This window comes from Plecotus auritus (genome assembly GCF_963455305.1).
Source record: "Plecotus auritus genome assembly, chromosome: 9".
NCBI lineage: Eukaryota > Metazoa > Chordata > Mammalia > Chiroptera > Vespertilionidae > Plecotus > Plecotus auritus.
The window spans coordinates 108,313,467-108,385,555 of NC_137783.1; the positions used below are offsets into that span (position 1 = coordinate 108,313,467).

Consider the following 72,089-nt stretch of genomic DNA (forward strand, 5'->3'; position numbering starts at 1 on the left):
CTGCCTGATTGCCCCCTAACTGCTCACCTGCCAGCCTGATTGACACCTAACTGCTCCCCTGCCAGCCCAATCGCCCCCAACTGCCCTCCCCTGCCAGCCCAATCACCCCCAACTGTCCTCCCCTACCAGTCCAATTGCCTCCAACTGCCCTCCCCTGCCAGCCTGGGTGCCCCTAACTGCCCTCCTCTACAGGCCTGGTCCCCCCTAACTGCCCTCCCCTGCAGGCCTGATCACCCACAACTGCCCTCCCCTGCCAGCCATCTTGTGTCAGCCATATTGTGACAGCCATCTTGTGGTGGCCATCTTGTGGTGGCCATATTGTGATGACATGGGGTGGCCATCTTGTGACAACGTGGGGGCAGCCATCTTTTGATAACATGAGGGTGTCACGCAAGGGCCACCTAGGCTTTTATTAGTATAGAGACAATAATTATCTTTCTCACAGAATTATTGTTTCTAGTCTGGCAACTTCCAAAAACATGATCAATTATTCTAGTGTAGATGGGCCTCCCATCCCATCAGAAGTGTTATATTTTTATTGCTAACTTTGAAAACTATAAAGAGAAATCCCCAGGTGTCAGAAATGAAAAACGGGTTACAGGTGATGTGCCTTAGCAGCACATAGGGAATTCCCACTCAGCTACAAATCCTGAGAGCTGAAGGCCAGGTTCCACTACACACTAAGGAGGAGGACATGGGGCTTAAGTCCTAGTCAGGTGAGGAATCTTGAGCCCAGCCCCCTGTATAAAGCTCTGCCCCCTTCCAAGAAAAGGAGACTAGAAAAGCTATACCCCAGGGTTAGAAAAGTTGCAAGGAAGCTTGATGTCTGAAGGCCTTAGGTGGGGGAAAAATGGCACTCATGAGAAATAGAAACCCCAATCTCTGCCAACTGCATATTGGAGTTTAAATGTTCTCTACCTGCATATGTAGGCACCTACTGAGATAACTTAACATAAAAATTGGGCCAGACCATTAAAACTCTTAGGTTAGGGCTGAAGTAAGCCTACTAAAATTCTTAGGTTATGGCTGAAATAAATCTGAAGTAGCTCTGTAGGGATGCCTAACAATCCAGGGCTTGCAGAATCCACTAAAAAAGTAATCCCTGATAAAGATGCTCACAAAAAAAGTAACAAACCACCTGAGGAAAGAAATGACCAAGATAGAGAGTCAATAAACACAACCAACTAGAGAGAAGAGTAAAAATAGAACTATCCAAGAGATATGAATTTAGGATTATTAAAATAGAGAGATAAGAATAGAATAGTATGAGTGGGGAAGTTGGGATGTTTTAAAAAGAATCATATAATACTCCAGAAATGAAAAACATTAAAAACTCAAAGGATGTTAAACTACATATTAGATCTAACTGAAGAGGGAATTAGAAGAGACATTGGAGGAAATCAGTCAAAATGGAGGAAAGAGACAAAGAAATAGAAAACCTAAACAAGAGTTTAAGAGACATGAAGGATAAAATGAGAAAGTCAACCATATGTCTAAGAGGAATTCCAGAAAGATTTAATAGGGGGAATGGTGGGAAATAATTTTTAAAAATATTATAGCTGTATGCATTAGAGTTCTCCAGAAAAACAGAACCAACACATGTGTATGCAAAAAAATTCTATCTTATATCTGTACCATATATATGTATATGTACATATATGTATATACATAGATATTTATTTATTATAAGGAATTGGCTCACACAATTATGGAGGTGACAAGTCCCAAGATTTACAGTTGGCAAGCTGAAGTGTACTTCCAGGCTGAGCCTAAAGGCCTGCGAACCAGGAGAGCCAATGGTGTAAGTCTGCATCTGAAAGCCAAGCAGGCTCAAGACCCAAGAGGAGCTGATGTTTCAGATTGAGTCTGAAGGCAGGAAAAGACATGTCCCAGCTCAAATAGTCAGGCAGAAGGAGTTTCTTCCTACTCCTGGTAGGGTCAGCCTTTCTGTTCTGTTTAGGCCTGATTAGATGAAGGCCACCTACATCATGGAGAGCAACCTGCTAAACTGTCTACTGATTCAAATGTTAATCTCATCCAAAAACATCCTCACAGACACATACAGGTTAATGTTGGACCAAATATCTGGACAACCCATAACACAGTCAAGTTGACACCTAAAATCAACAATCACAAAGGTTGGTAATTTTCTGGAATTGAAGAAACATACCAAGACAGTCAATAAACAATTTCATAACTAGTCAAGACCAGTGAAACTGCAAAACCACAAGACAAGAAAAAAAATGCAGAAGCCTTCATTGAAAATGGGCAGGTTACCAAAAGATGTTGATTGAATGGGGGGTGGGAGGTAATGGGGGAATAAGGACACATTAAAAAAAAAGATGTTTATTAACAACAATGACAGGAGCCTTCTCATCAGCCACAATGGAAGCCAAAAGGATAACATTTTCACAGTGCAGAAAGAAAATAAATCTCAAACTGGAATTCTCTATACAGTTAAATTTATAAGTGAGAGTTAAATTTTCAGACAAGCAAAAACAATGAGTTTACTTCATATAAACTCTTGCTGAAAGAATACTGATGAATATACTTCAGTAAGAAGAAAATTCAATCCAGAACGAATTGAAATGCAAGGAGTGCAATGCAAGTGAGGTGCTAGAGCCAGCTCACATCAGTCCAGAGAGCTGACTGTTAAAATTTCACAAATTTTATGAACTGGTCATTAGACATGGTCACTATCAGAAATTAAATTATATAAACTTACAATTAAATTAATTCTTTAAAAAAATGTAAAAAACCCTCACCATGCATTAGCTCTTAATTACTTTACTATAATTTTGCTATTATCTATTCTCTTGAGGTTATTCATATACCTTCTGTATCTATAATAGGTAGAACTATTGTACATCTCCTCCCATCTCTGCATTCAGTGATGTCACATTGGTAGCTTAAGTTTTTACATCCAGAGACCAACGAACGCTACAGATCAGTTCTCCATGACCCCCTACCACATGATAACTGATTGTTAAATACTTATCAACACACCACTGAACACAAGAAATTGGTTTCCACTCCTAGGTATATATCCAAGAGAATTAAAAACATATGTCCACCAAAAAACTTGTAATGAATGTTTATAGCAGCATTATGCATGATAGCTCAATGCCCATCAACTAATCCTGTATAATAAAAGCCTAATATGCAAATTGTCCCATTAACCGGGAGGTCAACTGGGAGTTCAACGGGGGTGGGGGTGGGGGGAGGGAGAAGGAAAGTCCTGGCCGGCAGCAGCAGCAGCTGCTAGGGCCCTTATCTATGCATGAATTTCATGCACTGGGCCTCTAATAAGATAAATAAATTGCTATATCCATACAATGGAATAGTATTCAGGCATACAAAGGAATGAGGTACCAATACCTGCTCCAATATGGATGAAATGTATGAACATTATGTTAAGTGAAAGAAGCCAGACAAATGCAAAAGACCATGTATTACATTTAAATGAAATGTCCAGCATAGGCAAATCCATAGAAACAGAAAATAGTTTAAGGAATGAAAAGGTGATGGGTATGGGATTTCTTTTGAAATGATAAAAATGTTCTAAAATTAGTGGTGATGGAAAAAAATAAAAATTAGTGGTGATGGTTGCATAATTTTGTGAATTTAATTGTATGTGAATTAGGCAAATAAATTGGTATGTAGGTTTGTAAATCTAAATAGATAATGGCTGTTCAAACATCTAATGGAGGGGTTAGTGGTTAAAAATAGGTTGGAACTAAAATACTAAAAAATTACTTTGAAGATAGGAAGAGGTGGAGATCAGAATCAAAGAATTCTAAGGGACCTGAAATCTTCACAATGAACTAGAGATGATTATTAACTTAAAAATGTAAATCAAGTATGCACATTAAAAATGTTAGAACACCCACTAAAAGAATATACTGTATAACTTTCAAACCACTAGTGAGAATAAAAAGGGAGTAAAGAAAACAACTGGATCAAAAAATGGCAGGATAAGATGATAAAGAAAAAACACATGGCAAATAGACAAAACAAAGCAATGGGGGGAAATAGCCCCAATACATCATAATAATAAAAAATATAAACATGCCTAAGAAAAGATAAAGATTTTCAGATTGAATTTTTAAAAATACAGCTGTATGTCAATTATAAGAATAAATTCATAACATAATGACACAGAAATGTTAAAAGATTGGAAAAAATCCTGGCTTGGTTGGCTCAGTTAGTTGGACATTTTCCTATGCACAGAAAAGTTGCCGGTTCCATACCCGGTCAGGGTATACTAGTATGTCCGGTTTGTGGGCTCGATCCCCAGTAGGGGGTGTGCAGGAGGCAGTCAATCGATATTTCAATCTCATATTAATGTTCTTTTTCTCCCTCTCTCTCTAAAATATCAATTTTAAAAAATGGGAGAAAACAAACTTGGCAAATACTAAGCAAAATAATGCAATGATAATATATTTAAGGCGAAACGCATTATTAGGGAGTCATATACTTTAATGATAAATGGGACAATTCATCGGTAAGATATAATGACCCAGAACATCTTTGTGCCAACTGGAAACATTGCCTCCAAATATATAAGACAAAATGATAAGAAGAAATGGACAGATTTAAATAGTGGGAGATTTTTTTTTAAAGCAGGAATAAACAAAATGTAATGAAAATTACTGCTTAAATATTAAGAAAGCTATAATTTTAAATATGACTAGAATTCTATACATTATATTTACATAATGATTCTGGTTTTACCTTCCCAAGAGCAGTTTCCCAGAAGGAAGGAAAGGCAACCTATAGAATGTCTGGGGCTCACACTGCCTTCTCAGGCCCAGGGTTCCCTGACAGAGCAAAAAATTGAAGTGCAGAAGCAAGCATCCCTTCCTTGCCCCTCTCCCCTGCTCCCTTTTGCTTTTATTTGAAGCATTTTTGAATAACAAATGCAAAATCAGGTTTGGATATAAAAAACTAGATGGCCATTCCAATTCAGGATTGTGTTTCATTAGAGGTGACCTGGCACAAAAAGAATGTGAATTACCCCTCATTACAAGGACATGGTGACAGACGGCAAAGGTCACACATAAGTCTTTTGTGATCTCTGAGCAAAGGTGTAGCGAGTATAAACTCATCTGTAAAATAAGATTTGACCCGATGGCCTCACATATCCTAGTGGGAGCTTTTAACACATCTTCCTCAATAGCTGATAGATTAACAAAACACTTGCAAGGCTACAGAAGATCTGACCAACACACCAGTCAAGCTTTTTCCTTTCCATACTTGTGTTCTTAGGCCTCAAAAGTTCCTCTTCCCTATTGCCATACATTGAGTCAGTTGCAAAGCCTTGTGGATTCTCACAGCACAGTGGTTTGGTTCTGTGCCAAAACTCTTTCATCCTAAAGCTAGTTCTTTGGGTCAGGCGTTAGTTGCCTCTTGCCTAAACCATTGTAATCGTCTCCTAATTGACCCTCCTATATTATAGAGAATTGCTCATGTGGTTCAGTAGTTTCATTTTGATGTTATTCGTTTTATATTTGGATTAAGCCAGACCAAAGGTACTACAATATTTCAGTCACCGTAGAATCACTTTTACTGAATTGAGGTCTGGTGTGAAGCTATTGGCTATCTGCAGGAATGATAAAGACAAGATCCTGGGAAACTCCTTCTGGCTCGTATATTATTCCAGGCACATACAGTACCCCCTTTATGAGGAATATGGCAGGGAGGGGGGTATTCTGAAATCTGTACTTCCCCTGTACAACCAGTTTATATCTATTTTATAGACAATATATCATGTAATTGATATTTCCACTATGCTAGGGTCACTAAGAAACACTCAGGCAAATTTACTGGCCACTTTAAACAAGTATGTAGATAATAATAGCAAATATTTTTGAATGCTTGCTCTGAACCAAATGCTTTTCATATATTAATCTATTTAACCCCCATCTCATTTCAATGAGATAGGACTTTTATGATCCCCAGTTTAAGATGAGGAAATTGAAGCCCAGAACGATTATATATCTGGCCGAGGGTACACAGCTAGTAAGATGAACCCAGAATTTGAACCCAGGCAGCCTGGTTCCACAATCCATACTCTTAAATCACTATATGACATTACTTCTTTAAATCTTATAACATATATGTCTATGTGCTAATCATAGCCTCTGGCTTTATTAATTTCCTATGCTTACACTGGCCAAGATGTAGTAATAGGGACTGGATTACCTTCCACTGAAGCAGCTAAAAGTCTGGACATAATATATGAAACAGTTTTTAAGACACTGGATATCAGGCAACTAAAGACAGTAATCCCTGCCCTAGCCAGTTTGGCTCAGTGGATAGAGTATTGGCCTGCGGACCAAAGGGTCCCGGGTTCGATTCTGATCAAGGATATGTACTTTGGTTGCAGGCTCCTCCCCAGCCTGGGCCCTGGTTGGGGCTCCAATCGACGAGTTTCTCTCACATTGATGTTTCCCTCTGTCTTTCCCTCTCTCTTCTACTCTCCAAGAGAATCAATGGAAAAGTGAGGATTAACAAGACAAAAACAAAAGACAGTAATCCCTGAGAGACAGAAAACAAGTGAAGTAAGCCGTACAATTGTCCCTGCTTACCTCCTAGAGTTTCTAGGCTGTGGTGCCCAGGGAGTAAACCCAGGCAGAACCCAATCATTTCCCTGAGTTGAGGAGATGGATTAGGAATCTGGGGAGGTCGAGGTGTCAAGAGTTCATAGGGAAGAATATCAGAGAAGACAGCTACACACAAACAAAAATCTCTGGCTATCTGCTGAGGGTTCCCCTTGAGTCTTCAGCATACATACCGGGAAACTATCTGAGGCCAGTGAGGGAACCATCTAAAAAGGACTAGAAGGAACAATTTTTAAAATATATATATATATATTTTTTATTTTTAGAGAGAAAGGAAGGGAGAGGGAAAGAGAGATAGATACATCAATGAGAGAGAAACCTCATTGATCGGCTGCCTCCTGCATGCCCCCTACTGGGGATCAAACTTGTAACCCAGGCTTGTGACGTGACCAGGAATCAAACTGGTAACCTCTTGGCTCATGGGTCCATACTCAACCACTAAGCCACATACGCCAAGCTTAAAGATTTTTTAAAAATTGATTTTTAGAAGGAGAGAGGGAGAGAGAAACATTTATGTGAGAGCCAAATATCGATAGGCTGCCCCTGCACGCCCCACACTGGGGATGGAGCCCACAACCACAGCATGTACTCTGACTGGGAATGGAACTGGCAACCTTAGTGCACAGGACGCTACTCCAACCAACTGAGTCACACTAGCCAGGGCTAGAAGGAACAATACTTGGAGATCATATAGGTATAGTTTCTATTCCCAACATTCAGAGTAGTAAGGCACATTTCACAAGGCATCAGGCGAGCTTTGCCATAATAATGGGCAAAATTAACCCCAGACTCATGTTACTCTGGTCCCATCTAACAAAGCTTAAAAGTAGTCAAAAACTATTTCCAAAAAGCTAAAGGACCCAAACAGAAGGACCAGAGGGGGAAAATTAGTCAACTGAAACTAACCAAGATAGGTATAATGGAGCCCTAACCATTTTGGCTCAGTGGGTAGAGCATCGGCCTGAAGACTGAAAGGTCCCAGGTTCAATTCAGGTCATGGGCATGTACCTTGGTTGCAGGTATATAACCAGTAGGAGGTGTGCAGGAGGCAGCTGCTCGATGTTTCTAACTCTCTATCCCTCTCCCTTCCTCTCTGTAAAAAATCAATAAAATATATATATTTTTTAAAAGGTAGGTATAATGGATAAATAAGGACATTAAAAGTTATTATTGTATTCTATGTAAGATGCTAGCTAAAAAACTGGGCTTGTTAAATAGAGAAACGGAGCCCTAACCAGTTTGGCTCAGTGGATAGAGCAATGGCCTGCGGACTTAAGGGTCCCGGGTTCGACCCTGGTCAAGGGCATGTACCTTGGTTGTGGGCACATCCCCAATATGGAGTGTGCAAGAGGCAGCTGAATCGATGTTTCTAACTCTCTATCCCTCTCATTTCCTCTCTGTAAAAAAATCAATAAAATATATTTTAAAAAAAATAAATAGAGAAATGGAAATATAAAAAAGACCCAAAATCACAGAAACAGCAGGCATATTCGGTATTCATATCTTGGTTTCTAAATACCATTTTCCAGTAAAAGGAACCATGGCTCTTTAGAGAAATGGTTGGTTGCAGATAAGGAACAGGGAAAGTACAAAATGATGCTGGAGCATGTTGTAGTGCCAGAAAGTAAGCAAATGCTCAAAACACCCACAAAAGGATGGGAGGAAGTATGTCAAAGAGACACAGAAGCCAACCACAAAGAGCATTCAATGGCCAAAACAACTAAATAAATAACATAGTGTTAGATTATAACCCAAAATGTAAAATAAATATATATATGTCCAAATTGATATTAAATGATTGAATAAATAAATAAGGGAGAAAAAAATAACTCTTCCATACAGAAGAATTCCAAATCATATATGTAAATACTCTCCCCTCTCCAGGTGGTAGAATTTAATCACTTCCCTTCCCCTGATTATGGGCTAAACTTAAAGACTTGCTTCCAATGAACAGTATGGAAAAGGAAAAATAGTAGCTTCACAGTATGAAAATCTAGCAAAACTACCTTAGCCAAGTGATTAAAGTTTATATCACCAATGATGTCATGTGGATATCATGTGCCCTTTGATTGGATTTAACAAGGACCTTTCCCCTCTATGCTATTCCTTTTTAACACCCAAAACTCTAGTCTAATAATCATGACAAGAACATCAAACAAACTCAAAATTAAAGGGTATTCTATAAAATACATGACTAAAACTCATCAAAACGTTCAAGGTCATGAAAAACAAGAAAAAGACTGATAAATTGTCATGGGTCAAAAAAGACTAAAGAGACGTAACAAGTAAATGAAATTTGATTACCTTGATTGGTCCTGGAACAGACATTAATGGAAAAAAATTTTTTATTTTATTTTTTAGATTTTGTTGAAAAAAATTTTAATACTGTTACAATAATACAATGGTAACAAAAATTGGCCAGGTACTGAGGTTATTTTAGTGGGCTACCATCATTTAAATATAAGAAAAGTAATTTCTTCATCCAAATTAGTGAAACCTTAAAAAAAGATTGTCTCTAGAGAACATTATTTGAGAATAATGCATTTTCTGACATATTCTGATACTCAAATTCACTTTACAACAACAATTATAAACTTGATTCTTTCTTTCTTAAAAAGCTGTCAGATTTTCATTTCTTCGGGAGACATTCTCCCGGTGTGCTGTTCAATCCCACAGGTTAAACTTTCTTCATTATTGTTAAGAACTTCATACATATAAGTGAGATTGCCATTTATTGATTTTTTACCTTTTTGAAAAGACACGGGAAGGCTTGCTAGACTAAAGCTGACATCTTTAAGGGCGTGCAGCAAGAATATCCCCACAATGATTGTGCAGAAGTCACTCGAGGTACCGACAGTGTCGTCCACAGGCATGTCCTGCCACTCCTTAAAGAGAATAGCTGAGCAGGTCAGCATGGAGGTTGTGAAGAAAACGTAGTAGATGGGGGTGACGAGGGAGGTGTTGAATATGTCCAGGGCCCTGTTCAGGCTGTTGATCTGCGTGCTCACACAGATGATGAGACTCAGCAGCAGGGCCCAGGCCAGGGGGTGCTGCAGCACAGGCTTGCCAGCAAACAGCTCCTTGATAGCTATGCCCAGGCCTTTTACACAGGAGACCGAAAAACGCTCCAATCACAAAGCAGATTGTGATGTACATGAGAACGTTCATCTGTCCATGGCGGGGTCCCAACACGAAGATTAGTATCGAGGACACAATGACCACAAGTGTTTCAAAGACCACGAAACCTGAATCCCCAAGCTTGTGTGATATCTCGTTTAAGGTCTTGATCTCTTCTTCCTTTGGCACATGAATGACCATAACTGTGTAGCCCAGAATGCTCAGCAAGCATACAATCTTCCCATGAAGATTCAGCCTTTCATTGAGGAAGTATGAAGAAAGAATAGCACTATCAATCAACTTTGGGAATAGTAACCAGAATCCAGACTTCCATGTGGGCTCAGGTTACTGACTGCCTCATTAATGGTGGCCTCTTACAAGGCCGCTGAGTCTCGCGACACTAACTCTGGAAAAATTCTTGAAATCTGAAAGAAGTGTGGGGTTGGGCTAATAGTAATGTACCAATGTTGGTATCTTAGTTTTTATAACTACACCATGGCAGTATAAGGTAATAAAATTAGGGGGACTGAAACCAAAGGAGGCACAAATGAGAATGCTCTGTACTATCTTTGCAAGTTTTCTGTAAATCTAAAGTTATCTGTATATATAAAAGCCTAAGTGACCGACCAGTCAACCAGTTGCTATGACGCGTACTGTCCACCAGGGGGCAGATGGTCAATGCAGGAGCTGCCCCCTGGTGGTCAGTGAACTCCCACAGCCAACCTCCCGCAGTCAGCCAACCTCCCATGGTCCCTCCCCCTGGCTGGCTGCCACCCCATCGGCTCCAATAGGGGGGCCAGCCAGCCAACCTCCTGTGGGTCCCTCCACCTGGCTGGCTGAGCCCGTCCCCCCTCCCCTGATTGGCCCTAATCACCAGCCAGGCTGAGGGACCCCACCCATGCATGAATTCGTGCACCAGGCTTCGAATTCCAAAATAAAAAAAAAAACCTATTAAAAACCCCAAATCGAACTTCTAGAGATGGGAATTACAATATTGGAAACAAAAAATATACAAAATGGGATAAAAATAGATTAAACATTTCAAAAGAAAGGATTAGGGAATTTAGAGACACAGCAATAGAAATTATACAAAAAGACACAGAGAAAAAAGACAGAAAAAAATGGACAGAGCCTAATGAGCTGAGGACAACTTCAAGTGGCCCAATATACAAGTAATTGGAGTCCTATAGGAAGAAGGGGTCAAAAAATACTTGAAGATGAAAACTTTAGGCCCACAAATCCAAGAAGGTCAATGAACTCCAAGCACAAGAAATATGAAGAAAACTATACCATGGCATTTCTTAATAAAATTGCTTAAGTCAGTGATAAAAAGTCTTAAGAGCACCAAGAGAGGAAACAGCACATACAGAGGAACAAGGATAAGAATTACATCAGCCTTATCCTGTTTGGCTCAATGGATAGAGCATTAGCCTGTGGACTGAAGGGTCCTGGGTTTGATTTCGGTCAAGGGCACATGCCTGGGTTGCGGGCTCAAACCCCAGTAGGGGATGTGCAGGAGGCAGCCAATCAATGATTTTCTCTCATCATTGATGTTTCAATCTCTCTCTCCCTCTCCCTTCTTTTTTCTGAAATCAATAAAAAATATTTTTTAAAAAAGAATTATAGCAGACTTTTAATCAGAAACAGTGTAAGACAGAAGATAGTGGGGCAAAATATTTAAGGTACAGAAATAAAAGAATTGCCGCCCTGGCTGGTGTGGCTTTGTTGGTTGGAGCATCATCCTGTTCACCAAAAGGTGATGGGTTCTATTCCAAGTCAGGGCACATGCCCAGGTTGCTGGCTCTATCTCAAGTGCAGGGCATGCAGGATATAGCCGATCAATGTTTCTCTCTCATCATTATGTTTCTACCTCTCTTTCCCTCTCCTTTACCCTCTGTAATCAATAAAAAATTATTTTAAAAAATGTGCCCATCATCATTAGTCAATACGGAAATGCAAATCAAAACCACAATGACATATCACTTAACACTCACAAGGATGGATACACTTTTTAAAAGGGAAAATAAGTGTTGGTAAGAATCTGGAGAAGTTGGAACCCTCACTTCATACATTGCTGGAGAGAATGTAAAATTGTGCAATCACTATGGAAAACAGTTTGGTGGTTCCTCAATAAGTTAAGTAGAACTACAATAGGCTCCAGTAATTCCACTCATAGGTAATTCCACTCACAGGAGAGAATTAAAAATAAGTGTTCAAATAAAACTTGTACATACATGTTCATAGTAATACTATTCACAGTAGTCAAAATGAGGAAACACAAATGTTCACCTATGGAGGAATGAGTAAACAAAATTTAGTATATCAATACAACGGAATATTGTTTGGCCTTAAAGGAAATGAAGCACTGACACCTGCTACACTGTAGATGAATCATTTTTTAAAATTTTATTTTATATTCTTATTGATTTCAGAGAGGAAGGAGATGGAGAAAGAGAAACATCAATGATGAGAGAGAATCATTGATCGGCTGCCTCTTGCACACCTCCTATTGGGGATCGAGCCTGCAACCCCGGCATGTGCTCTTGACTGGAATCAAACCCAGGACCCTTCAATCCACAGGCCGACGCTCTATCCACTCAGCCAAACCAGCGAGGGCTGAATCTTGAAAACATTATGCTAAGTAAAAGAAGACAAACACAAAAGGCCATATATTGCATGATTCAATTTATATGAAACTTCCATCGTTGGCAAATCCATAGAGGCAGAAAGTTGATTAGTAGTGTGGAGAGACTGGGAGTAGAAAGAGAATAGAGAGTGACTGCTTTTGGATACAAGATTTCTTTCTGGAGTGAAAAAAATTGTTCTGGAACTAGAGAGTGGTGATGGATGTACAACACTGTGAATGTAGTAAGTACCACTGAAATGCACATTTTTAAATGGTTAAAATGGTGAAATGTATGTGAATTTTACCACAATAAAAAAGCAAAGACTATTCTTTCCTTTAAAGTATATTTTTATTGATTTCAGAGAGGAAGGGAGAGGGAGAGAGAGATAGAAACATCAATGATGAGCGAGAATCATTGATTAGCTGCCTCCTGCATGCCCCACACTGGGGATGGAGCCTGCAACCTGGGCATGTGCCCTGACCAGTAATTGAACCATGACTTCCTGGTTCATAGTTTGATGCTCAATCATTGAGCCACGCTAGCTGGGCAAAAGTCTGTTATTTCATTCATCTATCAAACATGTATTGAGCAGTTCCTGGCAAGTTTATTTGGGATGCAGGGCATACACAGAATTATCAGATATGGTCTTGGCTTTTGAGGAATTCATGGGTTGGGAGGGGAGGAAAAACATTCTGCAAATAAGTTCAATTAAGTGTTAGTTTCCTTGAATGTGCATTAAACTTGGGTGGCTGCTTTACAGAGAGGTGGGGGATGGAGAACAGCAATGGTAAGGCTGAGTCATGAGTGATGAGTAGGAGTTTGCCTTCTACATGGCAGCAGGAAGATTTCAGGCAGAAGGTGTGACCTGAACCAGCTCAAAAGGCTGATGTCAAAAAGCTTCTGGCTTTCAGCAAACCCTAAACCAAATAGCATATGTGCCGTGGTGTAGAAGATGGACTTCAGGACAATGAGGTGACAATGGATGACCACCCACCCCTGTCTGGTTGTAGTAGGTGACACTAAGAAATGATAGGGGAATGGCATGGACCTGACGGGATGTGAGGCTCAGAGAAAGTGTGATTCCAATATTGGGTCACTTGGTGGGTGGTGTATATTGCTGGTTCCTAAGGTGGGCCTGCAGGACATGCTGTTCTCAGGGAACATCAGACTACAATGAACACCTGCCCTTCTTATGTAGTCTATTATTTTTAATATATACACTTTTTTTTTTTTTTGCAGTTGAAACCTACTTCCCTTTTCCTTGGGCTTCCTCTGTTTTCCTGTTTGAAGTATATGTTACTATGGAAATGTCATGGCACAGAAAAGTGGCATTTATAAGTGAGGTGTAAAGAATTTTCAGAACATCCAGAAACACAAGTCTAGGGTTTAGAAATATAAGCCCTAATGATGTGATAGTGTTCATGCCTTCAGACACTGTGTTATAAATATAAACACACCCGGAAACTTTAGACAGCATAGAGGAGATAGTTGAGAACTTTATTAGGATTTATGTGGCCAGATTTTTTAAATGTATATGAGAAATATTAAAAACACAAAACATAACACACTACTTGGGAAGAACATCTGGAAAAAATGAACGAGAGAATGCCAACATTTACTTATGAGTACACACCTCTGGAAGAAGGACCAGGGGGGCTAGATACCCCACGGAAACTTTGGAAAAACCTTTGTAGCACCTTCTGTGCTATAAATATGTTCCATAAAAATTGCATGTAAATCAACTGTTGGTAAATCATATTTACCAAATGTAAGGGTGACCGCTGTTTTAAAGAAATCTTAAGAATGTAAGAATGTACACTTTAGTAGAGGAAATTATTACCAATGGAGTAACGGAAAAAACACCCTGGACTGAGTGAAATTCAAGGTCCTTCATTATTATCCTGGCTCTGCCACCAACTAGATGTGTGATTCAAGAAAAGTCACTTAACTTCTGTGGGCCAATTTCCTCATCTAATCTGAGTTGTAATTCTGAATTTTCACTTATTAGTTTCTTAAAGCAAGGTACAGTGATATTGGGCCACAGCCTAATGTCCGGTTTCTTCTGGGAGGTAAAACTGCACACTGATGCTTGTAGATAGAGCTCAAGGTCATTTTACGTTATAGGAGCTCAGATTGGTACAGCCAACAGGCCAGTTACCATTGTTCCTTTTTTTAAAATTAAATTTATTGCGGTGATCAATTACCATTGTTCTGTATGTTTTGCATCTTCATTACCCACTTTGTTCTGTGTGTTTTGCATCTTCATTACCCACTTTCTCTTTTCCACAATCACCATAAGTGCTATCATTCCAATTTTTTGTTCCAAATTCTTTACAAAGTTTGCTCTTTAGAGCTTGTCCTCTGGGAAAAATTGACAGTCCAAAGTAGGAGCCCATTTTCGGTGGTCTTTCCACCTCTGGTCCTATTCCTATCCCATAAGACTGGAGATTGCCAAGGGCAAGGGCAAGGGCAAGGGCTGTACCCTCTGTGCCTAGTACAGGCCCAGGCCCAAAGCAGGAATTCAGTAAATGAATGCTTCTGAAGGAGGAAGCTAAGGCAGAGAGATGGGTTTGGTGAAATAACTGAACTTGAGGGGTGAACTTTTGGCAGCTGCTTTACACATTTCTGAACTTTCCAAATTTCTACAATGGGCAGAAATATAAACATACCATAAGCATTAAACTCTCCTTTTCCTGGCTTTTTGTCAATGCCCTGATCTCTCATAAATAATGCAAACTTTGCCCAGTTCTACACTATTTGGAACAGGACGTAGGGCACATATCTTTTCTTTAAGAGAAACAGCAATTACAGTTTCCTATTCTGTTTTGCTTAAACAGCAATGACCCTATGCATTTGTCTTTGTGGACCTAACACCTGCTATCTAGCTTCAGGCAAGGACCCTGCCAACAGGTTTTGGAAAAGGCCATTTACCAAGTATTTAGGCGCACCTTGATTAATCTGCCATACAGGAAGTACAAAACACACTGTAAGAATTCTTTTGTCTTCTTAAGCAAAAACAGGTTTAGGCCTTATTAACTGGCAAGAGATAGAAGGCAATGGGTCAGGCTTTTTGCCAATTTACTACCATCTTGTAGAATAATTCAGCTGTTAAAAAGACTAAAGAAGAACCAAAACCGGTTTGGCTCAGTGGATAGAGCGTCGGCCTGCGGACTGAAAGGTCCCAGGTTCGATTCCGGTCAAGGGCATGTACCTTGGTTGCGGGCACATCCCCAGTAGGGGGTGTGCAAAAAGCAGCTGATCGATGTTTCTCTCTCATCGATGTTTCTAACTCTCTATCCCTCTTCCTTCCTCTCTGTAAAATATCAATAAAATATATTTAAAAAAAAAAAAAGACTAAAGAAGAAATTACTATCTATTGAATACTTACTACATGCCAGGTTTTGTGCTGAGCCTCTCATATACTATATTATTTAAAGTAAGACTCACATCTAATAATAACTATCTAATATACTATATTTTTACTCATTTATCTTATTTTTTGTCAGTCTCCCTGACTTACATGTATGCTCATGAGGAGGAACTTTTTTATCTTATTACTACATTCTCAGTGCCAGATACATATAATCACTCAATAAATATCTGCTGAATAAACAAATTGAACAACTCCGTGAGACAGATGTTATTATTCTCCTTTTAGGGATGAGTAAGCGAAAGTGTTCCAAGAGTGCAAATAAACTGCCCAAAGTCATATATGCCTTGTTAAGGAGCAGAACTAAAACCCAAGTCTCACTCTTTTGTTCTTTTTATGACCAAAAGACTTAATTAGACTTAGACTAGATCTTGAACTCTTTTAGCTGGACAAATCTATAATCTATATGCCTATAAAACCTCATGTATTCATTTGAAAGTTTGAAATGTCATCAAGATATATTTGGCATTTTAATGATAAATTTTGCTCAAGCAACAATGAAGGACACATTTTCCCAGCATAACAACAATTTCATCTATGGATAGGCATCATCTATATCATTTATCACTTTAAGATCCCATAAAATGATTACTCTTCAGACATAAATAAAAGCACAGTAATTCTGGATACCAACAAAATAACATTTGCAAACCTTAGGGTTTTGTATGTTACAACATAATATGTGCGTGGTATTCTCAGTATGGAATAGCTAACATTCCAGTGTACATCCATGTTGCCTGAGTGTCCTAGCATGGGAGAGGTAGACTTGGCACATTGAAAGCCATGCCTGTCCTAAAGAAATCATATGGAAGGCTCAAGGATTCTTCAGTGAGTCAGTTGTAGCAAACTCCATCTTGAGAATATTCACTTTTATGAGAGAATGTAAGAACGAAATCCAAACAATGTTAATTTCACCCAGAGGTATTCCATATCCTTCTCCACTTGTCAGAATATACTTGGTTGCTACATGCTCCTTTACCTACCTAGGACTACAGAACAGGAGCATGCCACTGTGGTGTCTTTTCATACCACACTGGTTTTCTGTAGGGATTCTGGTCCATCCCTTCTTCTCTGGGGCAGACTCTTTCCCTTCTGGACCACTCCTGCTACCAACACAGTATCATACAGCCTCTGTGTCAACTCAGCCAGTTAATTGATTGTTCATGGATCAAGCTAGTGGTTTGGCTTCACTCTTTCCATTACCAACTTTTGGTGCCACGGTTTTATTCTGATAATGAAAGTAATCGTGTTTTGGAAATACTTTTGAAAAGATAAGAAACAGGAAAATTTAGAAAATACTCATCCTCCAACATCCCTAGTCATTTTTAAAACATTTTTGGATATATATATATAATTTTGTATACCACTCTTTCCATTTAACATTATAAACATTTTGCCAGGCAGTGTTAACTCTTCATAAACATTCATTATAATGATTGCATAATAGTCTATTGTAGAGTCACATCATAATTTATTCAACCAATTTTCTACTCTTGAACTTCTGGGTTGTTAAGCATAAATTCCACCCACGTTTTAGACTATTTCTTTGGGACAGATTCCCAGAATTGGAATTAGAGGATCAGAAGATATAAACATTTTTAAAACTCCTGAATGATACTGCCAAATTGCTTTTCAGAAAGCTGTTGCCAATTTACACTTCCAACATTGCCAGTGTGTTTTTCTACCAACATAGATCTGTCTAAAGGATAATAAATTTTAAGTGGAACATATAGAGGTCTGTGGCAAAGGTCATACCTATTTCCAGGTATGCAATTAACAATGAGTTAGTGTGAGCTCTTTGAACAAGTTTCATAGAAGTGGAGCAATATAATTAGATTTCAGACTGTCAGATATAAGGACTGTGTCCTTTTTGTACATTGCTCTACTCCTGCACACAGGACAGCACCTGGCACATACAGCTGCTCAATAAAAATTTGTTGAGTTAACACGGAATCTTCTTTCAGATGCAGTTTTTCAGCAGCTGTGGGATTGAGTTACTCTTTGATTCAAGGGAAACATGACTAGCTGGATTACCCTTGTAAAGGTCCATTCAATCCTGAGATTCTAGTTCAACTTTGGAAAACCAGTTTAAATGAAAGTGACACAATACAGCTCTCTTTAGGGGAAAAACAAGTAAACGCATCTAAAAGGACATATCTTGGCACCAGTTGCAAATATATATAATTTATATATAATTTACAAGCATGCAAAAAATATAATTCAGTGAGTTTGTCACCTCCATAATAGTCACTTTCATAGGTGACAAACTTATTAAAATGCTGCCAGAGGTTAAGGATATTTTGGAACTACCTTTAGTTCATTCTGTTATCATTGGTTGCAATGTGGTATCATTTGCAATATAGACAAAATTGTTTTTGAGATATTGCAAGGGCATATATAGGTAGTAGTTTGTGTAATATCATTTTCTGTTAACTTTTAAAAAATATTTTGTATGCTTTTTTATTGCAAGAAAAACAATTTTAAATATAATGTTACATATAATAAATATTAACATTTCAAGAAAAATAATCTTAAATATAATAATGTTACATGCAATAAACATTATAATTTTCTTTTTTTTTTTTTTTCAAAAAGAGCACAGAACTCATTTTGTGAACCAGAATAAGGTCAAGGTAAAATAGTCAATCATTCAGCTCTAGTTCACGCCCCTGGCACCATAAAGATTCCCATCAATATTCCGCAATTTGTGTATAGTAAATTGTCAGACACCACCAGATCAATTTGGCAGTAGGAAGCATATTGATGGAAAAGATTTGATCATCTGTCATTTTATATATATACTTTATATACACTAGACCAAGAGTCGGCAAACTATGGTCCGTGGGCCAAATCCAGCCCACCATCTGTTTTTCTACAGTATGTGAGCTAAGGAGTGTAAAAATGATTTTTTTATCTTTTTAAATGTTTGAAAAAATAAAAATATTTTGTGACATGTGAAGATTATATGAAATTAAAATTCCAGTATCCATAAATAAAGTTTGTTTGTTTTTTAGGACACAGCCATGCTCATCTGTTTCCTTATTAGCTGTCTGCTTTTGCAATAAACATTGAGTAGTTACATCAGAGACTGCATAGCCCACAAATCCTAAGACATTTCCTTTATGACCCCTTCACTAGACCTAAGTGGGTCCTGGGAGGGATTAAAGTTTCCCACTACAGATTTTTTTGTTTGTTTCTGAATATCAATACTGGGAGAAAGGTGATGCAGCTGGGACAGTATTTGCAAGGATCTAGTAAGCCAGAGAGTAGAGAGGATAAATACACAAGGATTGCCCCAGAGGATAGGATGTAAAGGCTGTAAAATCTGAGAGGTCTGACCCAACTAAGAAGCAGTGGAACATAGGGTTTCATATATAGCTCCAGCAGCAAAGGAAGCTCTTACTAATTGAGCCACATGGGACTCCGGTGAGATGCAATCCCAAGACTAGTAAGAATTGCTGGTAATGACATCTGCAAATAGCAGGCAGGTTGAACAGTTGTTGATACAGTGAGATTGTTCCCCAAAAGTACCACACTTCTTTACTAGATGTCTTCAAATCATTTAACATCCAGATTTATCTGGACACATCCAGTGGCAAATGTGAATTCTGACTAGAAAATGGATCTGAAAGGAGGGCTCTGAAAGCAGGTCCCAGGTACACATACTTCCCAAACAATCACATTTCAATGAGGATTCAAAGCCGTGGCAGAATTCGGAAGACTGCGGAATTATCCATGTTTTTCAAAATCAAAGATTGGTGAACATTTTATTCTTTCTGTTTTTGAATATTACTAGTGGGACAGGTGGAGTAAGGTAGGGTGGGGTAATGGGTGGAAAAGTTGGATAAAATCAATGAGGGGATGATCTGCCCTGGAAAGTGTTTATTCTACCAACATAGGATTGTTTCAGGACAGGATCTAAGATAATAAATTAAGTCCTTTTCATTATAGCTACTTGAAACAATTTGAGTTCACAACTTTGTTCTAGTTCTCCTGGACTTACAGCTGTGGCACATAACATTCCATGTGGATTCTGAATCAGAATGGGGATGGGAAGGGAGATCAGCGTGAAAGCCAAAGAGATTCATTAATTGATCATTTTAAGCTTGAAAATTATGGTCAAGGCTTGCAGATGGCCAGCTCTCCTCCTGACATCCTACAGAGAGCTAGGCTTCACCTCCTATGGTTAGGTGGAGCTCCTCCTGCCAGGGAAAAGACAGTTGCTGAGAGAATAGGATTTAGCTGTTATATCTCTAAAACATTTCATGACTCTTGAGTACCAGAGATAATCAAATTGCCTTCTTAACCATTTGTACGCCATAAGCATCTATAGACGAAAGCAGTGGACCTTTTTAAATTAAATTCAAAATATCGTGGCAGTTAACTGGTTAAGAAACTGGTAACATTGGTTACTGCTGGGGAGTGGAACTCCCGGTGGCTAAGGGTGAGGAAAGGAGCTTTTTTCTCTCTGTATGCCCCTTATCAAAAACAAAAACAAAAGAACACATTCCCCCATGTTGCCCATCCCACTTTCTAAGGATAGGAAGGCAACCTGGGGCCAGGGCTGGAACCATTTCCTTACTGAGGACTGAAGTAGGATCTGGAAGAGGGATTAAAAACCAGAAGAGAGTGGAGTTAGTTGCAAGTTGAGTGAAAAACCATGACCAAAAGGGCAATTGAAGATCAGCACACCAAAGTGACCAAAGCAGCTACTGGAGGGAGGTGTGGTCTAGAACCAGAAAACAAAGCACCAGGGAAACAGAGAAGCAAGAGCGAACTGGTGAAGAATAAATTGAGAGATGTTTGAGAAAACCCAAGGACAAGACCCTGGGGCATGATGATGGGTGAGCCCCTGAGACTACAGGATCAGGAGCTCAAGAGCCCAAGAGCCCTGGGCAACAAGGTGCAGGCTGGGGCAAAATTCACATTGGCATCTGGTGATACTCCTAGATCATGCTCTAGCCTGGGGTTTAGTGATTCTGAACAGTCATGTGTGGTTTGCTCTGGATGAATGTTTGGGCAGTAATTTTACTTCCGCAAAATCTGAGGTACAACAGGGAAATCATCTCATTGAGTACTTTCTAGGAAACTTTGCAAATGGGTATTGGGTTCAAGTAGTCATCTGACTTGACTTCTACTCAGGACAAGATCTTAAGATAATAAATTAAGTCCTTTTCATTATAGCTACTTGAAACAATGAGTTAACAGTCCTGATTACCTGCTTCTGGTTGCTGTGTCCAAACCCTGTAGGGGCCAACATTGCTCCTGGTATCCTATACTCCAGCATGATCTTGGTCCAGCACCTTTGGAAGGGTCACTCCAGCTCGGTGCACAGGATGGGAATAAGTCCAGATATAAGTTCTCTCAGGACCTCTGTATTATAATAGGTTGAAGATAATGTCTGTAGGTACTGTTATGGGATCCTGGCCCTTGCCCAGGAGTACACAATTCTGCAACAATTATCAAGGATTAACATGAGGTTCATTAACCAACATCACCCCAATAAATTCAGTATTTTTTTTAAAATATGAAGTTCAGTCACACAGTTGCACTAGAGAGCCACAGGGTCTTTGTTCCAGAATGTAGTATAGAGTGCTTGTGGGGAACTCCGGCTCTCATCTGATGTAGGAAGATGTAATGGTCCAGAAATAGAAGACCTAGAAATCGCTAAGAAGGTAGAAGCCTATATATATCTTGCTTGGTTTGAGTTTTCTTGCATGTTATCTTTTATTTGTGGGATAAAGTCTAGGTTTCAGAGTGCCTCAAAACTGAGAGATATTAGTGGTGAACTTGTAATTTTTTTGAAGATACGGTGAAAGAACTAAAAATAACTGTTGAATAACAGTAACCTCTACTATCAACTAATATTGTTTACTAACTTAGTAGTTGAATAATAGGAGCTATTATACGTAAAAATTTTTGGGTAAAACACAGGCATTAGCCAATCCTATGAAATGCTGTTAATAACCAACCATCCTTCACCTCCACCAGACATTCTGAGATGTTTCATTACTTGGAACCCACTTGAGAAAAGTTCCATTCCATAAGTCCTGGCAGAGAGGCAGGAAAATATAAGGGGTTTGAACTTACTAGTATATAGATTGCTTTGGGGAGAAGGGGTTGATGAGAGAATAATCCAGTAAGTAGGTTATTATAAACCTATCCACTATTCATAAACTGGCATAGAGTTGGGGGCAGAGGAGAGGAAGCAAATGATTCCAAATTGTTAATCTTCTGTAATACCATTATCTTCCTCTTTGGACTTTGCTATTTCAGCCAAAAGTGCCATCATTTTCTTACTAATGTAGCTTCAAAGTCTCATGCTGTTCCACCTGCCTGGGAAGCTCTCCCTAATTTCCTAGCCCCTTGTCCCATCTTTCCTTATAGATCCCACTCAAGAACCACCTCATCCATGAAGTCCACTCAGCCCTTGGTGATTTTGTTTCATAAGGTCACACTATCAGTGCCCAGCAAAGTTCTAAAAATGCAGGTGCTCAAAAAGCACTTGAAAATGTTGGTGATAGTTACTAAAATCAGGCTGCTGTGTGGGTATCAGCATGAGCATGTAGACAGCAGACAGCACAGCCTGGTTTTGAGTCCCTTGGTTTATATTTTCAGGGATCAGATCCTCCTCTTCCAGCAGAGAAGATACCCAAATGAGTGGGGATGGTAGTGGGGGGTTGAAAGCCCAGGACTAAAATGAAACAAACCCAGCTCTTTTGTGAGGGGTAGATCTGTGAGCTCAATATAAATATGGGTTGGCCAACCAATTCGGGGGGGTGGGGGGGAGGAGGCGTCACAATGAATCATTTGGGCTGCACTGACCCTTAATATTGCTCACTATGTCAGCATGACACTCCCTTCTGGACCATATCTCTGGCCCTGACTGTGAAGCAGACTGGAACTGGAGGCCTTCTCTTGGGGTCCTCCCAGAAGAGTATACCTCCCTGGGCAGATATAGACCCCAGCAGGAGATCCTGTTCCCACCTCTCACTGGTATGATCCCCTGAGGCAGAATGTTAAGAACATAGGAACAGGACAGCCACAATGATCTAAGGCCTGGGCAGTGAAGAGATCCAAACTTGTTAAGTAAAAGAAATCAAGAACAAGCAAAAACTAGAAGTTAACAGCCAAAGGTTTTTCAAAGTTGTGGAGAACAGCAAGGAAGATGGCCGGCCCAACAGTCCAGCAGAGTAACTAGGAGAGCCATGGCATGTAGGGTGGAAGACAAGATTGAATATAGACAAGCAGTAAATGAAGGTGCCTAACAGTGAGGCAGCTTTCTAGCTCAGGGTCAGCTACCTCCCAGTCCTTTCACCACAGTGTGAACCAATCCTGAGCTGCCCTGGTGGGAAGACTTGTTGAAGAGGAGGCCTGCAGAAGCTGGCTGGCAGGATAGTGGATTCTGGGATGAGATACAGGCAGGGGCATTTCCCCACCAGCTTCACACTGGAGATGACTCCATGTTTCAGAACTTGTTACCTCTTTCTTCACACACAAGCTATTTTTCCTAGTTTCTTTGGAAAGATCAGAAAGAAAGTCAAGTTTCCAAGGTTTAGGATCACCCTTCAAAATACCGGATATAACTTTGGCAGAAACTTTTCTCATGTTCAAGTTTTCTTTCAGAATAAGTCTAACGGTTTCTTTATCTAAATTTAACTTTTCAGCCATCATCCTCACTGTTAACTGCCTGTTTGAATAAACCAAGTCCTTGACCTTCTGGATATTTTCATCTGTCCGGTGAGTAACTGGACGGCCACTTCGGGCATCATCTCGAACATCTTCCCGCCCTTCTTTAAACCTTTTGTGCCAGTCAAAAACTCTGGCCCTCGACATGACTTCATTCCCATAAGCTTCTTTTAAAAGATAGTGGGTCTCACTTGCAGACTTGTTCAATTTCACGCAAAATTTTATACTAATCCTTTGCTCTAGATAGCGGTCACTCATTTTGACAATACAGGAACGTTAATAGGTCACGATTGTGAGGGGAAGACAAAGAGACCAATCTCTATCCAAAAGGGACCGATCTCTGTCCAGCTACAAGTGGAATCAGGGTGCTTGCTATTCTTGATCCTCTGGAAGCCTCACCCGGAAAGAGTAACCGCTTTTCTGAGTTTTCACCCCTCAGCTTTCAGTCGAGGCTGGGGAAGCCCGTTCTGAGAGGCTTATGGTGCCAAAGAGTAGCTGCAAAACTGGGGGAAATGAAACCTACAAACCCACGTCTGCATCTAACTCGTGCACCCAGATCTGCCGGGAATGTACAAGTCAGTCACTGAGGTCGTCCCGATTCTGCGGCCCTTAAAAGTCTGGCGATTTCTGCAACAGAAGCCTAAGTGGTGGTATCTTAAGCAAGCAGGGGAGCACCAGTGATGTAACGTGCAATCTCGCCTCAGATGTGCAGAATCCCGCGCACGACAGACCTACCGGAGAGGCCCTGTGCTCACCAGCTCTAGAGTCCCGGAGACACGCCCGCCTGCGCAATTCCCTCCCTTCGCAGGGTAAGCTTGCGCAGGCGCATTGCTTCAGGCCCTGCCTCCGCCTCGCCACACCGCTCCCTCGCGCGTGCCCGCCTCAGGAGAAGTCGGCGGAAAGGAAGGGGCGGGGGAGGAAGACTAAGGGAAGAGAGGGCACCCCCGGGCGCCAGAGTGCATTGTGGGAAGGAGGCGGCAGCGTCCCGGGCGGGCGGGAGGTGCACCAGCGGCGGTGGTGGCGGTAAATCCTCCCGGCCGCTCACAGCACTGTGGAGCCGCGTCCCCAGCTCGGCCTCGGACCGCGGCGCCCCTCCTGCCCCTCGCGGCTTTCCGCCCGCCCGCCCCTCCCCCCGGCGCGCCGGCCTTGCCGAGCCGGCCGGCCGGCTAGGCTCCCCTCCCCGGCCCCGACGGGCGGGCGGGCTGCCCTGAGGAGGCGGGGAGGGGAGCGCTGGGCCGGCCTGCGGGCGGGCGACGATGCCGAACTTCTGCGCGGCCCCCAACTGCACGCGGAAGAGCACGCAGTCGGATTTGGCCTTCTTCAGGTTCCCGAGGGATCCGGCCAGGTAAGCGGCAGGCGCCGAGCTGGTAGCCCGGGCCCACCTTCGCTGTGCGCGCTGCAGACCGCGGGTCCCGGGCAGCGAGGGGCGTGTGGGAGGCGGGGGGAGAGGCACAGTCGTCGACCCCAGCCTCGGACCCAGGTGGAGAACGGGCCGCGAGCAGTGGACGCGCGGGCCACCGGGGACCTCGGAGCACGTGCGCCGGCGGGGGTTCGGCGCCGAGGGCACCACCCGAAGTAAGAGGCAACTGGGGCGGCGCGCAGGCGGGTTAAAGTGGGTTCTTGCCCCCGTTAGCTTGCTGTGTGATTTCGGACCAGTCGCTTTCTTCTCTGGGCTTTAGTTTCCCCAGCTGTCAAAAGCGGGTGGTCACCCGGGCTCTTTCCTCTTCTTGGCACCACCCCCGGGACAGTGTTTCTTGTCGGAGTCTGGCCACCTTCTTTGATCTTAGGTCAAGTCACAATTTCTTCCTCCTGGATCCTGATAGGAATTCTAGCTCTGGCCGTTACCTCATTCTCTCGTTCGGTTATTGTGGGGATAACGGGTGGAAGCGGGTGCGGGTGAGGGAAGTACACGTGACGGCATAGGAATTGGTATTGACGCCTTCCTGAGGTAACTTACACACTCAGAGTGATAGCATAGGGATTGTTCCAAAGGCTGAGGATTTTTTCCTTGGCCTGTGGTTGATTTAGTCATTTCAAATCAACACACCTGCTGTGTGTTGGGTGCTGGAAATTCACAAGTGAATGAGTGTTGCCTGCAGAAAGCTCACAGTGCATTAAAGAGACAAATATAAGTAGACGATTGTAATATAACATGCTTTGTATTTATTAGTTCCACAAATATTTATGAAAGGCCTACTATGCGCTTGGCATTGTTCTGAGCACTGGGTGTGTATGAATGAACAATTCATGGAGTTTACCTTCTGGTGGGGGAAACAGACAAATATATCATGCGTCAGGTGTGATAAATACAGTACTATGGAGAAAAGCCGCATGTTGTGGGGTAGGAGAATAACGAGTAGCAGGGGAGGCACACTTGCTATTTTAAATAAGGTAATCAGAGAAGGCCTCACTAAGAAGTTGAATTAGAGCAAAGACCAGTGGTAGGTAAGGGGGCTAGCCATGAAGATTTCTATGGGAAGAGCATTCCAGTCTGTGGAAACAGTAAATGCAAAGGCGGGGCATGCTTGTTAGAGGTACAGCCAGAAGTCCATGGACTGCTAGCGCTGGTTTAAGGAAGGAGGGAGAGGGAAAAAGATGAGACCAGAACAGTATGTGTGTGTGGGTGGGGGCAAATTGGTTAGAGGACATTGTAGGCCCTGGGAAGCACTTCGGGCATTTATTCTGAACTAGGGGCCCGGTGCACGAAATTCGTGCATGGGGGGCAGGGGCGGGCGTCCCTCAGCCCAGCCTGCCCCCTCTCACAGATTGGGAGCCCTCAGGGGATGTCCTGCTGATGGCTTACGGGCCTAGACGCAGTCTGGCCTCCCTCTGCGGGAGGCGACCAGACTGATCAGGGGAAGGCGCCAGCCCCATCACCCTGCTGCTGCAGCCACTGCCAGCCACTGCAGCCACCAAGGTGTTTTCATTAACACGGACTCCAGTCCCTTCACCATGAAAAAATGACAACTTTCTTTAGGCATTTTCAAGATGTCTCTTTCATAGGATACCAGTGGCCCGGTGCACAAAATTCGTGCACATTAAAAGGGGATTAATTAGAGGAAATAATTTAATATTGCTATTTGCCCTATATAATAGAAGTGTCAGAGATGAAAGAAAATTAGTAAATGTATATGAAAACCTTCCTCCTGTCAGAGTCTGGGCCGCACCACGGGACCCAGAATCAAGTCCCTGCCCACCCATATGCGCCTGAAAATTGCATGAGACCCAGACCCGGCTGGCCCCCCCCAATGGGCAAGATCCAGACCTGGCCAGTCCCACTCTTGTCAAGCCCCACAAGGCAGGGGGCAAGCCTTGAGATCCCCTGTCAAGCCCCACTGAGTGGGGGGCATGGCCCGAGGTCCCCCATCAAGCCCTGCCAGGCGGGGTGGCGGGGGCGCAGCCTCAGGTCCCCCAGCCAGCACCAAGAGGGGTCGCAGCCTCAAGTCCCCCATCAAGCCCTGCTGGGTGGGGGGTGCGGCCTGAGTTCCCCCGACCCAGCACTGGGGGTGCACCTTGAGGTCCCCTGTCAAGCCCTGCTGGGTGGGGGGCATGGCCTGAGGTCCCCTGTCAAGCCCAGTCAGGCAGGGGGGCACAGCCTCAGGTCCCCTAGCCTGGTGTTGGGGGCGGGGCCTGAGGTCCCCCAGCCTGACACCAGGGCGGGGCATGGCCTCAGGTCCCCTGTCAAGCCCTGCTGGGTGGGGGGCGCAGCCTAAGGTCCCCTGTCAAGCCCTGCCGGGTGGGGGGCATGGCCTGAGGTCCCCTGTCAAGCCCAGCCAGGCAGGGGGGCGCAGCCTCAGGTCCCCTGTCAAGCCCCGCCAGGCAGGGGGTGCAGTCTGAGGTCCCCCGGCCTGGTGCTGCGGTGGGGGGTGTAGCCTGAAGTCCCCTGTTAAGCCCCACCTGATGGGGGACATGGCCTGAGGTCCCCTAACCCAGCACCAGGATGAGAAGCGCACCTTTTGAGGTCCCCTGTCAAGCCCCGCTGTGTGGGGGGCGTTGCCTGAGGTTCCCTATCAAGCCCTGCCAGGTGGGGGGCGCAGCCTGAGGTCCCCTAGCCCAGCACCAGGACAGGAAGCGCACCTTGAGGTCCCCTGAGAAGCCCTGCTGGGTGGGGGGGCGTGGCCTGAGGTCCCCTGTCAAGCCCCATGGGAGCAGGGGAGGGCGTAGCCTCAGTCCCTGCTGATTGCTTGTTAAGGCTCCTTATGGGAACTTGGCCTCAGCTGTGGGTGCAGCCATCTTTTGTGACGGAGTGATGGTCAATTAGCATATTCCCTCTTTACTAGATTACTAGATAGGATAGGATGAGATAGGAAGTCATCAAAGGGTTTAGAGCAGAGACTTATGCTTTAAACAAGATCACTGGCTGCATGTTAAATAAATTGGAGGGAAGCAAAGGTGAGAACAGAAGACCGGTTAACGGCGATTGCAATAAATTAGGTTAGTAGAGGAGGTGGCAGTAAGTTGTTGCATTCGAGATATGTTTTGAATATGAAGCCAGTTAAATGGTTTAGATGGGGAATATTAAAGGTTTGATTTGAGACGTGAAGTTTAAGACACCTGATAGACATTCAGGAATAGATGTCTTTCTTCATAACCATATCTAGAAATAAACTCAAAGTGGCCCATATTTAGATCAATGACCTAAATATTTAAGAGCTAAAACCTTAAAAAATACACAAGTCTGGGATTTAGAGACTTCCAGACTGGAGATTATAAATATGGATGTTCTCAGTTTATAGAGAGTATTTAAAGCCAGGGTGTATGTTAAATAAAGCAGAGTTAAGTTGGAGGGTTGCACCCTGGAGCGTTCCTAATGTTTAAAAGTTCAGGAAGATGAGGAGGAACTAGCTCAGGAGAATGAGGTATAATTTTTGGGTTCTATGGGCGCAGAGGAGAATCTTCATCTGACTCGGCCTTACCCTAATAAGCATTATCTTCATTTTACCTAAATTTTAGCCCAAGGACATTTTTGGGAATATCTTCTCTTTTCATTACACTCCTTAGCCAGGAGTATGGCCTGTAGGGTTTACAGCCTTAGATTTGGGAGGGATTTTTAGATCTAGTGCAATATCCCTTGAAATGCTGGAATTTCCTCTATTGTAGTGGTGTTTTAACCTTTTTTTGGGGGGGGGGTCATTCCCCCTTTGAGAATCAACATAAGGACTCTTGAGGAAAAAACATAGACACACACTTTTGCATTCTACTCAAGGTATTTGTGAACCTCTTAGGGGTTGTCCTGTGCATTCCTGACTGGTGGGCCTTTGCCTAAAAATCCACCAGTGATGGTTCTCTGCTTTGCCCTGGGGACATTTGAGGATTCTGGACAGCTTTAGCTATTGTTTCTTCTTTGTTTTGAGTGGAAATATATGCCTCCTTATAATTTATGGTTTGGAAGTCCTAGTTTTGTCCCCAGGGTCATACTGAGCAAGTCTGTGTCCTTTTCATGTACCTAGTCCTTTGAGTGTTTCAGGACAAATTAACTTTTAAAAAAACTTTTAACTTTTAAAAGAACATTTTTTATTGAGATATAATTCACTTACCAAACAGTTCATCCATTAAAAGTGTACAATTCAGTCCTGGCCCATGTTGCTCAGTGGTTAGAGTGACACCCTCTCACAACGAAGGGTGGCAGGTTCGATTTCAGTAAGGGTATGTACCTGGGTTGCAGGTTCGATCCCCCGACCTGGTCCTGGTGTGTGTGGATATATCCATGTATCTCCCTCACATTGATGTCTCTCTCTCTCCTCTCTTCCTCTTCCCTCCCACTCCCTCCCTCCTTGGCCCTCTCCCTCTCTCCCTTTCACTCTCTCTAAAAATCAACTGAAAAAATATCCTCGGGTAAAGATTAACAACAACAAAAAAGTACAATTCAGTGATTTTCAGTATATTTTTACATTATTAGTTTAAAAATTTTTTGATAAAATATACATAACAAAATTGCCATTTTAATTATTTTAGTGTATAAGTCAGTGGCATTAATTACATTCACAATGTTGTGCAACCATCACCACTATATATTTCCAAAGATTTTTCATTACCCCAAGCAAAAAGTGTAACCATTAAGCAATACCCCTCTCCCCCCAGCATTCCATCCTTTCTGACCTACTTTTAGTCTCCATGAATTTGTTCTATGTATTTCATGTAAGTGGAATGATACAATTATTGTCCTTTTATGCCTGGTTTATTTTACTTAACATAATGTATTCAAGGTCTTTTTATCCAAACCAAATCTTCCAATAGTATAGGATTTCAAATTCTACTCTATTTGACAGTTTCTTTTTTACCCTGAGCAGAATTAATTATAATAAGTAGTTTCCAGAGGTGTTTACTGAATTAACTAGAGGCCCGGTGCACGAATTCAAGCACAGGTGGGGTCCCTCTGGGTGGCCTGCAGGGATGGGGCTGAAACCTGCAGTCCAATGCCACCTGCAGTCCAATGCCGCCTGCAGCTCCTACCTACCGCTCCTGCTTATCCTGGCCCCACTGTGCCTGCCGCGGGCTTGTGCCCAATCAGTCCCGATTGGGAGAGGCTCCCACCAGCCATGAGCCCTGTGTCTGGTGCCCTCCCAAGGGAAGTGGCCTGTGGGATTGGGCTGAAACCAGCTCTCCAACATCCCCTGAGGGGTCCCAGATTACGAGAGGGCGCAGGCCAGGCTGAGGGACCCCACCAATGCACGATTGGGCCTGGGAGGGACCACGGGAGGGCTCCAGGGCATGTCTGGCCCATCTCGCTCAGTCCCGATCAGCTGGACCCCAGCAGCAAGCTAACCTACTGGTTGGAGCATCTGCCCCCTGGTGGTCAGTGCACGTCATAGTGAGCGGTTGAGCAGCCTTAGCATATCATGAGCATATTATGCTTTGATTGGTTGTTCAGTTGTTCTGTTCGGTCTACTTGCATATTACCCTATTATATAGGATATAGGATAACAGTATTTTTAGGGTTCTTAGTTATAAGTAGTTTTTTTCTATAAATGAGTTTTAGGGAAGGTAGATAAAAGGTGACATTGCTAACTTATCTATTCTTCAAAAGTTAACATTTTTAACTAACAATGAAGGTAAGTATATTTATGCTATTAAGTAGTACATTTCCCATTCATCATATTTATAAATTTTATGCACACTTTTAGAAACAGCTATTTAAAAGTAATTTAAATTCAAGAATATAATTAATAAAGGACACAATGTGGAATTTCATACCATAATAGCTCTTACCAGTTTAGAAAAAGTGGCATTAATGTGCCCTTCCTTTTAATATTAAATAACTAGTGGTCCGGTGCATGAAATTTGTGCACAATGGGGGGGTGTCCCTCAGCCCAGCCTGCACCCTCTCCAACCTGGGACCCCTCGAAGGATGTCTGACTGCCAGTTTACAGGGATTGGGCCTAAACAGGCAGTCGGACATCCCTCTCACAATCCAGGACTGCTGGCTCTTAACCGCTCACCTGCCTGCCTGCCTGATTGCCCCTAACCACTCTGCCTGCCGGCCTGCTTGCCCCCAACTGCTCCCTGCCGCCAGCCTGCTTGCCCCCAAATGCCCCCCACCAGCCTGATCATCCCCAACTGCCCCCCGTGCCAGCATGCTTGCCCCCAACTGCCCCCCCTGCTGGCCTGCTCGCCCCCACCTGCCCTCCCCACTGGCCTGCTCATCCCCAACTGCCCCCCTGCTGACCTGCTCACGTCAAACTGCCCCCCCCCCTCCACTGTCCTGATCACCCCCAACTGACCCCCACTGACAGCCTGCTCGCCACTTGGTCCCCGCGACCCCTGGCCAGGCAGACAGGCCTGGACACTCCAGCAGCAGTGGAGTGGCGAGGCTGGATCTGCCGTCAGAGGGGGTGGATCCAGCCTCGCCACTTGGTCCCTGTGACCCCCAGCCAGGCCGACAGGCCCAGACACTCCAGCCTTGCCACTCACCCCCTCCCACCCCCGCCGCCCCCTGCCTGGCCGACAGGCCTGGACACTCCAGCGGCGGGACTGAGGGGACTGGGTGCCGCCATCTTGTGGCTATGGGTGCCGCCATCTTTGTGACGGAGTGATGGTTAATTTGCATATTACTCTTTTATTAGATAGGATAGAATCAAATCACTTAGGGCAATGGCAGGGAGGTCATAGATTACCTAAAATTAAAGTTAAAAAACAAACAAACAATGGGCCAAAATTTGATTTCTCCAGAATGGCTTGACTAATGCCAATGCTTAACGGGAGCCTGGGGATCATTCACGGTGGCTCATCCCCAGAACAAGTGAGAAGGTGCAAGTAGACCTAACTGAATTGCTCCTATTAAGAGTGAGTTGGGCAATTGAAGAAGCCCTCTTCTCCTCCTCATCCCTAAAGTGGTGAGATCTTCCAAGATTTTTTTAGCAATTTAAAGGTAATTGAGGGCTGTAAAATGTTAAACAGTGGTTTTCCAAACACTCATGAAGAGTTCCCAAGACCCTTTCAAAGAATCCCAAGGTAAAAACTATTTTTATAGTAACACTGTCATTATTTGCCTTTTCATGCTCATTCTCTCAAAAGTATACAGTGGAGTATTTCAGGGGCTATATATTATATAATAACATCATTGCTCTAATAATTATATAATGTGTTTTCTAAAATTTTCTAAGTATGATTATTCAAATGTAGGTGTTTAGTAGACATTTTCTCAGAAATTAATGTAATAAGCCTGTCACTCCAAAGAAAACAACTGATATCAAGCACTCAAGCAAAAATAGAAATTTGGAAAAAACATATGCACCTCCTTGAACTTGACAGCTCTCTAATACTTAACAGGACTATTCTGATGAGATCAATGGTGATATTGATAGTTATGACTTTTAAAATATATTGTACTAGAGGCCCGGTGCATGAAATTCATGCACGGTGGGGAGGGGGGGGCTCGGGCGGGTCCCTCAGCCCAGCCTGCAACGACACCAGTGTCCCATGTCCCGGCCGGCCTCTGGCTAGAGGCCTGCCCTCCCTCCCTCCCTCCACGAGCCGGGGTGCACGGGACGCTGGGGCTTGTTGCCAGGGCGACGCCACCAGTGTCCAGCACCCATGCCGCTATGGGCACCGCTGTCTTTGTGACTGAGTGGTGGTTAATTTGCATATTACCCTTTTATTAGATAGGATAATGAAATGTGTTACCATTTAGATGGTCTGCATAACTCAGTATTTTCCAAATTGACCAATTCATAATTTTACAAAGACTTGCATGGAAAAAGCTATATTCAAAGTACAAGATAGACCAATGGACTTTATTGTAACCACAGAGTGTGAAAAGCTCATTGGTCTGGTTTCAGATTCCACATTGCAACTAATCTTTAAGAAAGATTTTTGGTGGAGTTTTACTGTGGTATCTAATAAGAACATCCACAGTTTTGTGGAAAAGGAGGAATCCTATATAATAAAAGGCTAATATGCAAATCAACCGAGTGGCGGAACTATCGGTTGCTATGATACGCACTGACCACTAGGGAGCAGACGCTTAATGCAGGAGCTGCCTCCTGGTGGTCAGTGCGCTCCCATGGGGAGCGCTGCTCAGCCAGAAGCTGGGCTCACGGCTGGTGAGAGCAGTGTTGGTTGCGGGAACCTCTCCTGCTTCCGTGGCAGCGCTAAGGACCCCTCGGGTGTTGTTCGCCTGCTGGCTTAGGCCCACTCCCCGGTCCCAGACTGTGAGAGGGTAAGAGGGCGCAGGCCGGACTGAGTGATGTGCGCGTGCACGGCCCCCCCCACCCCCAATTCACGAATGTTGTGCACCGGGCCTCTAATATTTTAATAACCTTTTAACTTATTTTTGTTAATCCTCACCCAAGGGGGTATGGGGTGGGGAGTGGGAGAGAGAGAAAGAAACATTGGTGTGAGAGAAACACATCGATTGGTTTCCTCCTGTACTTTCCCCTACCGCAGCTGGAGAACGAACCTGAAACCCTTTGGTTTGCAGGCCGGTGCTCTAACCAGTGAGCATCATTGGCCAGGGCTAGTCACCTTTTAAGCTGCATCTCAGTGTGACACCAGATTTTCTCTATATAGTCAACCAAAACAATATATGGCAGCAGATTAAGTATAAAAGCAGATGTGGGAATCTAGCTATCTTCTATTAAGCCTGACATTAGAGTTTTGGAGAGATGTAAATCAATGCAATTCTTTTCACTAAACTAACAGAACATTTTCAGTAAGTGTTTTTTTGTTTGTTTTGGAAAATACGGTTATTTTTCATTAGAATGTTATCTTCGTTAACATGTAATGGGATGAATAAGTATTAAGTTTGTCTCAGTTTTAATTTCTATAATTACAAGTATTGATAGATAAAATCCACATAAACAAAAAAAGCTCTTTAGGTCCTCAATAATTTAAGAATGTAAAAGGTTCCTGAAACTATGAAGTTTGAGAAATGTTTCTATAAAATATCTTTTTAAAAAAATATGTATCTTTATTGATTTCAGAGAGGAAGGGAGAGGGAGAGGGAGAGAGAAACATCAATGATGAGAGAGAATCATTGATCGGCTGCCTCCTGCACACCCCTCCCCCCCAGGGATTGAGCCCACAACCTGGGCATGTCCCCTTGACCAGAGTCAAACCCGGGACCCTTCAGTCTGCAAGCCGACGCTCTATCCACTACGCCAAACTGGCTAGGGCTAAAATATGATCTTAAAGTACTTTCATAGCATCTCATTTAATCCTTCAAACAATGCTGTGAGTTGCAATAATAAAACTTCTTATAGAACACTTTATATTCTATGTGTTTTATGTACGTTGTTTCATATAACACTTGCAGTCAATTTTGAGATAGTCCTTGCTTCAGATAACCAAAGCAGACACAGAGAGGTTAGCTACTTTGTTCACGATCCCACAGGAATATCTAAAACCCCAAAAGTAGGATAAATATGTACTATTACTCAAAATTATTTGGCCATTAAACCTTTTTTTAAAAAATGGTCCTTGGAATATGTTTTTAGAAATGTGACATATTAGTAGGAGATCATTGAAGGAAAAAAATTAAGATAGAAAGTGACCATTGGATTTGGCAGGATGGAAGTCATTGATAATGTTGAGCAGTTTCAGTGGAAAAGGGATAAAAGCAGAAGCCTTGAGTCAAGAATGTGAGATAAGAAAGTGGATACAATGAAAATGGACTCTAATTAGTTTTGCTATGTAGAGTATGAGGGATAAGGAAGTTTTTAAGATGGGAGATACTAGGATATGTTTATACTGATGGTAATAAACTGGTAGGATACATTTAGGATGTTGAGAGACCATATACAGAGAAGTGAGGCGGGGGAGGCTTACTTACCTGTGTGTGTGTATATACATACGCATCTACACACACATATGGATACACATCTGAATCAGGGAAAGTTTCTATCAAGAAATGACATGTAAGCTAAGATCTGAGGGGTGATCTTTGCACAGGCTTTCCAATGCAAAAGAAGTGAAAAAGTAATAAAGAGGATACTAGGCTGAATAAACAGCATGGGGAACAGCCCTAGAATAGAAATGACCACAGTGCATTCATGAAACTGAAGGCCTGTGAGGAAGGCAGAGAGAGTGGAAGGGTGGTGTGATAGGGTGGGATGGTGGACAAGGTACAAATTGTGCAGGGTCTTGTAAGACATGTGAGGAGTTGGTTTTTATTCTAAGAGTAATGAGAAGCCACAAAAGATTATAAGCAGGGAAAGACATTCCTATACAAGCTTTTTAAAACCTTTACTCTGCAGCAGGGAGAAGGGGTTAGAGAAGAACAAAAGATCAATTTGGAAGTAGATGAATTTGCGGAGTCATTCCATTCTGTTAAAGGAAAGTATGACAGAGTCTGGAATACAGGGCATGGGACAGAGAGAGCTAGGAAAGGAGCAACATTGATTTAAAAAAACTGCAATTGAGAGATGATGATATAAGTGTGTGTGTGATGGTATATATGTATGTATACTAGAGGCCCGGTGCATGAATTCATGCACACTGAAAGGAAATTAATTAAAAGCAATATTTTAATATCGCTATTCGCCCTTTCTCTATAATAGAAGGGTCAACCAAACTCACGATCGACAATGCCAGATGGAAACTCATGTGTGCGATTGGCGCCAGTGAGAGCTTTATGTATATAGATATAGATAGACTTGCTTAACTAGACCTGCTTTCTGATTTAGCTAAACTTTTTCCAGCCCAATGAAGCACCCCACCTTCTCTTTCAGGTAATTGTCAGCAACACAGCAATACTAGGTGTACCGGTTAATATTGCGCATTTTTTTCAATAGATGGAGTTATACATATGTTGATATACATGCGATTTGATATGTATGCTCTTTTGTTGTATTGACAACAAGCCTCAAAACTTCATATGTCAAGTTTTGTGAAGGTGTTAACATCATAGATATTTTTACGCTTAAAAATGTCAAATTTCATGCCAAAAAAAAGAGCATTTGCGGGAAGTTTTAATTCATTATTTTGAAGAAAAGTGCTGCTGAATACGTTGGGAAGCTTATGGTGAACATGCTCCATTTCAAGATATTTGTGAACGCTGGTTTAAACACTTTAAAAGTGATGATTTCGATGTGAAAGACAAAGAATGTCCAGATCAACTGAAAAAGTTTGAAGACCAACAATTACAAGCATTATTGGGTGAAGATGCGTGTCAAAAACAACTTGCAGAAAGATTAAACATTGCTCAGCAAACAATTTCTGGTTGTTTACAAGCAATGGGAAAGATTTTAAAGGAAGGAAAATGGGTGCCACATCAACTGAACGAAAGACAAGTGGAAAGCTGAAAAGTCATCAGTAAAATGTTGCTTCAGTGGCACGAAAGAAAGTCTTTTTTGCATCAAATTGTGACTGGCGATGAAAAGTGGACTTATTTTGAGAATCCCAAATGCACAAAATCATGGGTTGATCCAGGTCATCCATCAATATCGACTGCAAGGCCAAATCGCTTTGGAAACACATTGCTCTGTGTTTGGTGGGATCAGGAAGGTGTGGTGTATTATGAGCTTCTAAAACCAGGTGAAACTGTTAATACTGATCACTACTGACAACAAATAATCAATTTGAACCACACTTTGATCATGAAACGACCAGAATGTGCCAGAAGACATGGCAAAGTAATTTTGCTTCATGATGACGCACCATCACACACTTCAAAACCAGTTAAAGACATGTTAAAAGGTCATGCCTGGGAAGTATTAACCCACCGGCTGTATTCACCAGACCTTGCTCCTTCAGATTACCACTTGTTCCGATCGATGGCACTTTCTGAGCAGCACTTCAAAATGTACGAAGAAGTGGAAAATTGGGTCTCTGAATGGTTTGCCTCAAAACAAGAAAAGTTCTATTGGGACAGTATCCACAAATTACCTGGAAGGTGGGGGAAATGTGTAGCTAGCAATGGACATTACTTTGAATAAAGCACTTTTGATGTTTCTCTTGAAATTATTGTGTTTTCTTTGATTATGAAATCCACATTGTTAACCAGTACACTTAGTAAATATCAACATGAAGCAGATTATTATTGTACATCACACAGGGAGAACAAAGGGTGGAATATTTAACAGTAGCAGTGTTTGATTATATTCTGTGTTGTGAGAAAACCTGAAGTCATTTTCAAGTTTCACCATTTCTTCTTTTCATTCGGGTCAAGTTTCTAAACTTTGGAAATCTCTGTTTTCCGGCTAATGAAAAGAAAATAGGATTCTACCGAGTCTCCTATCTACCTACTCCAGGACTTCTGTGAGGATCAAATGAGATGAGGCATGTGAAATCGCTTCACAGACCTTTGGTTAAAGTGTAAAATGTTTGCACCTGGCTATAAAGCAAGTCCTGTTCCTGGGCTGAAGAAACTCCAAAGAGGCTAGTCACTAGGGAGAGGAAGCCAGGCGTTGCTACTTGCTGTCATTACCTGGCGCCTACAGCCACCGTTTCTGGGCTGGGCTGGGCTGTGGGCCACATTTTGTGCCATGGGGTCTTGGCAGCGTCAGCTGCGACTTGGTGGGCTGTCACTCAGGGGTGGTGGCTGTGCCTGTATCCCACTTGGGGGAAGCTGAGTATTGCTTTGTCAGTGCCATGTCCACGTGGCCATTTCTCATAAATGGCCAGTGCATGTCATGGCAGCTCCTGCGTTGAGTGTCTGCCCCATGGTGGTCAGTGTGTGTCATAGCGACCGGTCGGATGGTCGGAGGGACACTTAGCATATTAGCCTTTTATATATATAGATATACAGGTATGTAAGTATTATATGTATGTATGTAAGAAAGATTTATTGTTTTATAACTATTAATATAAAACATATACAAAGAAGATTGCAAATTATAAATGTATGGCTTGTTGGATTTTCAGAGTGACATGTCCATGCCATGAAACTTTTTCCTGGATTAAAAAATATATAGAATATTATTAACATATCAAACAACTCCCCAGTGGTCTGACTTCACTGTCAGGCTTCACACACATTAGATTAGTTGGTTATTGAAGAGAAGGGGAAGTTGTTTTATTGATATACTAGAGGCCTGGTGCACAAAATTCGTGCACGGGGGGGGGGTGTCCCTTAGCCCAGCCTGCACCCTCCCCAATCTGGGACCCTTTGAGGGATGTCCGACTGCCCGTTTAGGCCCAATCCCACCGGCAGTCAGACATCCCTCTCACAATCCAGGACTGCATGCTCTCAACCGCTCACCTGCCTGCCTGATTCCCCCTAGCCACTCTGCTGCCAGCCTGATCAATGCCTAATTGCTCCCCTGCAGGCCTGGTCACCCCCAACTGCCCTCCCCTGCAGGCCTGGTCACCCCTAACTGTCCTCCCCTGCAGGCCTGGTCGTCGCCAACTGCCCTCCCCTGCTGGCCCAGTCACCCCTAACTTCCCTCCCTTGCCAGCCTGGTTGCCCCTAACTTTCCTCCCCTGCTGGCCTGGTCACCCCTAACTGTCCTCCCCTGCAGGCCTGGTTGCCCCCAACTGCCCTCCCCAGCTGGCCCAGTCACCTCTAACTGCCCTCCCTTGCCAGCCTGGTCACAGCCTGGTCGCCCCTAACTGCCCTCTCCTACCAGCCTGGTCATCCCCAACTGCCCTGCTGGCCCAGTCACCCCTAGATGCCCTTCCCTGTTGGCCTGGTCGCCCCTAACTGTCCTCCCTTAAAGGCCTGGTTCCCCCCACTGCCCTCCCCTTCAGGGCCGGTTCCCCCCAACTGTCCTCTGTAGGCCTAGGTCCCCCCCAACTGTCCTCCCCTGCAAGCCTTGTCCCTCCCAACTACCCTCCCCTGCAGGGCTGGTTCCCCCCACTGCCCTCCCCTGCAGGTCTGGTTGCCCCCAACTGCCCTCATCTGCTGGCCCAGTCACCCCTAACTGCCCTTGCCTGCCAGCCATCTTGTGGCCACATGGGGGCAGCCATGTTTGACCACATGGGGGTGGCCATCTTGTGTGTTGAAGTGATGGTCAATTTGCATATTACCTCTTTATTATATAGGATGACATGCATAGAGAAAAGTGCAAAAATGGTAGTCTAGAACTTGATGAATTTTTACTGAATGAACATACCTCCTAAAGTTCTAGATATGGAACATTACCAGCACCTCAGAAAGCCTCCTTTTTGCCCACTCCTAATTGTTACCCCTCCCTAAATGTATCCACTATTCTATCATCACTGTGTTGGGTGTTTCCAAAGCCACCCCCTTATTCAGAGATTGACCGTGTGACTCAGTATATAGCTGTACTACTCACAGCTAAGACTTATTACAGCAGTGTAGTAGGAACACACATCAGATCATAAGGGGAGAAAGACACAGTTCCCTCCCTTGGCGGGATGGGTCACACAGAGCCCACTTCTCTCAGCAATAAAAATGCAGCAACATGCAGCAATAAAAATGCAGCATCTGCCCATTAGAGACCCAGCGCCTGAAGATTTTATTGGAGTCTGGTCACATAGACACTCTGCCTAGCATATACTAAAGTTCCAGACTCCCAGAAGGCAGGTTTTTTATATAACTAATAATTGCCACCTTATTAGTTAAGGCAATTTTTAAACAATTGATTTTAGAGAGAGAGGAAGGGAGGGAGGGGGGAGAGAGAAGCGTTGATTTGTTGTTTCACTTATTTATGCATTCATTGCTTGATCCTTGTATGTGCCCTGACCAGGGATTGAACCTGCAACTTTGGCATATCAGGATGGCGCTCCAACCAACTGAGCAACCCGGCCATGGCCGAGTTAGGGCAAGTTTTATGTCAGTGTAGGAAACTATTTAGCAGCCAAGTACCCAGATACTAGCCAAATAGCCAATCTTATAAGCAAGCCTTTCTAAGGATAGCAATCTCAGGCTTGCTCTATTAACTCTTATCTGCACAATCACCATAGTTAAGTTTTATCTATTCTTGAATTTAATATAAAAGGAATCACATAGTATGCATGCCTGGTTTGTTTTATTCAACATTATGTTTGTGAGATCTAGCTAAGCTCATTCATTCCCTTTGCCAAATATTATTCCTTTCTACTGTTGATAGGCTGAGTTGTGCCACCTCTCATCAATATTTGGTATTATCTCTTTTACACTGTAGTCATTCTTCTGGGTATGTAGTAACATTTTGTTGTGTATCGGCCATCTGAATAATTGCAAATTGCCTGTTCAAGTCTCTTGTCTGTTTTTACCTTGGGTTGTCTGGTTTATTTGTAGGAGTTCTTCATGTATATTTTGGATATGAGTTCATTGTTGGGTATATGTATTGCAGATACCTTCTTCCATTTTGTGGATTGCATTTCACTCTTAAATTATTTCTTTTAATGAACAGTTATTATCTTGAAAGTAGCCTAATTCATCTTTTCTTTTTGAGTGCTCTGTTGCCTTTAAGAGATCTTTGTCTATTACAAGGTAAAGAAGATAGTCTCCTTTGTTGTCTTTTAGAAGTTTTATTGTTTTACTTTTCATATTTATGTCGATAATTCATTTGGAATATGTTTTTTGTATATATGGTGTAAAAATAGGGGTCAAGATTCTTTACTGACTCAGTACTATTAAGAAGTTGTCTTTATTGCTGTGCCTAGGTACTTTTGTCTTAAGTATCCATAGCTCTCCATTTTGTTCTGTTGTTTTATCCTATGTCAATAACACACTGTCTTAATAAGCTTTATAATGAGTTTTAATATCTGGTGTGGATTTTTTTAGCTTTCTTTTTTCAAGATTGTTTTGACTACTCTTGGGCCTTTGGATTTCTGTATAAAAAGTTTTAGAATCATTTTGTCGTCTCTCTCTCAAACACACACACAAATGCACAAAAGAACTTGTTGGGATTTTGATTGTATTAAATCAGTATACCAGTTTAGGGAGAATTGATATCTTTACAATTCCGTATACCAATCCATGAACTTGTATATCCCATTTATTTATTTAAAAATTTGTTTTCTATTAGAGGTCTTGCACTAGATTTACCTCTAGGTATTTAATATGGAAGACATAAGTGTACTGAATTTGAGTGCTCTTGATATCAGAAAGCTGTCTCAACTTAGTTCAGAGATAATACGTACAGTAGGCTTCTGTGTGGAAGGTCTTCAGAGATATAATAATTTAAAAACAAACTTGTGTGAGTATGGCAACTTACCGTGAAAAAGTTTTTATACCAAATACTATTGAAACGTGAAATGCTTATAATCATATTGCACAATTACGTAGCTATATGATTAAAATACAGACATCTTAGGCATCATTATTGTAAGTAGTAACGCTTCTTGGCTGAATAAAATTCTGCACAATTTAGATATAATTTTAGTTTAGGTTAGATAACCAACATTTCACCATGGTTTTAATGTTATATATTGAGAAAGAGGGAATTAGTGTTAGAAAGTGTGTGTGGAGGGGTGAATTGTGATGTTGAGACGTAAGAAAAAATACTATGATATAATTATAAATGTTTCCAAATTTGTGGCACTATTCATGGCAGAATTTTATTCCTAGAAATTTGAGGAATGCAAGAAAGATCTAGTTGTTACCTTTAGCCAATTACTTAACATTTCTGTGCCTTCATTTCTTCTTCTGCACAAAAGGGATAATAATAATTTGGAAAGGACTTAGAACAGTGTCTGGCTCATTATTAGTGTTTATTATTTGTTTTTCTGCAGATATTTAAGCACTAAGAAGGCATGGACTTTGTCTTGTTCACTATATTCAACACCTTCTGTGAACTAGATTGTGTAGACGCAATCCCTGCATTCATGGAGCTTGAAATCTAGTCTGTGCATATCATTGTAATTAATAAATCATTTTAGTAGTAAGACTGTCATGCTTCCATAAGAAACTGTAGTTATTTATTAAACATTTACTTACTAATTTTCTACAATGGCAGTGTTGCTTTATATGCTTGTTTAAGTTGAAATCCTGAGGGGAATGTTAGGCTATTCATCTTATGGTGTGCAACTTTTTATTTGTACTGCTGGTGTGATTGAATCCTCTCTGATGCTTGGAGTCCTGGGATTTAAAAGACGGGGGTTTAAGTTCATTTTTGCTGCTGATTTTGTACATGACTCTTAGCAAGTTAATTCTTAATCATGTCTGTAATTAAATGCATTAAATGATATCTAAGGTTTCTTCCAGCTCTCATTTTTGTTATTAATCAACTTCACTAAATTATGTTATGTTCTGTGGGTAGAGGGGACCAGGAATCCATGGTCCATAATATTATTTGCCTTGAAACTAAATGCTGAAATTTAAACGTTGAGCTCATATTCCATAATTGTATTTTGGTTTTATTTATAGATGCCAGAAGTGGGTGGAAAATTGTAGGAGAGCAGACTTAGAAGATAAAACACCTGATCAACTAAATAAACATTATCGATTATGTGCCAAACACTTTGAGACCTCTATGATCTGTAGAACTGTAAGTAATAGAAGGACTTGGTTTTTGTTTTCTCTCTCACTCATTCAGTCTCTGGTTGGAAGTGTAAATCTTTATCAATGTTGGAGGGTATCTTTATACCCCTCCACTATATTTTTTTTTTTTAAGATGAAGACAGATTTGGAGCTGACTAACCACTTGTAAACTTCCTGTGTAGCCTTCAGACAATTTTTAAGCTATTATGAAAGTGTACATTTATTTAAGATAAAGTTGGTGTTTTTATTTGGAGCAGCTTCTCTAGAGCTTTTTTATGAGTAAAATCTTCTTCGAGGAATGGAGCTCTTTGTTTTCATGTATTTGTTTTTTTAAGTACTGTTAGAACCAACAGGAAGCAGATCATACAATTAATGTAAAAAAACATTTCCATCAATAATTTGCAATTTTATATTAAGACCTGGATCTCTCTTACTACTAATAACTGTTAACTTTTATTTTGGCCAAGTCACTTTCCCTATTGAGCCCCAATTTCTAATGAGATTAGACATGATAATTCCTGAGGTCTAAGATTTTTAACCCTCTTTATTTCTATTGGTAGGATTCATAAAGGGCATGCATAGGGCAGATTTGATTGAAATGGAGTAGACTTGAAACACTAAAAACTAGTTAGGAAGACAGTTTTATTAAATAATACATATATTCTTATTTAGGTATAGCTAATGTATCATCCCAGATTTTGGGATAGATATAAACTTGATATTTAAGGTGCACTATATATTGTTATGCAGAATTTATTTTGGTATTTTTTTCAGATACATTTTGCAGAGGCACCAGAAAACTAAAGAATGATTGGGTTATTTATTTCTCAAAATTATTTGAAGCAGATACTTGTGAAGTCATTGGGAGGTGAGCCAATTCCGGTTCAACAGTTTAATCACAAAATATTTGAGGAATAATTTTGCCTTGCTTTGTTAAGAGGGTAATAATAGTCATGACCAACCAAAATAAGAGATTTACTATGTTAAAAGGCAAACTACTTTTATGTTTTTGACAATACGTAAAACAGTCCCAAATTATTATTTTAAATACACAAGCCTTATGCATTTTTATGTTTTTATTTTAGTAATAAATATGGTCTCTTAATTAGATAATTCCAACAAGATTAATATGAGAAATTTAACAGTTTATTCTCATATTCTTGTTTAGTCAATGAATAAACTTGCTCTTTAAACTTCCACATGAATCTTCAATCTTGAATAAATTAATTCAAATGTGAGAATTTTTTAAACTTATTTAGAAGGTATTGCTATTAAAAGCTGGATTGCCTACGATCTGTATTCAAATATTTACGAGTATTAACTTCATTAATTTGGCATTTAAAGTCTTATTAGTAAACATTCATGGCTAGTTCAACCAAAGCCAAGTGTTAACTTTAATGCTAGAGTAAGATCATTGCTTTATACTCAAACCTTAATTCAGCAGTTAAAGATTAAATCTTGATACTGCATTAAAATGATCAAACACATTAATTGAATATAGCCCTTTTAGGCATACATACTTATAGATAAATATGTATTAAAAGTTGCATGTTTTCTATATATTGTTTTCTGGTCTTTAATATTTTTGATAGCAAATGAATTTGAATTTTAAACATGTATTAGAATGTTTTATCCCTCCTCTCCTTATGTAATAATTGGTGATACCAAGAGTTGATTCTGTATGCGTGTATGCTTACTTTTTGAGAAGATTACTAAGTGGGAAAGATGAGATGCTTTGGGTATTGTATAGCTTTTGCTCCCTTCAATGACTGTGTCCTGAATCAATCCCTGATTCAGACTTCATAGTAGAGTCGGGATAATTGGCCCAGCATTAGAAGCTGGGTATCATTAAGAAATAGATTTTGAGGTGCTCCCCCTCTCAGGAGCTCGCCTGCCTTTCTCCTCTTCCCCCCAGGTGTACCACCTTTGCCTTTCTCTCTCCTAAGCTCCAAGGGCCCTTCTTTTGCTTCTGTAACTTGTTTCCTGAGGCTATGCAGCCCAGCTGGCTCACTTCTACTACCTCTGTAACTTTCTAAATAAACTTTTTAAAAAAGAAAAGAAAGAGGTTTTCTTTTGTGTGTTTTTTATGAGGCATGGGATTGAACTAGAAAATACTGAACCTGAATAGAAATTCTTCCCAGATAAAGTGTTTAACAGCTCTTTGGATAAAACCCAAGGTAGTGTGTTTTCTTTAGTTATATAGAATTGACCTTTGAATAACACAGAGGTTGGTGGTGCTAATACCCCACGCAGTTGAAAATCTGTGTATAACTTTGATTCTCTGAAAACTTATAGCCTACTTTTGACTGGGAATCCTTTCTGATAACATAAATAAAAAAGTAACACATTTTGTGTGTTATATTTATTATATACTGTATTCTTACAATAAAATAAGCTTAAGAAAATACATTTGCAATACTTATTGAAAAAAATCCACATGTAAGTGTACCTGTGCAGTTTAATTCCATGTTTTTCAAGAGTAAACTGTACTTTCCTTTATATCTTTCTAACCTTCCTTCCCTGGGTAAAAATATAGAAGTTATTTTTGTTTGGCATATATTTTGACCAGGCTTTAATAGTCAGCTTTGAAACAATCACTGCTCTGGAGAAAGCTTTTTAAAATGAAGTGTCTTTATCAGTGCAAATTTGGGAAGAAATTATTGACACTGCTTCTCTGGATGAGCTGGGAGGGAATGTAGTAGCAGTTATCCATCTGCTTTTCTGCCTCTTAATAAACTTCTTGTCCCACCTGACTTCCTTTGGGCTGGCTGTGAAAACTGTCTTCATCAAAGTATGCATCTAGCTTTTAGCCAGGTTGGGTTGCATTAATAGGAATTAGAATAGAGCATAGTCATTCTTCAATAAGAACATCTGAATTATAAGGGGATTTAGAAGTACCTATTTCAGTGTTTGCAAAGTGTGATTGTGTGTGTGTGTGTACGTACACACACACACACACACACACACACACACACACACACAGGCCCGGTGCACGAAATTCGTGCACAGGTAGGGTCCCTAGGCCTGACTGGCGATCAGGGCCTATTGGGCCCTTCCTTCCCCAGCTGCTGGCTGCCAGCTGGCCGCCCCCTGGTGGTCAGCGCACGTCATAGTGAGCAGTCAAACTCCCTGTCGGTCGAACTCCCGAGGGGACAATTTGCATATTGGCCTTTCATTATATAGGATATCACTGGGGTATGAGTGATTTCAGGTGGCACATGCATCACTTTTTATTTTAGAAGTTTTTTAATGTGTTAAAAATATAACCAGCCCATCAAACCATTATTTTGTAATTTTTATTGCTTAATACAATGTTAACTAAAAAAGTGGGTAGATTGTGTAAAAGTACAGATGGCATAACTGAAATGGCAAGCATTTTGATCATTAGTATCTGAACATTTTCATTTTTTGGAAATATGGATCTAGTTCAATGCCTGAATTTTATTCAGAAAGGAACTGAGGTCTAAAAAGGGAAAGTATTATATGTATTATATACTATATATGGTGAATCACTGTTAGAGTTTGGACTAGTTTCTAAGTCTCATGTGTCCCAGTCCAATATTATTTCATTGTGCCTCTCAGAAATAATAGCAAAAATGGACTGAACACAGGTAAAGGAGGGAAAACTTATTATAGAACATGCACTAGATTTTCTTAGAAACTTTTGTGCCTACTATAGATTGAGTGGGCTCATGGAAAAACAGAATAGATAAAATAGCTGGGATTCTGAGTTAGAAATATTTATATATATATATATACTAGAGGCCCGGTGCATGAAATTTGAGCACTCGGGGTGAGAGGGTGTCCCTCAGCTCAGCCTGCACCCTCTCGCAGTCCAGGAGCCCTCAGGGGACATCCTTAGTGCTGCCATGGAGGCAGGAGAGGCTGCCGCCACCGCCACTGCGCTCGCCAGGCCAGCCGTAAGCCTGGCTTCTGGCTGAGCGGCACTCCCCCTATGGGAGTGCACTGACCACCAGGGGGCAGCTCCTGCATTGAGCGTCTGCCCCCTGGTGCTCAGTGTGCATCATAGCGACTGGTCGTTCTGCCATTTGGTCGAATTGCATATTAGCCATTTATTATATAGGATATGCAATATGCAAATACATTTTACTTTTTATGCATATCATTAATTCAATTCCCTAATTTATAATAGTATGATTACCAAAAGGGCAAATATGAAAAGAGCTAGAAATAATAAGCTGATTTGGATTGACACTATCAATTCTTCAGGTCTCTCTATACTTTAGAGCTGGAGTTGAAGGAGTACTGGAAAAATCATTAATGTAGAATTTTATTTATATGTAATATATTCTTAAGGACTAGCTCTGAATTAACACATTTTTCTTTTTCAGAGTCCTTATAGGACAGTTCTTCGAGATAATGCAATACCAACAATATTTGATCTTACCAGTCATTTGAACAATCCACATAGTAGACACAGAAAACGAATAAAAGAATTGGTATGTCAATATGCTTTCAGCTTTCCCAACCCCTGGTATACTATGAAATCAAATAGATATATTCATGTTAAAATTGAACCAAGTTACTCTCTATTTCAAAGGTACCTGTACAGGAAATGAATGCTATGGTTATTATTAAAGTAGCCAGGGCATAAAACTATAAGTTTGTTATAGTATTTAAATTGGAAAATGTCTCTCAAATTTAGCCAACTGATACTCATTGACTTGGGCAAAAGTGTGCTGTTAATTACACTAGCTCCTTTCCTTCCTGTGAAGAAAAACAAAACACTGCCTTTTCTCTTTCAGTAAGGAAAGTGGAACTGAGGTATATTTCCAGAATTTAGCACATATGGATACAGAAAGGGAAAGTTTAAAAGCTAAGACATGGATAGTTTTACCTAGAGATAGGATTCTATTGCTATTAAGTACTGACAAGGTTTAGAAAAAGCTTTTCAATCTCTGTATATGGTATAATTTATGTGTGTTTTTATATTCCTTTGATATCCTTTAGATCAGTGGTCAGCAAACTGCGGCTCGCGAGCCACATGCGGCTCTTTGGCCCCTTGAGTGTGGCTCTTCCACAAAATACCACAGCCTGGGCGAGTCTGTTTTGAAGAAGTAGCGTTAGAAGAAGTTTAAGTTTAAAAAATTTGGCTCTCAAAAGAAATTTCAATCGTTGTACTATTGATATTTGGCTCTGTTGACTAATGAGTTTGCCGACCACTGCTTTAGATGATTGAAACCTACCTGCTCTTTGTTAACCTTAGGCCAACAAAATTAAATACTCAAACTCCTCAGTCCATGGCTTTCTCTTATCATTACCACTAACAAGATACTTATTTTGTTTATTTTTCCTTCTTCCTCTTTTACCCCATTCCTACCCTCCCTGTTGATGATATCCATGCTAGTGTCTTTAATATATGTCATTTCACTCTACCAATTATGTGCTTTAAGATAACATTTATATAATTTTCCTCATGTTTACCTTTCACATGTAGATTTTTAATCCTTTCGGAGTTGTATGTATTGTGTGCAGAAGAAATCTAATTTTATTTTTCTTCTTATAGAGAAGACCAGTTTTCCCAGCATGTTCTATTAATCCATCCTTTCTTCTATTGGTATAACATGCCGCTTCTGTCATATATAAATTCACATATATGCAGGAGCTCCATTCTGTCCTGTTGGAATTTTTTATTGTTGTAGTTAATCCTCACCCGAGGATATTTTTTTTCATTGATTTTTAGAGAGAGTGGAAGGGAGGGAGGGAGGGGGGGGAAGAGAAAGAAACAGAAAGGGAAACATCAATGTGAGAGAGACATATCAATAGGTTTCATCCAGCATGCACCCCAACCGGGGCCGGGGATAGAGCCTGAAACCAAAGTACATGTCCTTGACTGGAATAGAACTCAAGATCCTTCAGTCTACAGGCCCTGCTCTAACCACTGAGCAAAACAAGCTAGGGCATTGTTGCAGTTTCATAAAAGAAAACTTACATTCTTCTTTAGATTACTTTCTAAATACATTATGGTTTTTGGTATTGTTTATGTATTCTGGATGAGATTGTTTCCAGCAGTTTTGAAGACTCTTTAATATTAATCCTGTAACACCCATGGGCACTTTCTGCCAGAAAAGAAGCCTCTTGCTGGTCTGGCCTTTGGGAAGGGATCCACCCATCAGGCGGGAATCAGAAATTAAGACACTGCCCAGCCGGCATGGCTCTGATTGAACATTGACCTATGAACCAGGAGGTCACGGTTCGATTCCTGGTCAGGGCCCATGCCTGAGTTGCAGGCTCCATCCCCAGTAGTGGGTGTGCAGGAGGCAGCCAATCCATGATTCTCTCTGATCATTGATGCTTCTGTCTATCTCTCCCTCTCCCTTTCCTCCCTGAAATTAATAAAAAAAAATATATTTTTTTGAAAAATGTTATCAAGAATCTGAGATTTGTAAAAAAAAAAAAAAAAGTTAATCCTAGTAGTATGCCGGGTTTTCTATGTAGTTGATTATATTAGCTACAAATAAGGACAATCTACAAATAAGGACAAATTTGCCTTTTGTTCCAATTCTTTTTCACCATCCTACTGTTTGTGTCCATAGGTCATGGGTATATGCATATGTTCTTTGGTTACTCTCTTTCCCACCCACACCCTCCTTCCCTCTGAGATTTGTCAGTCTGTTCCATGTTTCCATGCCTCTGGTTCTATATTATTCATCAGTTTATTTTGTTTATTAGATTCCTTGTTTGTTTATTTTTAGAATTTACTGTTGATAATTGTGTATTTATTGCCATTTTATTGTTCATATTAATCTTTTTTTTTCTTCTGTTTTTTTTTCTGTTTATTTTTTAAAGATTTTTTTTATTAAGGTATTATATGTGTACATATCTTACCATTGCCCCCCCCAACCCCACTCACATACATGCCCTCACCCCCCAATGTTTTGCATCCGTTAGTTATTCTTATATGCAGGCATGTAAGTCCTTCGGTTGATCTCTTATTTCCCCCACCTCTCCCTAACCTTCGCGCTGTAATTTGACAGTCCGTTTGATGCTTTACTGCCTCTGTATCTATCTTTTTGTTCATCAGTTTATAATGTTTTTTATTATCCACAAATGAGTGCGATCATGTGGTATTTTTCTCTCATTGACTGGCTTATTTCACTTAGCATAATTAGTTCTCCAATTCCATCCAGCTGCTACAAATGGTAAGAATTTCTTCTTTTTTATGGCAGCATAGTATTCCATTGTGTAGATATACCATAGTTTTCTGATCCAGTCATTTGCTGACAGGCACCTAGGCTGTTTCCAAATCTTAGCTATGGTGAATTGTGCTGCTATGAACATAGGGGTGCATATATCCTTTCTGATTCGTGTTTCTAGTTTCTTGGGATATATTCATAGAAGTGGGATCACTGGGTCAAATGGGAGTTCCATTTTTAGTTTTTTGAGGAAACTCCATACTGTTCTCCACAGTGGCTTCACCAGTCTGCATTCCCACCAGCAGTGCACGAGGGTTCCTTTTTCTCCACATCCTCGCCAGCACTTGTCATTTGTTGATTTGTTGATGATAGCCATTCTGACAGGTGTGAGATGGTATCGCATTGTCGTTTTGATTTGCATCTCTCGGATAATTAGTGACTTTGAGCATGTTTTCATGTGTCTCTTGGCCTTCCTTCTGTCTTATTATGCGGATGTTGTTTTGTTTCGTGTTGTCCCAAAGTTCCCTTAGGCTCTCCTCCTGCTTTTTAACTTTTTTTTTCTAGAAGCTGCTCTACTTGGGTATTTTTTTCCATCTTGTCTTCTAGCTCACTGATGCGGTCCTTTGCTTCTTCTAGTCTATCCTTGATGCTTTCTATTGAGTTCTTTACAGCAGCGATGTCATTTTTCATTTCTTCTTGGTTCTTCTTCATTTCCTCTTGGTTCTTACTCATATTGTCGAATTTATCTTCCATTCTTTTCAGCCACCTTATGACCATTTCTCTGAATTCATTCTCTGGAAGGTTGCTTGCCTCCATTTCGTTTACTTCCTTTTCTGGTGATGCCTGCTTTTCTTTCATATGCGGGCTGTTTCTTTGTCTCCCCATGGTCTCTCTTCTCCGGATGTCTGGTTATGTAGTTCTTTCTCTCCTGCGTTGATTTAAAGGCACAAAATACAACACAACCAGGTACAACACACAAGGCACTGAACAGAAATGTATTCACGATATTAATAACCTCCAATAAAGGTGACCACCATAGAAAGGCAAATTAGGGGATAGGAGAGAAAGAAGAAGAGGAAAAAGAAAGAAAAAAAAAGGAGTGTCAAAATGAAATTGGGAAAAGGAAAAAAAAAAGTAAAAGAGACTAAGAGAGAAAGGGGCACAAACTATATATATGGGGAGAAAACTCCAATAGAACAACCACTAATCCCAGCAAATGCCAGCAACAAGTACCTGGGAATTAATACAAACTACAACACCAACTAATATCAAGCGAGGCAAGGGAAAACAGAAGCAAAAAACAAAAACAAACAAAAAAACAAACAAAAAAGAGAATAAGCAAAACAATCTCACAAAAAAGCATAAAAATTTGATATAATCAACATTCAAGCAAACAACAACAAAAGGACAGAGAGAAAAACAATTTTTTGGATAGTTAAGACAGCGAAGAGAGAGGTGTGTATGGACTTGGAGCAGGGGATTGGAGATTAGATATATAAGTAGGGTGAAATTTTAACAGGGGGTAAACAGAAAGAATAGGGAAAATCTAAAGCAGGAAAGGGGTAAGATAAACAGGACAGCGAAAAGGGGAAGGTTAGGAAGAGAGTGATGGCATAAAGGTAGAGTTGAGATAGAGTAAAATGATGCTAAAGGAAAGATGAAAATAGAATGTAGGATACTAATCCCAAAGTAAAATAAAGAGAAGATAAAATACTTTTTTAAAAAAAAAAAGGTAAAATAGTAGTAGTAATAATACTGATTGAAAATAAAAATGTAATAATTAAAAAGGTAAAATCAAGTGAGGAGAAAAGAAAAAAATTAGTTTCTTGAGTAAAAGATGCAAAAAATGAAAATAAAAAAATAAAAATAAAAATAATAAAATGTGGAGTAGTGAAGGTCATTCACTTCCTCTGTTGTTCTGTTTGGCACGCCTGTTTCTCAGTCTGGACAGTATTGCAGTTCCCTTCGTTCCACTGCTCCTCAGTGTTGTAAGCCAGTCCTGATTTTTAAGCAGTCGGTGTGTCTTAATTTCTCGTGTTCCTTTATTTTTGATTATACAAGAGTCAGTTTGTGATTGAGCCCCTGGGTTGCAGTGTTTCTGGATTGACTTCCGGATCTATTTGGCCTCTCTAGCCTGTATTTAGCTCCTTCTTTCCCTGTGGCACTCAATACCAGTTTGTGGAAGTGGGCTGCCTCAGAGCTGGCTCTCCGATGGTTACTCCCTGCTCCGATCCCCAGGTTCCAGAAAAACAACTTTCCCCTGCAGTCTCCCAGGGTGTCCCCAACTGGGTGATCCTATGTATTGGGCTTAGTAATCAGAAGCAAGGATTTGAAGAGGAAAAAGCCCAAGTGTGCGAACAATGGGTCTGCGCGCAAGTCTAAGCAGCCAGCACACCTTTGAAATTCTTAGGCTGTCCCTGCACCTCAGATCAAAATGGGTTGCTTTTCAGAGATCCCTTCTATTAGCAGCTCTGAGGACCCCCTTCCACATTCACAGGTCACGCCAGCCCCAACAGTCACGGATTTTTCTAGGCACAGACTTCCCTGGTCCTCCAGCTCCCGCAAAATGTGTGTTTCTCTCTCCCACCGGGACCAGAGACCTCACCTTATCCCAGGCGAAATCTGACCTTTCTATGGTAGAGTGTAGAGCTCCTCTGAATCCGCATGTTTGTGCCAATTGGGGACCGGTGTTCTGGGGCTCGCAGCTGTTCAGTGGGTGCCACAGTTGTGGATTTTCAGGCTTCCCTAAGCTCCACTTTCCCTTTCAAGATGGTGCAGTCTCCGCGTCCAAGGCCGTAGCTCCAGGAGGGCCCCAGCCGCAGTGGGGGCTGCTCGGTCAGGGAAACCCCATCTAGCAGTCCCCCACCTTCTCCTGGAGTTTAGCTGTCTCTTAACTTGCCAACAAACACTCCTCATGCGACCCTCAGCTGTTCTTTCTTTCTGCTCTGGGACAAAGCTCGGAACACGTCTGTGTATTCCACCGCCATTTTTCTCCCTCCTCCTCCTCCTCCTCCTCCTCCTCCTCCTCCTCCTCCTCCTCCTCCTCCTCCTCCTCCCTCCTCCTCCTCCCCCTCCCCCTCCTCCTCCTCCTCCTCCCCTTAAAACTATTTTAATAGTCTTTTTTAAGAAATAGTGATTAGTTTTAGCAATGATTGAAGTACTTGTGAGCTATTTTATTGGTTTCTTCTTGAGTTGAGGGATTTGGGTGTTGGCTCTTTCTAGCTTCTTGAATGTTTAGCTCATATTTATGTATATTCAGTTATAAATATCTATGTATGTTTTTGCTATATCTCACAGTTTTAGACATATTGTGCTTTCATTGGTCAGCTATGAGTATTTTGTGATTTCTTTAACATAGGATACTTCTTGTTTTTAGTTTCCAGACATGGGTTGTGTTTTTGTTGTGTTTTGTTTTTTTTTCAGCTTCTGATACTTTTTTAAATAATTTTTTATTGTTGAAAGTATTACATATGTCCCCTTTTCTTCCCCATTGATCCCCTTAAGCCCGCCCCCGCCCTCCCCCACCCCAGGCCTTCAGCACCCTATTGTCTGAGTCCATGGGACATGCATATATGCATACAAGGTCTTTGGTTCATTACCTCCCACCCACCTACCCTTCCCCACCTTCCTTATAAGATTCCGAACTCTATTCCATGCCTCCATGTCTCTGGATCCACTCCGTTCATCAGTTTATTTTGTTACTTAGATTCCACATATAAGTGCGATCACAGACATGGGTTTATTTTTAAAACCATTTCGTATTTCAAATGTTTAGTGGTATAGAGGAAACACATAGTATATGTGATGTTGATTCTGATTTTTTATTTTGCATTTATTATTGCATTGAAGTCTGTTGTCAGCCTGATTCTTGATTGTTTTTGGGTGACATGCCTTTTTAAAAAATATTTGACATTCTCAGTTTTGCTAAACTACATCTAGATGTGATGTTTTTTTCTTACCCAGACTTAAATATTTTTTTAAGTTCTGAGAAATCCTGTTTTTATTTTTTCATGCATTTCTTTACCTCTGTTATATTTATTTGTTTTTCTGGAAAATACTGACGCTACACAACAGTCCTCTAAATCAGCTTTCTTCTTAATAATGTGTACCAGGGGCGAGGAGCTCAACACTTCCATCCTGTAGCTATTATTTCCCTATACTCTGTTTTCCCTCCCCCTCACCCCCAACCCCCATCTCAGGGAACCTCAGACACCTTGCAGCAGGGATACTGTTCCAGATCTGCCATCCATGTAACTCTGGCAGCCCACAGGATGAAGAGGGATAGCTAGCCTGCTGACATTTCTTCATATCAGTATCATGTCCCATGCTGCCCATCAGATAGCCTGCTGTCTCCAGCTGTCACTGGTACTGCTGCTTTCCTGCCCTGGAATAGTAACCATTGCAGTGAGTTAGAGAGAGAGAAAAGGACACAATTGGGAAGTTCTTCCTTAATCTAACCCTTTATGTGCCACTTGGCTATCTATGCTATATGCATTCATTTTTTTTCCATACTGGCCCTGTGTCACCTTCTGCTTCCCAGGGATTTCTCATAGCTTTTGTGTTAGGTTCTGGTATCCAGCAATTCCCACTTACATATCATCCCCCTGGGTTAGAGTGGCAGGAGGTAGGGCGCATGATTTTGTGTCCCCTTGGATTTTATCTCAAGTGCTGTGGTATACGTTCATGCCTTTTATTAGCCAGTTAAACACTTATAATCCAATGATTTAGATATAAAGTAAATTAAATGTTGTGTTCTTTCTCCTCTAGTATTTTATTATAAGCTTGGAGTCATAAGCAAATTAATTGTTCTAGTTTTCCCATCATCTATCTGTTTGAAGAATGTATCTCTTATAAAGAATGTATGCTCTTGAGAGAATTAAATTTGACTCCAAATATGCTTTTTACTTGTGAGTCTACATGCTATTCTAGAGTTCAGTTTTCATAAAGATGTTTTTTCTTTTTTTTTTGTTGTTGTTGTCATTTAGAGTGAAGATGAAATCAGGACACTGAAACAGAAAAAAAGTAAGTGCTAGTGTTAATGACTCAACTTCTGAATGCCTTTTAAAAAGGCCTTGACCTGGTAAGGTCAAATAAATATGTTTTATGTTCAAAACCTGTGAGAATGTTTTGGAATTGTCTGTGCAACTAAAACCTTAGTTCATTGCCTATACACCATACACTTTGCCCACTAGGTGCTGTCAGTGTGTAGGGGTGGCAGGCACACAGACTGTTCCAATACGGAGAAGGGAAGGCAGCACTAAGGACAGAAGTAGAATCTGTCCATCCAATGTATAGTGCATGATAGGTTCTTGGTAATTATTTAAGGAGCAAATGCTGTGGGGATACTTAGTCTTTATAGAGGGTAGGAGTCCAAAAGCCTTTCTGCAGGTACTGATGCCTATATCAATTCATTTAATTCTTACGATAGCCCTGAAGTAAGAACTGTTATTTCCCCCCTTTACAGATGAGGAGACATGGACTCAGGCAAAGAAAAGGGAAGGATATTCTGTGCAGAGATAGGGTGGCTTGAAACAGGGTGCCAGATTTGAGGAACTACATTCATTTTGTTGTTGGAGCTTCTAAAATCCATGATGGTTAGAAATGAACTTAGGGGGACCACAGGGGCCAGGACTTGCAGGGTTGTGTGTATGACTGTAGGCAGGACACTTCACTGCAGGGCCATCCCAATATGAAGAAATTAGGCTGAAATTTCTAAAATTACAGTATTAGCCCTGGAAATTATATGGACATACTTTATATTACATTAGTTTTTATAGGTGTCTCATCTCCCATATAAAAGTATAGCAATAAAAACAGTATCAGCATGGACCTTGTAGCCAGACAAACTTGGATTTCAATTTCACCTCTTTTTTTTTAAATCCTCACCTGAGGATGTTTTTACTGATTTGGGGGAGCAGGAGGAGGGGAGAAGAGAGAGAGAAACATCAGTGTGAGAGATAGACATCCATCTGTTGCCTCCTGTATTTACCCGACTGGAGATCAAACCCACAACCTTTTGGTGTATGGGAAAACGCTCTAACCAACTGAGCCACCCAGCTAGGGCTCATCTCCATCTTTCTAACTGCATCTGACCTTGAGCCGTTATTTACTGTCATTTGTCAAATGGGGTTGATACCGTCTGCCTGTAGAGGGAGTAATGGGATACATATAGAATGTCAGCACAGTATATCATAAATACTCTCTTCCTCTTCCTTTTTCTGAGTGCACATACTGTCTTATTACTCTATATGTGATGTACCTTGTTAAGTTTATTGTTCCTTACAAGAGCATTTACATGGAGGATTAAAATATATCTCTGTTCACAGTGTTTGTCTTCCCCACTAGAGTGTAATCTCTATCCTAGTCTGTGGTCCAGTAGGTGTTCTGTGAATATTGAATAAATGAGTTGGTGGATTTTAAGTATTTAAAAAATCAAGAATGCACTTTTATTTGTTTGTATGGTTCCTCATAAGCCTGTTTTTAAAATTCTTTGTTTTCCAGTTGACGAAACTTCTGAACAGGAACAAAAACATAAAGAGATCAACAACAGCAATGCTCAGAACTCCAATACAGAAGGGGGTGAAGAACAGGATGAAGACATTTTACCTTTAACCCTTGAAGAGAAGGAAAACAAAGAATATTTAAAATCTTTATTTGAAATTTTGATTCTTATGGGAAAACAAAACATACCTCTAGATGGACATGAAGCTGATGAAATCCCAGAAGGTCTCTTTACTCCTGATAACTTTCAGGCACTGTTGGAGTGCCGGATAAATTCTGGTGAAGAGGTTCTGAGAAAGCGCTTTGAGACAACAGCAGTCAACACACTGTTCTGTTCAAAAGCACAGCAGAAACAGATGCTAGAGATCTGTGAGAGCTGCATTCGGGAAGAAACGCTCAGGGAAGTGAGAGACTCTCACTTCTTTTCAATTATCACTGACGACGTAGTGGACATAGCAGGGGAAGAGCACCTGCCCGTATTGGTGAGGTTTGTTGACGAAGCTCATAACCTGAGAGAGGAATTTGTGGGTTTCCTGCCTTATGAAGCTGATGCCGAAATTTTGGCTATGAAATTTCACACTACGATAACTGAAAAGTGGGGATTAAACATGGAATATTGTCGTGGCCAGGCTTACATTGTGTCCAGTGGATTTTCTTCCAAAATGAAAGTTGTTGCTTCTAGACTTTTGGAGAAATATCCCCAAGCTGTCTACACACTCTGCTCTTCCTGTGCCTTAAATATGTGGTTGGCAAAATCGGTGCCTGTTATGGGAGTGTCTGTTGCGTTAGGAACAATTGAGGAAGTTTGTTCTTTTTTCCATCGATCGCCACAACTGCTTTTAGAGCTTGACAATGTAATTTCTGTCCTCTTTCAGAACAATGAAGAAAGGGGTAAAGAACTGAAGGAAATTTGCCATTCTCAGTGGACAGGCAGGCATGATGCTTTTGAAATTTTAGTGGACCTCCTACAAGCACTTGTTTTATGTTTAGATGGTATAAATAATGATACAAATATTAGATGGAATAACTGTATAGCAGGCCGAGCATTTGTACTCTGTAGTGCAGTAACAGATTTTGATTTCGTTGTTACCATTGTCGTTCTTAAAAATGTTCTATCTTTTACAAGAGCCTTTGGGAAAAATCTCCAGGGTCAGACCTCTGATGTCTTCTTTGCAGCCAGTAGCTTGACTGCGGTGCTGCATTCGCTAAATGAAGTGATGGAAAATATTGAAGTTTATCATGAATTTTGGTTTGAGGAAGCCACCAATTTGGCAACCAAACTTGATATTCAGATGAAGCTCCCTGGGAAATTCCGCAGAGCTCAGCAAGGGAACCTGGAATCTCAGCTGACCTCTGAGAGTTACTATAAAGAAGCTCTAAGTGTTCCAACAGTGGAACACATTATTCAGGAACTGAAAGATATATTCTCAGAACAGCACCTCAAAGCTCTTAAATGCTTATCTCTGGTCCCCTCTGTCATGGGACAGCTCAAATTCAATACATCGGAGGAGCACCATGCTGACATGTACAGAAGCGACTTACCCAATCCTGATACACTCTCAGCTGAACTGCATTGTTGGAGAATCAAGTGGAAACACAGAGGGAAAGATATAGAGCTTCCATCCACCATTTATGAAGCCCTCCACCTGCCAGACATCAAGTTTTTTCCTAATGTTTATGCATTGTTGAAGGTCCTGTGTATTCTTCCTGTGATGAAGGTTGAGAATGAACGCTATGAAAATGGGCGAAAGCGTCTCAAAGCATACCTGAGGAACACTTTGACAGACCAAAGGTCAAGTAACTTAGCTTTGCTTAACATAAATTTTGATATAAAACATGATTTGGATTTAATGGTGGACACATATATCAAACTCTATACAACTAAGTCAGAGCTTCCTACAGATAATTCCGAAACTATCGAAAATACCTGAGAGACTTTTAAAATGGGTTTTCTCTTATATTTGATATTGAAAAAAAATCTAGGAAATTTGAAAACAGAAAAGCTATAAAATATATGTAGGCCACTTAATCACTGAATATCTTGAGTACATTAGCCATTGATAATCTGACTGTTTAAATGGCCCGTTTGAACTCTCATGCTTTGGAGAAGTAACTTTTCTTCCGGAGGGTAGCATTGAAAGTGCCACGTTGCACTTCTGCGTGATCTCTGCTAATGGCACTTTGCAATTGTTTTAGTTAAGTCATTTTAGACATAACATTTATTATCACTGTGGATCCAGTTGTTGGGTATTGAGTTACCAGTTCTTTGACGAAATAAATTTTGAGACGGTGTGGGGGTAATATGTTGCATAAAATTTTACAATGAAGCTCATGACTAACCTTTGAATAGCAGGAGTTTTAAGTATGCTATTAAAAATCTATAATGAACAGTTAAATTACCAGATAGTGAAACAAACATGAGCTTGCCAAACAAGGATTTCAGTATAGATTTTGTCTTTATTCGATAATCTTAAACAAGTTACTGTTAAACATTGAAGGAAGAACCTGCCATTGTTCCACATCTGGGTGTTGCTGTTTACATTCCTTTGTTGAGCCTATATCTTCATAAGCTTTTTAGCAAGTATATGTTGAACACTTCTGTTTCATGGTCATGACAGGATCAGAGGCGATGGATATTGACAACAGATTGGTCTGTTTTATTCTGTCTTTTTCCATGATTATATCTACTGCCTCGTCTTGATTTATAAGCAAAACCTAGACAACCTACAAAAATGTGTTTTGTAGTTTATCTAGGAATAATACAGAAAATATTGCTGTTATTTTTGGTGAAGAAAGTCAATTTTGTACAGTTTATTTCGACGTAAATAAAATGTGAATTTGTTTAAAGTTCAGGTACTTTATTTTTGGTGGGGACAAGATAGATTCTTCTGGTAAATTCCCTTTTCAAAAATATTTATCATCTTCACAATTGAAGAGAAGTTTTTTTTTAATTTATTTTTTAGTTTGATTTACTACTTGAGATATACACTGAGTGGCCAGATTGTAACGATCTCTGAACACATAATAATCTGGCCACTCTGTGTGTGTGTGTGTGTGTGTGTGTGTGTGTATTGGAGGCCCAGTGCATGAATTCATGCATGGGTGGGGTCCGGCCAGCCTGGCCAGGGGGAGGGGACATGGGCAGTTGGCTGGCCTGCCTGCTGGTCGATCTGGTCGAGGGGACAATTTGCATATTAGCCTTTTATTATATAGGATATACACTGAGTGGTCAGATTATTGTGCATTCAGAGATCATAGTAATCTGGCCACTCAGTGTATAAAGGCATTTTAATTAAGAAATTATTAAATATAAAGTCTAACTGATTTTTTATTTTTAATCCTTCCCTGAGGATTTTTTTCCCATTGCTTTTCAGAGAGAGAAGAAGGGAGAGAGGGAGGGGCAGAGAGAGAAACATGATAAACATGTGAGAGAGATACATGGACTGGTTGCCTCCTGTATGCGCCCTGACAGGGGGCAGGCATTGAACCTGTGACCCTTCTGTGTGTAGGCTGATACTCTAGCCACACCGGCCAGGGCAATGTAGCTGATTTTTTACATATTTTATGGCCCCCGATATCAATTGTCAGGGTTTGTGTAATTGTTGCTGGCTAAAATGTAATTGAATGAATATAATTGCAGAGATATCACTGAATTATTTTAAACTATAAAACTACACTTAATGGTTGTGCTATGAGGGTTAGATAATTTATCATCAGTTACCTATTACTGCTTAACAGCATTCCAAAACTTAGTAGCTTTAAAAAACACACATACAACAGCTTATCATTTCCCACAGTTTCATTGCTTGGTTCAGTGGTTCTTTTGCAAATCTCATCTGGGCTCTCTGCATTCAGCCAGCAGATTGGCTGGGGGCTGGGTGGGACAGCTGGGCTTCTCCCTATGGTTTTTTATCTTAAGCTTATGGCATGGTGGTCTCAGAGTACCAAGAATCAAAGGTAGAAGTGTCAAAGCCTGGGCTCAAGAACTGACAGGACATTGCTTTCACCATATTATTTTGGTCAGCAAATCACAAGGCTGGCCCAGATACGAAGCATGAGGAAATAGGCTCCTAATCTTGATGGGAAGAGCTGTAAAATATGGCCCCATTTTAAGTCTACTGAAATAATGTATTCAAAACATTCATACAACAAGCATTAGTTAACAAGCACCTTTTAAGTTGCCTATCATTTGTTTTTATAATCCCTGTATATTCTCTAAATTAATTTGGGAATTTATTGAAAGCTTAAAACCCTTCATTTGTTCAGAGGCATTTTCACAAACTCTGATCTTTGAGGGTAGATTGTGTCAATGATAGTCTCTCCATAGATGAAACAGAAGATTATTTTGTTTGTAAAATTAGATAGTTAGAATGTGGTAGGTGTAGTGACTTATTTACCCCACAAATAGTAGTTGAATGCTTACTGTGTGCCATGCTTTTCGGTTAAGTGCTAGCAATAACAGGCACTTTATTACAGAGCTTACAGCCTAGTGTTGGCCCACAGGAGTACAGTTGTTTATAACTGCACACACACATCCTAATCCTAATATATAAAAAGCCAGGGGCCGTACGGACAGACTACCGAACAGCAGGCTAGGGAGCTGAGGGAGCAGGACGAACGGTCACCATGAGGGGACCCCCACCTGGATCGGGGGTGTGGCCTGCCTTCAAACCACTGGCGGCCCCTAGCCCTGGGAGGCCTCCTAGCTGAGGACGCCCAAGTCTGTTCTGGACCTAGGGTCACGCTCCCCCCACAAGCGACTCGGAAGCCTCCAGTGTCTGCCAGTCTCCGGGAGGTGGGAGTGCGTCCACCGTCCACCAAAAAGTAGGACCATCAAACAGTTCAGTCTCAGTGTAGGCACGGGTCCATGGCTGAGGAGGTGGAGGCCAGGCCAAAACAAAACAGCAGAAACACCCTGCCCACCTCGGCGGGTGCAGCTGCAGTCCACGCGGGCCTGGGCAGTGTAGAAAGCGCTACCTTCTCCCGGGTCCTGTGCTGGCACCGCTGCTTCACTCACCCTCAAGCCCCCCTGAGTCCTGACAGGGAAGTGTGCAGGGCATCCTGCAGGAGTTGTGCCGTTCTGGGTGCTTTTGCCCAAAGACACCCTTTGGGATGAATTCAGAGCCACATCTCACTTCCCAGGAGACTGGAAGAACCATGTAAAAGGAATTCGACAAAAGCTTTCCACATCTCTTTACTCTTTTGAATCCATAAAACGGCCTTAAAAAAAGCATTCGGGCCACCTAAGAGAGAATGCACTTTCTGGCCAGAGCATGCAGGATTGTTTTGCCCAACAGGGTAAAGGAAGCAGAGAGCTGGCACAGTGGAAATGGCCCTGGTGCCCGCGGGAATGGGGTTGCAGAAATTCCACAAGCCTCTTGCCACCTTGTCCTTTGCAAACCACACCATCCAGATCGACCAGGACTGGAGGCAACTGCGAGTCGCAGCCGTGGTTTGGGACGCGGTAAGCAAATCCTGGGGGGCCTCTGAAAACATCTGCAATTGATTGTAAGACTGGTCTTTATTTAAAAAGAAATAAAAGAACAGCTTTGTTGAGATCTAATTCATATACTATACATGTCACCTAAAGTGTACAATGAGCTGTTTTTTTTAAGTAAATTCAGAGTGGTACAACCATCACCATGCTCAATTTTTAAATGTATTCACAACCCTATCCTCTCTAAAAAAATCTTCTACCCACTAGAATCACTTTCTTGACCATCTTCCCCCAAATAGATTGCATTTTAAGGGTGGGTAAAGGAAAGTTGAGGGAAGTTAAAATACTGCACAAAGGATATTGTAAAATGACAAAGCCCAAAATGAAGAGCATGTTGTTGTTGTTTTTAAATATTTTTTTTTATTGATTTCAGAGAGAAAGGGAGAGGGAGAGAGAGAAACATCAATGATAAGACTCACTGATCAGCTGCCTCCCACAGGCCCCTACTGGGGATCGAGCCCACAACCCAGGCATGTGCCCCTGACCAGAATCAAACCTGGGACCCTTTAGTCCACAGGCCGATGCTCTCTCCATTAAGCCAAACTGGCCAGGGCCATGTTTGTTTTTTTTAAAGTTTTGCGTGGTTGTAATGGGCCCCAAATCTATACGAATAAAAAGGTAATATGCTAATTAGAGTGGACGTTTTCCGGACATCCTTCCAGACAAAGCCGCAGCGGCTGTGAGGGCCAAGGCTCAGGCAGCCGTGGACAGCTGCAAAGGGCTGAGGCTCAGGCCGGCAGTAGCAGCAGCAGCAGCAGCAGCAGCAGCGGGGTAATGGGGGCGGTACCTTCCCTTGATCCGTCAGGTCACCTCCCATAGAGGGAGGCCAGACTGGGAGCCAAGGCAGAGGCAGGGGCGATCAGGCAGGCAGGCAGAGGGATTAGGGGCAATCAAGCAGGCAGGCAGGTGAGCGGTTAGGAGCCAGTGGTCCCAGGTTGTGAGAGGGATGTCCCGGATTGGAGAGGGTGCAGGCTGGGCTGAGGGACCCCCCTGCCCCATGCACGGGTTTCGTGCACCGGGCCTTTAGTACTTTATAAAGTTTAATGAATCCATTTATTGAACTTAAAGGAAAAGAAAACAGCATATCAGTATTCATGAAAACCTTGTGCAGTTTTTAAAAAATTCTGTGTTATCTAAACAGTTTGCAAAATATACTAGGAAATAATATTCAAGATTTAGCATGCCTAATTGGAAGAATTTTTGCTTTTGACATATCCACTTTCATTTTTGGGAAAGTTGAAGCCTAACATAGAATTTGGTACTTGTAAAATAAGTGAGAACAAATGCTTTATTAATCTTATGTAATTTTTATTTCATTCTTAACAATCATCTTGTAAGGTAAATAGTAGTGGATTGAGTTGAAAGAGACCCCTCTTGAGACAGTTCTCAGTTCCTTTACAGTAACATTTGGATCTGGTTTTTGTTTCAGACTATGGACAGACACTTTTTTTTTTCTTTTGGGACAGACACTTTTTAAGTGCTACTTAAAGTGAGAAATCCATAAAACAGGAAAATTGTACTTGCAGTGTTTATTAATAGTTATACGTGAAAGCTTACAGAGCACTTTGAATATATATTCAAGTTCTCAAAGAAACTTGGACAAGTAATGTCCCCATTTTTCAGTTGAAAAATCAAGCTTACAGAGTTTTGACCCAAATTATATTGCTAATAAGTGCCAGAGCCAGGTACTTCAATCCTTCAATCTTAAAATTGATGGTGAAAGCCACTTCATTCTAGAGGTTGTTAAAGAAATATTTGCATTAGGAATAGACTCCTTTTATGTTCTAGCTTTAGCCCTTGCCAGCTTTCAGCACAGTATCTCTAAAATATGCTCATTATAGTCCATGTGAGTTCCTTGGGGGGAAAAAAATTGAAGCCTGGAACTTCTGAGACCTTACAAACTGGGTGTAGAAATGCTGCCACCTTTGTTTGGCTGCCAAGACAACACCACAAAGGACCGTACATCCAGGTCCATTTATTTCACGAGAGTGGGTGCAGCTGTCTTCTTGCCGTAATCAAATGTTCCTCTGTAGCCAGCTTTTTGTGGCCAGAAAAAGCAAAGTAATTTTAGTACAGATTAGCATAAAAATCTCTACTAGATCAGTTTCAGGAAACAATTACTAACTTAGAAACAACAATAAGTGTGATCTGCAGGTTGGCTAAAATGGCAGTTAATTTCTAGACCTTTTTAAGTGCCCCCATTTCTCACCATGAATACTATATAAATAGAATACACTACCTGCCACTGTATTTGGTTTCATAAATTATTTAGACAGGGTGAACAACAGACTTCAAAACTAAGTAGGGGTAGTAAATCTGCCCTGTTTAATGAGTTTGAATTTACAGTAGTAGTTTAAACATCTGGAAGTTTAAAGTCTTAATTCATTCCAAATGTTGAACAAGGATATACTGCAAAGAGGATATTGTAATTGATGGATCAAGAAAACTACCATTGACTCAACCTGAAGCCTTTCTAATTTTCTCTATTTACATTAATCATAAAACTTTAAAAGAAGGCAGAGTTATAACAAGGATGAGGTTTAAATGCTGTTAATTACCACATCTAGGATGCTGCCAGATAGTGCTATTGTGTTCTTCTGTGCTTTTTTACTTGTGGATACAAAAGAAGGTTTTTCGAATTATTATTAAAACTGGACTTAGAGGAGTTAAACCTTGACTTCTAAATTGTAATTTTGATTAATGCATCTGTAATCCAAGAATCTGGTCTGCAGCCAGCATCTGGCATGAGACCAGGCATTCATGTAATGTGCACTTATTGAGTCCCTACTGGATACTTGTTAGGTGTTTGTTTAATTTTCTTTCAGCAAAGTAGGATTGCGGCAGCAGGAACAGTGGTCACTGCGGAGCAGTTGCCGCTAACGGAGTGCTCAGTATATGCCAGGTAGTAATAAAGCACTTTACCTGGATTATCTCATTGCAACTTCTCCACCCTAAGAAAAAGGTAATATTTATCCCAATGTTTTGGTTTTTTTTCAGGTAAAAAAATCTAAGAATTAGAAAGTCACACAGCTGGTGAAAGGTGGAGCCATGATTCTAACATGGTGTAACAAGTCTAATTTCTTGTTTCATATTTGCTTTTCATTCTGATTTCAAATATTGTATTGAACACCTGTAGTGTTCAATCAAAATTTAGCCTCAGGCACAAGGCAAGGTGTCATAGATACAAAGAAGAATGCATTGAAGCCCTAACTGGTTTGGCTCAGTGGATAGAGCGTCGGCCTGCAGATTGAAGGGTCCCAGGTTCGATTCCAGTCAAGGGCATGTACCTTGGTTGTGGGCACATCCCCAGTAGGGCGTGTGCAGGAGGCAGCTGCTTGATGTTTCTCTCTCATCAATGTTTCTAACTCTATCCCTCTCCCTTCCTCTCTGTAAAAAATCAATAAAATATAATTTTTTTTTTTAAAAAAAGAATGAGATGAAGCCCATGCCATGGGTGCAGAAGTAAGATTGAGCCCAGACCCTCAGTGCACTGAGTCATAGTGGGGAGCCAGACAAGAAGCTGGGATCTACTGGGAGCGGGGCTGAAGATTTGGGAATCATAATTGCTCGTCTCAACCAGAGCACTTTTGAGAGTATTAGGAGGCACTGTGAATAGTTAGGCCAGGACTTACGGTCACCCTAGCTAGAGGAAATGCACAGTGTGAAGGGAGCATGAAGGAGAGGGCCAGCCGACCAGAGGAGGTGATGCCCTAGCTACACTAAAGTTGCAAAGTGAGACATATTCCTGTTCCCAGTCATCCCCCTTCTATCCTTGCTGTTCACCCTTCAGACCTCAGCTTAGATGTCACATTCTCTCGGGGCTCCCTGTCCCTGAAATCTGAGTCAAGTAGCCTTCCGTGTACTCCAAGTTTGCCTGGCTCTTCCACCCGATGTAAGCCCGGTGACAACTTCTGTGGTTCTGACATGTCTCCCAGTTTGTAGCTGAAATGGTCAGTATTCAATATAGAAAATCAAAGGGTAGGCAACAGCCTTTACAGAAACCTATAAAATAGCAATATTTGCATTCACATGTATTACCGCATTTAACTAATGAATGATAGTGGTATATAAAACTAAGACAAATTCACCACCAACATTGCCAATAAGAAGCCTAGTGGGATAGTTTTTTTTTTTTTCTTTATTGATTAAGGTATTACATATGTGTCCTTATCCTCCCATTGCCCTCCCACCCCCTCAATCATGCCCTCACGCCCCTGGTGTCTGTGTCCATTAGTTATACTTATATGCATGCATACAAGTCCTTTGGTTGATCTCTCCCTCTCACCCCCTCTCCCCTACCTTCCCTCTGAGGTTTGACAGTCTGATTGATGCTTCTCTGTCTCTGGATCTGTTTTGGTTCATCAGTTTATGTTGTTCATTATATTCCATATATGAGTGAGATCATGTGATATTTATCTTTCTCTGACTGGCTTATTTCATTTAGCATAAAGCTCTCCAGTTCCATCCATGCAGTTGCAAATGGTAAGAATTCATTTTTTACCGCAGTGTAGTGTTCCATTGTGTAGATGTACCACAGTTTGTTTTTATTTATTGTCTAAAGTTTTACATATGTCTCCTTTTTTCCCCACTTGACACTCCCCCCCGGAAGCCATTCCCACCCCGGGCAAGCCCCCACCGCCCCAGTGTCTGTGTCCATTGGTTATGCTAATATGCATGCATACAAATCCTTTGATTGCTCTCTAACCAACCCCCCCCACCACCATTTATCTCTGGATCTATTCTTAGTCATCAAATTACGTTGATCATTATATCCCATATATGAGTAAGATCATGTGATATTTATCTTTCTCTGACCGGCTTATTTCACTTAGCATAATGCTCTCCAGTTCCATCCATGCTGTTGCAAATGGTAGAAGTTCCTTCTTTTTTACAGCAGCATAGTATTCCATTGTGTAGATGTACCACAGTTTTTTAATCCACTCATCTGCTGATGGGCACTTAGGCTGTTTCCAAATCTTAGCTATGGTGAATTGTGCCGCTATGAACATAGGGGTGCATATATCCTTTCTGATTGGTGTTTCTAGTTTCTTGGGATATATCCCTAGAAGTGGGATCACTGGGTCAAATGGGAGTTCCATTTTTAGTTTTTTGAGGAAACTCCATACTGTTCTCCACAGTGGCTGCACCAGTCGCATTCCCACCAGCAGTGCACGCGGGTTCCTTTTTCTACGCATCCTCGCCAGCACTTGTCATTTGTTGATTTGTTGATGATAGCCATTCTGACAGGTGTGAGATGGTACCGTATTGCTGTTTTGATTTGCATCTTTTGAAGCTGCTGAGAAACTGACACCTTTGAAAATGGTTTGTACTGTGGTATTTTGTGATCCCATATGTTTTTAAGTTAGTCTCCCACTTCCTTTTCAATGAAATGTGGCTTATCTTAGAATTAGAAATATATCCATATAATGTGATTCATTTCCCCCAAAAAAACACCTGTTGATACATTACAACATTCAGTATATTAAGGTTTTCAAGACACCTTAAGATGTAATACTTCTTTCTCAAACCAGTATTACATATATGAAACTGTAAAATGTGCATGGTTGCAGGTTTAGAGCAGTGAAGTTATACAATAAGCCCTCATTGTAGAGGACTAGACGGGACAGCTTGCTCAGGATCGCACCTCTCCGTGGTGGCAGGGGCCAAGGGAGGACAGAAATGTCCCACCAGTGCTCTGTCACACTTTACAGATGCAACCAAAGATGGAAAGCCGGAAAGAATTTCTTGGCAAGTGAGCTGTGTTCACCCTTAAAACTTAATAATGTAAATGGTAATCCCATAAGTATATCAGCTTTATAGGAGAGAGATTTATTAAACAGGCCAGGGTCTGGGGTTAGTTCTTGGCACATTTCTGTTTTGAGTTACTATAACATTTTGGTTTTAAAAATATTTGGTATTGCTCACATCTTATTTGGTGAATGCCTAGTCTTGGTATGATTATTTTTCTTTGGAAGAGTACATGTGGTTAGATTGTGGATTTGTAAAGCCATTTTCCTAAAAAATGAGATGTTGAAAGCTTTCCATATAATTGCATCTTGTGGGATTTAGACATCCTTTTATTAATAGCAAATACTGTATATTGAGCTCTTACTATGTATCAAGCATCATACTAGGTACTTTGTAGGAATCATTTTATTTAGGCTCACAGTAAGCTGATGCAGTAGGTGTGGCTATCCTCATTTTATAAATCGGAAAGGGATTTGTCTGAGGCCATTCAGTGATGGAGTGTGATTCAAACCCTGACCAACCGATTCTGGGAGACCAGGCTGCTCCTCAGAGTGGAAATACCCACTTTTTAAACAATGTGTATGAAGAAACTGGGGAGAAACTTAAACTAATGTTTGTCTCTAGGTGGTGGGAGTGTGAGAGGTTATACATTTTCCTTTTGTTTTCCAAAATTTCTATGATGTATATTATTCCCATCTTGGCAAGGGTTAAATAACATCCTGAGATAGAAAATTCAAGATTAGTTACATGAAAACATTTTTCTTACAGAATTTTTGTTACCTCTTTTTAGTTTCATTTTAATACGCTATGCCAGGCATCATCCCATGTGTTTTGGCTACACTGACCCTGGTAGCAAGTTCTTAGGCTGCTGATTCTTCAAGCCCAGTTCAAGGGTCTGTCACCAGTGTTCCCCCATCTCTTGTCCCAGTTACTTACCACCTCTGCTGTTACCAGCCTAGTTCAAACCACTATCTATCTCACTTTATCTTTCCCTCCAAGTTACTTTCCACCTAACAGATAGGGTGATCATGGGCCTTCTCTTCTCAGACCCTTCCAGTAATCTTAGATCAGAATCCAAGTTCCAACCATGATTCTAATAAAGTCCTATGGGATCTGGTCCATGCCAACCTCTGGCCTCATCTGCTAACTGGAGTCTTGCTCACTCTGACCAGTTATTATGGTCTTTTAGTTTCTTCCACTCACGAGGCTCATCCAGAGAACCCTGTTCAAGTCCTTTACACTTGCTGTGCCTTGCAAGCTGTTAGTCCAGGTAGCTCCCAGCTCATTTTTTGTATCATTGAGATAATTTGCTTAAGTATTATATCCACAAAGAAGCTAGCCTTTCAAACTAGCCTTTTACTACCTTTACTAGAGCTGACTTGTCTTTCCGCACTAGTCCACAAGTTTAGCAAGGGCTGGGACCTTGTCCTGTTCACTGAAGTTGTATCCTACTGCCTTTAGCAGTGCCTGGCATGTAATAGGTACTTTATCTTTGTTGAATGAGTGGACAAATGATGTGTTCTAGGGTAATGGGAAATTCAAAGTGACTGGACGATTGAGGAGCGGGGAAAGCAACAGGAAATGAGGATAGAAAGGTATGTAGGGGCCAACCCATGAACAACCTAAGAATTCCTGCTCAGGAGCTGGCATCCCCTCTGGCTGGGGGATGCTCCGGGAGGTGCTGAGCCTAGACCTCGTGCCTGTGTGCACGGCCAGAGGAGCAGCGCTCTTCACAGGGGAGACGTGGGAGGCAAAGTCCAGCTGAAGTTTCTGGGCATATTTACAAAATGAGAACATGGTTGAGCTAAGCAGCAAAACCCACATTGGTCACTGTTAATTATAATTAATAACACCTGTGATTTGTGTGGTCTTTCTTCCAAAGTGTTCCAAGTCTTGAGGCATGATCTCTTTGGTCCCCCCAGGTCCTGCCACAATAACAACCTTGGCATGTGACTCACCACCCTCCCCTGCCCTATAATACCCTTCTTTTTATCACCACCTTACCTCTTCCTTTCCACGTCAAGTAATTTCTGCCTTGTTTTCCTTTCTTCCTTCCTTTCTCAAACCACAACCCATATAATTTTCATTACCCTCTTTAGAACCAGCCGGTGTCTCAGCTCCAGCCTTTTTATAGAGCAGGGAGCAGACCTGACATGAGGAGGCAGGGATGTGCAACTCCCTTTTCAGCTTTGCAGCCTCCTGGAAAAGGGAGAACACAAAGGTGGCTGCTGGTGCTGGTGATATCAGTGCTCATTTGAGGTTAAAGTCCCTGCCCATAGCATGAGATTTATCAGTGCACTAACATAATAGAATTAAGATACTTATTTCTGCTGTGCTTCATATAATAATGCTTATACTTGGGAAGGAATTTAATATTTATTGAGTGCCTCCTGTGTGCCAGGCACTGAGTGAGATGCTTATGTGTATAATCTCACTTAAGCCTCGCGTTTTAATGAGGTTGATGTATTATTTCCGTGAGAGAACTGAGTTTCTGAGAGAGTACTTGTATTTGTCAGAGCCCATGTCTGTGCACTACACTGCACAGCCCGTCCCACCCTCGCCACAGCACCAAGGGTCTTCACAGACGTTACGTCATTTCGTCTTCATAACAAGCTGTGAGCTTGGTGGTGTCTGTCCCCCACTGACTTGCCAAAATGTAGCACCACTGGAATGCGCTTCATTCCTCCAGGGCGTGGCGCTGTGATTCGGTGCTCGGAGCGGGGTCCTGTGCATGTCGCGTGCTAGATGAAGGATTGGAGTCCAGCTTTAGAAGAGTTAGAGCATTGGAAGGCTACCCGGGAGGGGCCAGACCACAACACCTGTGACATCAGTGAGAGCAGGGACATGGGTGTTCTCTCTCTCGGATAAGAGGCTGCCATCTCTTTCCTGCTGATGCGAGTAGAGGCAGGCCTGGCAGGACCTGGAAGCACCCAAGAGAAGAGGCGGGTTGGGCAGACCAGCAGTAGGAGCAGGGGAAGAGCAGAGGCTAGGCCCCATCTGAGCGCTGCCGGTGGGAGCCGTGGGGCCTCAGGTGAACCACTTCACCTCTCTGAGCACAGATGTCAGTGTTCATTGTGCAACCATGGGCAACCCGCAGGCAGCGTGGAATACCACTTTCTCCAAGGTTATGATACGTCCCAGAACAAGCATGAAGTCCTGATGTGAAGCACCCGGAGACTTGCTTCTCTTTCCTGTCCTTGACAAAAAGGTTGGGCAAGTTGTTGCCTCTCTCTGGGCCGCAGGCTTCTCATCCGTACAGCAAGGATGCTAACATCTCCCACCGTTAAGGAGAGAAGGTTTAGTCGGCTATATACTCTGTCATGCCAATAAGATGCTCTGGTAGAAAAAAAGCTTCTAGATGAAATTAGAAAAGGATGAGCTTCATGCCAAAGGACCTGGAAAGGCTTCTTGGAGGAATGGTAGGAGCTGGGTCAGGAAGGCTGGTTAGGGGTCAGCACTGGGGAAGGAGGCAGAATGTGGGTGGATGCTGGACAGAGGACCGGGCATCCTTCCAGAACAGGGAGGGCTACTGCTCTTCCCTTCCCATGGATTCCATCAGCATCTCCCACATTCAGAGCTCCAGCCCTCACTTCGCAATTCTAAGAGGCTAGTATGAGACACACTTTTAATTAAATAGCGGCTTTCAGGGGAATATAAAAAACATTTACACTATCAGCATACAATGGTTTGGAGTTGCAGCTCAATTTCAAAATCAATTGCAGAGAGAAAGTGTATCTTATAGTTGAGAAAATACAGAATATATCACTGCAGAATGAATACTACCAAAAGAAAGTTCCTAATGGGGATCTTGAGACCCATGTTCCTGTTCCTGTTCTGCCACATAGAGCTTTGTTATTCTGGGCAAGTCACTTGATTCCCCTAAGCATCAATTTACTTTTTAAATGGTCTATAAATTGCTGTTTGAATCTGAATATTGATTCATTTTGGAAAGAGGTCTCAGAATATATCTTGTCAAAATTAGGCATTGCCATAGTTTTTTTAAAAAAAACTATATGTTGTCATTTTAGGATCATGTAACACAGAGCAGTGGTTCTCTACCAGGGGCAACTTTAACCCCCACATGACGATAGGAGGCCTTTTTGGTTGTTACGACTGTTTGGGGGGCGATGGGGGGAGTTACTGGCATTTAGTGTGCAGGGCCTAGGGATTCTGCTAAACCTCCTGCAATGCACGGGACAGCCCCCCAGAACAAAGGATTTTCTGGCCCCAAAATGTCCATAGCTCGAGGTTAAGAAACCCTGACATAGAAATTAAGAGCACTGATTGTAGAGCCCAACTATCTGGATTTGAACCCTAGCCAAGGATCCTTGGATCAATTACTTGACCTCTGTCATCTGGGACAGGAATAATAAAGTTTCTGCCACATAGGGTGGTTGTGAGGATTACTAGAACTTAATGTAGGCAGAGCATTTCAAATGGAGACTGGCTTTCAGGAAGCACCCAGGGACTGTCAGATTTTAAGTAATTGAATAAGCACTAGACTTCATGAAAATACCTGGTGACCAGGAACTCAGATAAATTACTTAACTCCTGTGCCTCAGTTTCTCCATCTGTTAAAAAATATGTTGAGATCCAATAAAAGCAAGGATTTGAGAGGACAATGGAAACAGTGGAAAATCTTACCAACACACTTGTATCATTATTATTGCCTCAAACTCTAGTAAGAGAATGTTGTGGGTGAAGCAATAAACTCTCCCGGGCCAGGCTGTAACTCAGCAGCAGGGACAGCCAGAGAGAGCTGGTGCTCGGAGCAGCTCAGTGCAGGCCCAGCAGTGGATTGCGCCTTAAGTACATCCTCAGCTGTGAGTCCAGGAAGTTGCCTTTATTGCACTGCTATGTGCAAACTGTGCCCAAGCCTCACATACCACTTC

The 72,089-nt window shown here is 41.5% G+C and overlaps 2 protein-coding genes and 1 pseudogene across 3 annotated transcripts; 1 reads left to right on the forward strand and 2 right to left on the reverse strand.

The window, feature by feature from the left end:
* Positions 1-9,233: 9,233 nt before the first annotated feature.
* Positions 9,234-21,057, reverse strand: LOC308233638 (magnesium transporter NIPA2-like; annotated as a pseudogene). The gene is made up of 2 exons: positions 21,016-21,057; positions 9,234-10,040 (listed from the first exon to the last, which is right to left on the reverse strand). The product of its transcript is annotated as a magnesium transporter NIPA2-like (transcript).
* A 1,582-nt stretch (positions 21,058-22,639) lies between these two features.
* GVQW3 (GVQW motif containing 3) lies at positions 22,640-24,244 on the reverse strand. Its single transcript, XM_080643047.1, has one exon. It carries the CDS (start codon positions 23,742-23,744, stop codon positions 23,112-23,114), a length of 633 nt encoding a protein of 210 aa, XP_080499173.1. The 5' UTR covers positions 23,745-24,244; the 3' UTR covers positions 22,640-23,111.
* Positions 24,245-24,613: 369 nt separating this feature from the next.
* Positions 24,614-58,799, forward strand: THAP12 (THAP domain containing 12). Its single transcript, XM_080643246.1, has 5 exons — positions 24,614-24,831; positions 42,181-42,301; positions 46,647-46,754; positions 54,437-54,473; positions 55,953-58,799. The coding sequence occupies exons 1-5, from the start codon at positions 24,743-24,745 to the stop codon at positions 57,881-57,883; spliced, it is 2,286 nt and encodes a 761-aa protein (XP_080499372.1). The 5' UTR covers positions 24,614-24,742; the 3' UTR covers positions 57,884-58,799.
* The last annotated feature ends 13,290 nt before the right edge of the window (positions 58,800-72,089 follow it).

Bases quoted from the DNA above. Each gene is read 5' to 3' on its own strand.
- GVQW3 (XM_080643047.1), bottom strand. From the start codon at position 23,744: ATGAGTGACCGCTATCTAGAGCAAAGGATTAGTATAAAATTTTGCGTG.
- THAP12 (XM_080643246.1), top strand. From the start codon at position 24,743: ATGCCGAACTTCTGCGCGGCCCCCAACTGCACGCGGAAGAGCACGCAG. The intron at 24,832-42,180 runs GTAAGCGGCAGG...TTTTATTTATAG, and splicing joins TTCCCGAGGGATCCGGCCAG to ATGCCAGAAGTGGGTGGAAA. The intron at 42,302-46,646 runs GTAAGTAATAGA...TTTCTTTTTCAG, and splicing joins CCTCTATGATCTGTAGAACT to AGTCCTTATAGGACAGTTCT.